The sequence below is a fragment of the Nelumbo lutea genome, chromosome 1, assembly GCF_056320005.1.
Source record: "Nelumbo lutea isolate HS-2025 chromosome 1, American lotus-T2T, whole genome shotgun sequence".
Taxonomy (NCBI): domain Eukaryota; kingdom Viridiplantae; phylum Streptophyta; class Magnoliopsida; order Proteales; family Nelumbonaceae; genus Nelumbo; species Nelumbo lutea.
In genome coordinates this window covers 151006364-151078152 of record NC_142684.1, presented here as the reverse complement: position 1 = coordinate 151078152, position 71789 = coordinate 151006364, and the positions used below count along the sequence as shown (strand labels likewise).

At 37.9% G+C, this 71789-nt stretch overlaps 4 protein-coding genes across 6 annotated transcripts; 2 read left to right on the top strand and 2 right to left on the bottom strand.

Annotated features, from left to right (window-relative positions):
• The first annotated feature begins 497 nt into the window (after positions 1 to 497).
• LOC148878371 (EH domain-containing protein 1-like) lies at positions 498 to 10464 on the top strand. 2 transcript variants are annotated; one of them, XM_088953669.1, is made up of 17 exons: positions 500 to 812; positions 910 to 989; positions 1726 to 1794; positions 1871 to 1928; positions 2232 to 2287; positions 2378 to 2417; positions 2506 to 2567; positions 3401 to 3505; positions 3898 to 4011; positions 4174 to 4276; positions 4405 to 4454; positions 6835 to 6963; positions 7050 to 7301; positions 7384 to 7463; positions 8397 to 8523; positions 9619 to 9762; positions 9898 to 10464. In XM_088953669.1, the coding sequence occupies exons 1-17, from the start codon at positions 728 to 730 to the stop codon at positions 10081 to 10083; spliced, it is 1740 nt and encodes a 579-aa protein (XP_088809795.1). In that variant the 5' UTR covers positions 500 to 727; the 3' UTR covers positions 10084 to 10464. The 2 variants fall into 2 exon arrangements, with proteins under 2 accessions (XP_088809803.1, XP_088809795.1); XM_088953677.1 differs by lacking the exon at positions 3401 to 3505 and having other exon boundaries at positions 498 to 812.
• A 15211-nt stretch (positions 10465 to 25675) lies between these two features.
• On the top strand, positions 25676 to 29968 carry IBR1 (indole-3-butyric acid response 1). Of its 2 annotated transcripts, XM_088953650.1 has the most exons (6): positions 25676 to 26762; positions 26925 to 27041; positions 28395 to 28529; positions 28934 to 29059; positions 29183 to 29284; positions 29663 to 29968. In XM_088953650.1, exons 1-6 carry the CDS (start codon positions 26631 to 26633, stop codon positions 29810 to 29812), a joined length of 762 nt encoding a protein of 253 aa, XP_088809776.1. In that variant the 5' UTR covers positions 25676 to 26630; the 3' UTR covers positions 29813 to 29968. The 2 variants fall into 2 exon arrangements, with proteins under 2 accessions (XP_088809776.1, XP_088809781.1); XM_088953655.1 differs by lacking the exon at positions 29183 to 29284 and having other exon boundaries at positions 26480 to 26762.
• A 4811-nt stretch (positions 29969 to 34779) lies between these two features.
• On the bottom strand, positions 34780 to 38126 carry LOC148878369 (uncharacterized). The gene is made up of 4 exons (XM_088965047.1): positions 37556 to 38126; positions 36076 to 36525; positions 35622 to 35937; positions 34780 to 35151 (listed from the first exon to the last, which is right to left on the bottom strand). Exons 1-4 carry the CDS (start codon positions 37976 to 37978, stop codon positions 35015 to 35017), a joined length of 1326 nt encoding a protein of 441 aa, XP_088821173.1. The 5' UTR covers positions 37979 to 38126; the 3' UTR covers positions 34780 to 35014.
• A 7292-nt stretch (positions 38127 to 45418) lies between these two features.
• LOC148878368 (protein disulfide isomerase-like 2-3) lies at positions 45419 to 71475 on the bottom strand. The gene is made up of 9 exons (XM_088953640.1): positions 70986 to 71475; positions 70020 to 70178; positions 57961 to 58074; positions 55055 to 55212; positions 47962 to 48061; positions 46525 to 46701; positions 46292 to 46437; positions 45945 to 46091; positions 45419 to 45856 (listed from the first exon to the last, which is right to left on the bottom strand). The coding sequence occupies exons 1-9, from the start codon at positions 71112 to 71114 to the stop codon at positions 45682 to 45684; spliced, it is 1305 nt and encodes a 434-aa protein (XP_088809766.1). The 5' UTR covers positions 71115 to 71475; the 3' UTR covers positions 45419 to 45681.
• Positions 71476 to 71789: the final 314 nt, after the last annotated feature.

Here is a 71789-nt window from a genome sequence, read left to right as displayed (position 1 = left end):
CTACTAATTAAAATTTCATCAACAGTTGACAAAAAAGAAAAAAAAAGTGCGAAAGCAGAATGTAACCGTTTTTCGCAAAAATAGAACACCACGCTTTCAATCAAGGGCAAATCAAAAGGAAATGATCCCATCATGCTATCTTGTACACACCACCTTTATAGTACATATTCCTGTTGGATCTGTAACCGTCTATCTATTCCTCTCAGACAACAAATCTCCACTGGAAACTCTGTAGAGCTGCGACCTAATCGTTTTCAAGTTCAAACCATTTATCCTTACAATATCTAAAGCATCAGACGGCTGTCGATGATTCACTCCGTACTTCTGGTGAGTATGTTGTGCAACTTATAATTTATTCAACGTGGGGATAAGGGTAACTCAGTAATTTATGTGGACTGTGGGAGTCATCTCAGGTCTCTCAACCAGAAGAAAAAAAAAAAAAAAAAAAAAAAAAATATATATATATATATATATATATATATATACTCCGTTCAAATGCGAGAAAACTGTTAGAAAACCTGATTTCGTTTCTCTAGAGTCTAGAGAGAGAATTTGAATTTAATCGGAAAGATCTGAAAAATAAAATACCAAAGACTCTCTAGTCTCTCTCCTCTAGTCCTCTTCCCTCGCTGGCTCGCTCTCACTAAAAAATAGGATAATATAGAATACCAAAGAAAAAAAAGGAAAACCGTCGAAATTTCAAATCTGACAAAAACCGCTTAGGTTGATGGAGATTGTTACAGGTCCGATCGGTCCGTGTTCAAAGGAGCATCAAAAGACCTACCAGGAGTGGTTTAACTACGCCGACTCAGGCTTGTCCTACACTCCTTCCTTGTTTTTCTTTGGCTTCCATGGAACAAACTCGTCTCTGTGTATTTACCAAATTCGTCTATTGTTTGTACTCTTCAGATGGCGATGGCCGCATTACGGGAAACGATGCAACCAAGTTCTTCGCCATGTCCAATTTATCTCGACCAGAACTCAAGCAGGTTTCTTCACTTTTAACTTTTCCCTTTCTTCCTTTTTTTACTTACTTGGGGGTTTTCTTCGCATTCATCGTATGGCGGTTCATTTTTGTCATATGTATCCTCTCTTTGTTCTGTGAATTCGACACTTAAATATCTCTGTACTGTGATTCCATGGTTCCACGGAGTGGTAGTTTACATGATCGCCGATTTTCTGGTTTTTATTGAATTGATCAATCAGTAGCGACTTGAGTAAATCCTAAATAAGAAATCACTGCATTAATGCAGGAATTGTATCCACAGTTCAATAACATTATTATATTAACTCTGTTTTCTGCAGCTTTCGTCAATTATTTTATGTATTTATGAATGGATTACACGGGCATTTGAGCTGCGGATTTGATGACCTCTATGTCATCTGAATCCATTTTCTCCTCCTATACGAATGGGAGACTATGTGGCAAGATGGTCTTTTTTTCTTCTCCTTTTCTTGAAACGATAATTTCTTAGACAATCAGGGTTCAGGTTTCTAGTCTACGCCTTATCTCTTCTCGTCTGATGTATCAATATACTAATTCTTTTTGGTTTGTGTAATATTGCTAAATTTCGTTTGCATGCATTATGGGATCTGGGTGACTAGCATATTGGTAGTTGGTTGCTGGCTAATTCAATGACAAGTCTAGGGTGTCATTTCTATTGTGTTAGCCGTTTTCCATTTATAACTAGTTCGTATTAAGTTGACAACCTTTTGGTTTTAAAGGTGTGGGCCATTGCGGATTCCAAACGACAGGGATTTCTTGGGTTCACAGAATTCATTGCTGCAATGCAGGTTATACTTCAATATCTTCTTCTATCTTGTTAATTTGATAAGAAGTTGGTTTTCACTGACCTTTCGTGATCAACAGCTAGTTGCTCTGGCACAAGCGGGACATGAAATAACACCGGACCTTCTTAGCAGTGGAAGTAAGCATGGAACTACATTTTTAGCTTTCCTACTTCTGTCATATGGGGTCGGCTACATGAATCCTGTTTCACCATTCTGTTCTGTTCAGTGCCATATCATTGTTAAATTATGAGCACTTAAATTAGCAACTAGTATAAGGATATGATTAATTATTGATTTGCATGTCTATCTAATTTTTTTACTCATATTTAGCCATCCTATCCAGTTATTTGACTAGCCGACCTCATATAGTTGGGATAAGACATGGATGATAATGATCCAGTTATTTGACTCTGATTTTATGCATACTTCTTCCATTGTAGTTAATTCGGAGAATTTAAATCCTCCTGTAATGGAAGGTTTGGATGTTTTAATAGCTGTAAGTATTTCATTTGTTTTGTTTTTTTGTTAGTATGGCAATCTAAGTGTTGCTTGAGTCTTCTCACTTTTTTGTTTACTGGCTTCTCAGAAAAGAAAGCGCTCACCCCAAAAACCTGAGCTTGATAATGGTAAAAAACTTTTATCTCTTATATTAACACCTACTTGTTTCATTGGTTCCTTTAAAAATTCCTAACTGTTATCAATGGTTCTATGCAGTAATTGTCCAGCCCCAATCATCACCATCAGCTCATTGGTTTTCTTCAAAATCTTCAAAGAAGGTGACAGCTTCATTATTATGTCTTTCTTTCGGCATGGCTAGGAATTGTTCTCTCTGTTAGTATATGGGTTTCAATATATCCAAGACTTTGATATTTTTCCCTTTCTGTCATTAGCTTTCTTCTAAGTACAGTTTCTTCCACTTATATCTGTGTGTGTGTGTGTGTGTTCTGTTGTAGATTCCTTAGTAGAATTCTCTATTTGACAATTGACAATAGTCTCACTTTGTTTTTCCTGCCTGGCCTTCTTACATTGTATTTGCCAATGAGTTCTACTCATATAATCAGTTTTCCACATATGTTCTTGATTTGTTTTGTCCCATCAGAAACAAGGAGCTATTGTACCTGCAGTAAAATTTTAGGATTTTTCTTAAATGATGCTTGCTTCAAGCCATTATTGCTTGCATTGAAAACCTAAAAAAATGATTATCTGTAAACAAAAATGGTCAATACAGATACGTAGTTGAAGTATGGTCATGCATGAGATAATTTGGTGGTTCTATTTTTATGTTTATTCTCAACCACTTCATGACTAATGAGGCTTGTCATATCTTTCTTCCTTATTCTGAAAACTTCTGGAATCACAGTAAAAACAGGCCTGGGCAGTAGGCTTGTCATATATTTCAGGCCTGGACCAGCCTCATATTTCAGGGCTTGCACCTATGATGCCAAGAAGATACACTAGGACATAATCACCTCTTAATTTGTGCATTTGTATCAAACATTTCAGTGCTTGCACCTATGCATGAGATAATTTGATGGTTCTATTTTTATGTTTATTCTCAACCAGATAATGGCTAATGGCACTTGCCATATTTTTCTTCCTTATTCTGAAGACTTATGGAGTCACAGTAAAAACAGGTCTGGGCAGTACGCTTGTCGTATATTTCAGGCCCGGGCTAGGCTCATATTTCAGGGTTTGCACCTATAATGCCAAGAAGGTACACTAGGGCATAATCACCTCTTAATTTGTGCATTTGTGTCAAACATTTTTTTTGCACAGTCTATCTAAGTTGGGAATTTGACTGGATAATGGTTAATTGACCTTATCCATTTCCATGCAAACTTTTTTCTTTATTTTCCTGTCAGTTATATGTTCAGTGGCAATAGGTTATTGATATTCTTATGCATTGGTGGTTTATTTTTATTTTTCTAATTGAAGTCCTTAGGAATTTTCTTGCATTCCCTTTCTATTTATGTTTTATGATGATGAGTCATTTTCCTTTCTATTCATAATTTCATATCTTGTAGTTTGATTGTTTTAGTTAGAGATATCCATGTCTAGAGTTTGTAGTTGGATCTTTATTTACTTCTTGTTTCCTTGCATGTCTAGATACCTTTAAGCTCAGTTACCTCAATAATTGATGGCTTGAAGAAACTATACATTGAAAAGCTAAAGCCTTTGGAGGTCACATATCGCTTTAATGATTTTGTATCTCCCTTACTGGTGAGTGGACTCTGTATGTGGTTTTTTTATTACTTTATTCTTGAAACACATCCAAATTTGGCTCCTTCCGATCTTCTGCTCTGAATATCATGAATTTCTGTTGAGAACGGTTAGATTTTGGATCACCTATATCATTGTGATTTTGATCTGTTCAACTTGCAGATAAGTAGTGATTTTGATGCAAGACCTATGGTGATGCTTTTGGGTCAGTATTCTACTGGAAAAACAACATTCATAAAACATTTGCTCAGAAGCAGTTATCCAGGTAATTCAAAACCATTTTCTTTATATATTAGCTTATTTTTTCCTTGCTTGATTCTTTCATTTTCTATTGCATGCAATTGGATAAACAGATCATGCAATCTTCCTCATGGTTTCCTGCATCTTTTCCAGGTGCTCACATTGGACCAGAGCCCACAACTGACAGATTTGTTGTTGTTATGGTATCTCAATCCTGTTTCTTTGTTATGAACCTTCTCAGTTTAAATGAATAAGCTCTCGATATCCATTGTTTGTGATCATTTGCTTAAGCTTTCTATTGATGTCTGTTGTTCGTTTCCATTCTTTGTAATAAAAATTTTGATGATTTTCTTTTGAAATTTATCCGGATTTTTTTTTTGTTTCTATATACCATTTGAAGAAAAAATTATGATTTTTTACTTGAAGACATTACAGGTAAATTCTACCAGGTTGTTTAAGATAATGAACAAAAACTTATGCATAATTATAAGAAGTAAATCATCAACCCCTTTGTAACCTCGTTGATGACTAATGTGTGTGTCTACAAGAGGTCAAAGGTTCAAGAGTTGGTGGGAGAGGGAAAGTAAGAAAGAAATAAATTTTTATCTTCCCAGAATAACTTGCACAAAAATGAGTTACTATGTAGCAATAAGCTTGCTGAGAATAGAGAGGAACAATGCAAAGAACAAAAGTGAAATATTTAACTTCATCATCTACCTTATCTCATGTAATCGTGTTGGCACTATAAAACTTGTTCTCACTTTGCACTCTTGTTTTTTTTTTTTTTTTTTTTTCTATCATGTGAAAGATTCCATAAATAGACAAAGTCATTCTACATTTTATCTCTGATATTGGTTAATTGGTTGTTTTTGTATGTTAGGACCAACCTCCCTGCATGTGGGTACTTGATTATTTTTCTCTGAAGGGTCACATATATATTAATTATTAAATGGTTCTTCAAAAAGGAAGAAAAATTCTTCAAATTGTAGATCTCGGGTTTTTGTTGAGTTTTTCTTTCACTGTTATTTTACTTGCTAGCTGAATAGGGATTTTTTATGGCAATTGTAGGTCTGTATCACCATTTCCCTGATTTGGTTAGATGGTTAAACATCCCTTGTTACAAAAAAGAAACTTGTTTTCATTTTTGAAAAAATAATAAATATAAAGATTTGGATTATTTTCCAATCTATTTTGGACACTTGTATGTTCTATTTGATTTGCACATGAATATTGCTTGTTTTAAACTTAGTTGTCAGTTCATGAAAAATTAATAAATATTAGGAATTCATTTGTTTTCTAGTCTATTGTGGAAATTGTAATAATTTATGGAGAGAGAGAGAGAGAGAGAGAGAAAAGATGCTACTGGCTGCCTCCAGTCTTCTATTTATATTAACTTAATAAAGGAATAGAAATTACAAGTATACCCCTGGCGGCACACCCTAGAACCAAAAATAATAAGAAAAAGACAAGTAACTAACTGACAGTATCCTAAGAAGTCAGCCTACTAACAGTAGCTATAAAGTAACAATTAAATAAGCCTTACAACAGAAATGTGTAGTTTTTAATTAACAAAGACAAATTATTCTCAAATTTTTAATACATGGTGCACACATTTTTTCTATAAATGGTAATTTGTATTGTTAATAGAGAATTAGAGGGTGAAATTCCCTCAAGCTAGAAACATGTACATGGGGACAAAATGGATATCATTCATGACCAAGGAAACTCATAAAAAACCCCTCTTCTTGTGGCAAAAGAAAAGTAAACAATAGTCTGCTGCATATTACAATTCTCCAGCTTGATACCATCAAATTCCTTGAGATGCCCACCCATTCAACAATAGTTCTTTTGACTTTCCCAATAACAGCCCCATTTGTGGTGTGTTTTCCATAAAAAATTCTTCTATTTTGTTGTGTCCTTATTGGCTAACAAATTGCAAAGGACAGCAGGTTCCATAGAATTCTTCGTTGCTTGCTGAAACCATTTAAAGGCCAACAAGAATGCAAGCAAAGGAAATTTTGGGCATAACCTGTTGCTGTCTGAATAGCTAAAGAAAGTATGTTCAAACGCCGTGAATTTAGTATGTGTTTGGTATAGCTTCCGTTTATTCACTAAACGTTTGTACCTGATTTGTTTGCAAAACTGAGAAAAGCAATAATGAAACCGTTTATTGACAATTAGGTGCCACTAGGCCCCACATCATCGAAACAGTGAATAAACGCCTACCTGTTGGGGGAAGCGCTAAAATAAAGCTTCCCCCAACGGTATGCACGAACATAAATCAAGGCCAGCTTTTGCAAGTCTCTGTGTGCACGGATCAGCGTGATGGGTGTAATGCTGAAATGGCGCCTATGTGGCAGCATTTATTGAAAAACGCTCACGGTTCCAAACACTGCCTAAAACAACAGACATTCCATTAAGTACTTGGTGCTCATACATTCTAATCTTTGGTTTTCCCTAATTTTCAAATGTATTCTTAATTTCTTATTTCCAGCGTTGCTGATGTCCCAAAATTATCTCTTAGGCATTTTGGACAAATTGTTCATAAGTTATTTTCTAACTTATTGGAATTTTATTATACAGTCGGGGCCTGATGAAAGGAGTATTCCAGGGAACACTATTGCTGTTCAGGCAGATATGCCATTTAGTGGTTTGACGAGTTTTGGAACTGCATTCTTATCAAAATTTCAGTGTTCCCAGATGCCACATCCAGTGAGTTGTCATTGTAGACTTGTCATAATGCACTTTTGGTTTATTCTTGTATTATTGTAACTTGACTATTCTTTATGAATGCAAAGCTTCTAGAGCATATAACGTTTGTGGACACACCTGGAGTTTTATCTGGAGAAAAGCAAAGAACACAGCGGAGCTATGATTTTACAGGTGTCACCTCATGGTTTGCAGCAAAATGTGACCTCATTCTTCTTCTGTTTGATCCTCACAAGCTTGACATAAGTGATGAATTCAAGCGTGTAATTGGATCCTTGCGTGGTCACGATGACAAAATACGTGTGGTTCTTAACAAGGCTGACCAAGTTGATACACAACAAGTGAGAAAAGTTGGCAGTTTTATTTGTTATCTGTGCAATTGGTCTTCACATTTTTAACATGCTTATTGGTGGTCCATTGTAGTTGATGAGAGTTTATGGGGCACTGATGTGGTCACTTGGAAAAGTTCTAAATACTCCTGAGGTTATGCGTGTTTATATTGGGTATGGTCTCTATCTTTCATGCTGTTAATTTGCTACAAACTAATGGAGTTGTTTTGTACATGGTATGTTTAGTTTTCATGTTATTATTATTTTTTAAAACAAGTAAAGGAGCAGAACTTGTTCACTAACTGATAATTTGGTTCTAGAACTGTAAATATAGGTAGTCTCTTTTAAAAAATACTCTTGTTTTTGAAAACTAAGCATGGTCTATCTTGTCTCACAAGTTGCTGATATGTCATCAATAATGGTACAAAACTGGGGAGTTGCCAAATGCTACCTTGTTTCTACAAGTGTCTTTCTTTTAAGATGATAATCTTTCTCTGGAAAGATGTTTGGGCCCTTGTTTTCTCTTTAAGGCAATAGTGTTTTTCTTCATTTCATTTCCTCTCTCTCTCTCTCTCTCTCACCCCCTCACTTTTTCTATTTTCAGATTCCCCAAGGGCCTTGTTGCGTGCCATTTTTCTTATTAGGATATGGTGGCCTTATGTCCATTCCTAATTCCAAGCTTGTTCACTAACAGGATAAAGGCATAATACATTTATAGAACTAGGAATTTGTTACCATTTAGAAATTTTGTGTTCTTTAAGAAATATGGATGTAATTTAGTTTTTGCATGAGCTGAAATGCATGTAAAATTTGGGAGGAATCTGCATAGACTTGATCTGATGCATGTCTGTACTCTGGATTTTATGCAAATCTAGTTTCTACAAGTCAATCATTTGCCCGTGGTAGATAATGCCAGAGTTCTTAATCAGACGTAAATATGTTTGGTTGGTTTCAAATGCTAGGCTATGATTTGCTTATTCTAAACCCACTTCAATTTGGTTGTGATATTGGAATTTATGATTTGTTCAAATATTGTGCATTTTGGTTCACCAAAACCTGAATTCTATCGATTTCATTATAGTTAATATGTTTCCTGATTTTTGACAGTTCATTCAATGACAAACCAGTGAATGAAGCAGCTGTTGGTCCAATTGGAAAGGAGCTTTTTGAGAAAGAACAAGATGATCTTCTTTCTGATTTGAAAGATATTCCAAAGAAGGCTTGTGATCGCAGAGTATATTCATTACTCTTTTGCTTTTCTGTCATAGTTTCATTTTCACAATGGAAGGCTGTGTTTGGCTTTGTGGAAAATAAGACCTTTTCTCCTTTTTCAGGTAAAAAGGGAGAAAAGTCCAAATGATGCCATTTGTTGAAGTAAAGCTATTATCCAGATGGGTCAGTAAAAGCTGTTTTGACTGGGAAAATTAAAAGGAGATCTCAACTCCTTTTTCTTGCCCCATCAAAGCTTCTTTTGAAACTTTAATGAAATTAAAAGTTTGAAACTTTAATGAAATTCAAAATTTTGTCACATATCTGGGTATATGGTATTGGCTCTGCCCCGACACATGAAATATTAAGTTTTTTGAAATTTTAATATTTTGAGGGGGTAGGCCTTGCATGAAAAAAAACCAAAAAAAATAAAAATGGAGTGCATTATCCAAGTTCAAAATAGGGGTGATCATGGGCTGGGCCAGGCCTGATTCTGGGCCTTTGTCTTTTATGTATAAAATACTATATATACACAATATTTTATACTATATATATTAATATATAATATGCTTGCAGAATTTATTTTATATAAATATGAATTTCAAGTGTCAAAATATAATATTTATATATAAAATATACAATATAGCATAAAACAACAAATGGACATATGTACAAATTATGTATAAAATACATATATTTAGATATATGCAGGCCTGGGCCCGGGCCTGGCTGGAAATGATCACCCCTAGTTCAAACCCCTTAGACAACAAATTCAAACTTTTCATGGTCAACAACAAAGATGACAAGTTGTTTTTTACCTTTTTCTGAACCGGTTTTCCCTCTTGGTCAACAGGTTGACCTGTGATGTTAAAAAATTTCAAAAAAATAAAACAATACAAAACCAATCAGCTCATAACCCGTATTAAGAACCAGGTCACCTGTCCAACCAGCAGGACACTTGTTTTCCATCTGAGCCTACCTTATCCATAAGATGCAAAATCTCCTCATCCATATGGAGATAAACCATGATAAGCTATGCCAAACACAGCCTCAACTTATTATCTGTTTTTCTCTTGGTACTTCCCATTTATTGTGTGGTTAAAGAATGTCATTCTCACAGATAAATGAATTTGTAAAACGTGCGAGAGCTGCAAAGATTCATGCCTATGTAATAAGCCATCTTAAGAAGGAGATGCCTGCAATGATGGGAAAAGCTAAGGCTCAACAGAGACTTATTGATAACCTAGAAGACGAATTTGCAAAGGTCTTTCTCTCTCTCTGATATACATTCACACATAAGCATATACATATGCTTGCATTCTTGTTGCAATTGTGCTTGATGTATTTAATGCTTATTGCAATTGAATTGTCATTCATTTCTACCCTCTTGTTGAAACAGGTCCAAAGGGAGTTCCATCTCCCAGCTGGCGATTTCCCAAATGTTGATCACTTCAGAGAGATCTTGAGTGGTTATAGCATTGATAAGTTCGAGAGGTTGAAACCTAAAATGATACAAGCCGTCGATGATATGCTAGGTTATGATATCCCAGAACTCCTCAAGAACTTCAGAAACCCCTATGACTGAGAACTTATTGGTTAAAATGAGGCAACTGGTAACGTCATAAATGAGGGGAGGGGGAGCATGCTGTTGGGTCATGTCCAGATGAAATGTCCCATTTTTCTTGTTGTCTGTTTGTTCTATTAGTATTTTGAGACATTTCCATACATAAACGTCACTATATGCACTCTGGCAAGCTCAAGGATCTCTACCTCGAGGCTTGAGGACACCCAACCTTTCTGTGAATGGCTCCGCCTCTCGGGAGTGGCAGTTAAAATACTGTAATTACTCTTAAATTTATTGATTCTCCAATAATGTAAGTTGGAAAAATCAGTAAGTAATTACTCGTAAATTTTGTATTTGCAGGAAGGATTCAAATATCTAGATCTATCAGAGATGGTTTTGATATCTGTATTTTATCTGTTTATTGCATGGGCGCAAGGGAATGATATTACCATTTCTCTTCTGGTGTTTCTAAATGAGTGACCATACGACATATCAAAAGTTCTGGATTTTATCTTTGTAAAATCTGGATCTAAGGTGGGTACAACCAGTGATCAAACTATTGGTATCCGATATCATATGGGATAAATCAGATATGGATATGTTTTGGAAACACATCGATACCAACCAAGGTATAATATTTAAGACTTGCAAGAAAAAATTGCAATGAATAAAAATTGTTTGGTGACATGCAATTAGCCAAAAGTAGTGTATTCTCTTGAAAATTGGAGGAACATCTTAGCGTTGTTAATCTAAGGTCATCGGTTCTAACTAAGCAAGTAAAAAGGTCAACGGTCCTGATTTCTCAAACGAAGTTTGGTTATGCTCTCATTTTCCATGGCCTTAGCGTTTAAGCCTCATTTGGCGTTTCCAGAAGTTTTGCATTTGGAAATGAGTTGGGTGACTTGACTCTTCTTTTTCAGTATGTTTCTTTGCAATCTACGAGATCAGAACTTAGAGTCACAGCATGTCCTGGGGAACATTTCCTTATTTGTGTTTATTCATGGGGAGATATTTTCAATACACGGTGGGATGTGGTTGTGAGGTCAGTGTAAAACACGTTCTGTGAGAGCAAATTCGAATTCCGCTCCATTTGATTTGTGGGATGGAAAGAGAATATATTGATTGTTTTGCAATATTTCTCCCTTTTCATGTTTGGCTTATGGGATATCATGAAAAAAGGTGGAATTATATATTGTAATTCTTTGGATGGGGAGTCACACCATTTTGGTGGAAAACAAGTGGAAATGTAGAGAGAGATTTAACTAAAAAACACCTTTCTTGTAGCATTTCTAAGAGTTAATAATACTAGACCTATGACTCATAAATAAATTATTAATTATTAAAATAATTTAATTAAAACAATTAACAAGCAACTTAAAATAAATAATTAATGAAAATATTAATCAATAAAAATTTAATAATTAATCATTTTCAGAATAAATATTATAATTATTAATTAAATAATAAGTATTAGCAACATAAAATATTAATAATACAATATAAACTAATAAAACTAAAATACTATTTAATGTTAATAAATAATTAAGCAATTCATATCAAATTAATAATTAACAACAAAATACTAAATCATACAAATATTATTAATTTAATAAGGATTAACAGTAAAATATTTAATAACTAATTAATTTAATAATTAATTAATTAATAATTTAATTAAAAGAAATAATTTATCAACGAAAAGTAATTTAATAATTTATGAATAATTAACATAAAATATTAAAATTATTAATTAAGTCATGGGTATTAATAATTATAATTTTAATAATAATTTATAAAAACTTATAAAAGGTAAAACATTAATTAATTAACTAATTGTGGAGTTTAAACAATTAATATCTAATTAATAATAAAATACTAAAAAGTAAAAAAGTATTATTAACTAATTAAAAATTAACAAAAATAGTTATCTGTTAATTTACCAAGTAATTAATGAATAAATAAGGATTTTATTATTAATGTAATTAATGATTCAATAAAAATAATTAAATAATTAATAATAAAATAATAAAACATTTATTAATTAATTCATATTAAATATGAGTGAAATAAAATAAAAAAATTTAATTATTAATTCTTAAATAATAATTAATTACATAATTTTCATTATTCATTAATTAAATAAATATAAATTATTTGATTAAAATATTAATAACTAATAATAGTAAAATATAAAATAATAAAAATATGAATGAATTAATTAATAATAGTTACTGGGGTTGATTTTCCTACTATTTTCCCTTTTGCAATCAAACAATGGGATATTAAAAATTTCCACCCATTTTCCCTTTTCAATCCCACCAAAATCTTCCCACAAACCAAACATAACATTAAATAATTTAAATAGGAAAATCTATGATGCTGGAAAGACAAGATACCTAAAAGGTTTTGACCAATCACAACCTCATGAGTTTTGGTGAAAATCCACTCATTGGTTATTGATTGTGAGTTTTTTCATAGTAGCATTGTCCTTTTGGCATCATAGTCGAACCCATTTAAATAATTGAGTTAGGTGTAGTCCTACTGAGAAATAAATCAACACTCATGCTTATATAGGCAAGATGGTTTGTATTTCTTTAATAGATAAAATAACACTACACTAAAAAGAAATTACAAACTGGAGGGTTGCCTCACCAAATACAAATCTCTATCAAAATACTTAGCTTTTTATGATAGGGTGTTAGCAGCCATATTATAATTCCTTGGAATATATGTATACACAATTGAGCTTAAGTCATTTGGGCACCAAAGGAATGAAAATTGAGGGAGTCCACAACATTCTTGGCATTAGAAAGAAAAATCTTCCCAATTGCTCTTAATTCAGCCACCACTGGATCCTTCAATGCATGGTTTTTAAAACCAAATCGGTGACCAAATCGGTCAGGGGTCCGGTTACTGGTTTGGACGGTCTGACCATTAGACCCGAACGATCAACCCATTCTAACAAAAAAAAATTAAAAAAAAATTGAAAAGCGGTCAAAACCATTCAAACGATTAACTGACCGATTCAGCGGTCTACTGACCAAAATCAACGGTTTTAAAGAAAAAAACAACTTTGGGGAAAAATAAAACCGGTTCCCGGTTTTTCCGGTCTGACTGTCCAGTCCAATTTTGAAAACCATGCTTCAATGTGCTTTCTATACCACCTACAGCCATAATAAAATTCTTGTTGCAATAAAAAAATACGAAGTTCGTAACTAATCCTACCCGAGTTAGCAACACCCCCATCACATTGAATATGAATACTTTCACTCAAACCTCCTAATTTATCTTCCAACGAACTAAAAGTTGTAGCATAATCATAATTTATACCATTTAACCCGGTGCCCCTTAATCCAAAAATTTTGTTAACTGAATTCAAAATCCAATCGATTGATTTATTAGTATTATTAAATATACAATCATTACAAGTTTTTCCACCATTCCAAAACTTCATCAAAGGCTCCCCAAGAGACCAAAGAATTAACAAGCTCCAATATAAAGTCTACTAAAGAGGAATACTGAGAAATGACTATTAAATTCCAAGAACTACCAAAGAGAACAGTCCTAATAAAAGGACAATGACAAAACAAATGTAATACCAATCTTACAAAAAGGACAAATATCATGCATCCACATTGATACATAATTGAATCAAATCCATTTTAGCAAAAATAAACTTCCTAATGACTTGCCACATGAACAATTTGAACTTAGGAGGAATTTAAAATGAATCTATCCAACTGAGTATTCACCATCTTCCACTAAAATACAAAGTAGCATTTGCCTAAGTCCTTTTTTATTAGTTGGATCTATTGACGAGGGTGGATTTGTCCCTCCAATGACATCGTGACATATGCCATATTGGAACAGTTGGATGATACATAAACACCACTTAAGCAATGACTTGGAGTCCCAGATCGTGGTTCCTTTTCGCCCCGACCTGTCGACCTGCCTTCACTGCCAATCTGGCGACATCGACCACACTCAGGTCAGCTAGAAGCACCTCGTCTAGGGCTGACCTGTAGCACCTCGTAACTGGCCAAAGTGACCTCGGTGCAAGTAGCGACCTCCTTCGAGGGCGTGCTTGCTTGACTGACGTCCAGGTGGCGATCTGCGAGATGTGCTCGCTGACAAATTCGGCATGCATACTCCGACACTCCCATGTTTCTTGGAAGTTGGCCCACGTACTGGATATTCCGGAGGATGGTCAATGTGTAGAGCGGTTACCTCTGAGGATCTCAGGCCGATTAGGCACGACCTCCCAAAAATCTCGGGTGCGGTGTGTAAGGCCTACACCAAACAATACCTATATAAGGGCAGTAATCCCATAACATTAGGTACGCATTAGGTACGCATTATTATTTGCTCACTATCTCTCTCTACACTCAAGCTTTTAACTTGCAACCAAGATAACACAGTACTAACTTAAGCATCGAAGTGACCTCACTGGGTTAGCCACCCTGGGTTCTCTGATTTGTTTTCTTGCAGCTCGAACCATCTCATATGCAACTAGCTTCTAGGTCATCTTCCAGCTCAGAGCTTCCAGATCACACACTATCAATTGACGCTGTCTGTGGGAAACGCTACAAAAAGCTAAGTTCTCACATTCTAAAATGCTAAGTCCTCATCTTCCAAAAAACTAAGAATCTCACCTGTTAAAAATTTAAGTTCTCACTCTCTAATTTCCATTTTTTATGAACTCAAAGGAATTTTTGACTAGCACCAACATCCAGAAAGAATATCAATTACTAGGGGGCAAGAACATTTGTGATGAACCTTAAGAACCCCCCCCCCCCCCCATAACAATCAGATGCAAGCATGGGAGAAGTTCGGTGCATTTGTGCCACCACAAAACAATTAGCAGCAGAATGACCTCAATAACCAATAGTCTGGCAACAAGCACCTCGGAGTAAGGCCACCCCTACAGGTCGAGCCATTCATGGTTCCCACAGGAGTTGATGGCTAATCAATTAAGCAACTCTGCCAATCTCATTTCAACCCAAACGAGCCTCATTAGCCTTCTTTGCGAGGTCTCCTCTACAGGTTGAATCCTTCGCGGCTCCCGCGGGAGTTAGCGGCATACAGAATGTGCGGACACCCTTGCTGGTCGAGCCTTTCAAGGCTTCCACGCGAGTTGGCAACCTACAACTAGTTGATCTACTCCCTTAGGTCGAGCTCCTTGTGGCTTCTCATAGAAGTTGACGATCAACATCTCCGAAGGCTGATGCAATGCAACTGCAGCATCGAGTTATCATTTGATGTCAAAAGTAATGACAAAACCTGCAAACAAAACAGAAATGAATAACCAGGCAGGGTGAGCCTCAGTGATCTGACCCGGACTACCTCCAGCCCGAACTGCGAAGCCTCAATACAGATCGAGCTTTTATGGCCCCCCCTGAGAGTTGGAAGCGAGCTGAAAGTGGAACCGCCCTCATAAGTTGAGCTCTTATGGTTCCCATGACAGTAGGCGACCCGCGGACAACAGAGCTGCCCCCTTAGGGTGAGCCTCCCATGACTCCAATAGAAGTAGACACCGGTTCCAAGAGCAGTACACCATGATCTTGCAAGTGCCTTCCCAAGGAAGCCAATCTCAAGTGACGATGTAGAAGTAGCCACATCTAAGGGTATAACAGAATGACCACCCACTTAAGCAAATTGGTTAGGCCGCGCGTTGGCTAAATAATGTTATGGAGAGTGGACTATGAGTCGCTCCTAGAAACTAAGGGCTATGGTGTCGAGCTGACAAAAGACCTCAGTACAATATAAGTCCTATTCGCCTCTTCGGCATGGGCAACTTAAGACCTAGTTACTTCGGCATAGGCAACTAAGAACCCATTAGCTTCGGCATAGGCAACTAAGAACCCATTCACTTTGGCATGGGCAAATAAGAAGTAGCTCGTGCGCAGGCAGGTCGAGCATATATCCTACAATGTTTGTTCACTTCGGCGTACATTGAGATCGGGTTATTCCTACTAGGGCCTAGCTCGTCAGCTTGGCACTTCGGGAGTAATCCACACTTAAAAATATCCACGTCAGCTCGGGCGTATACCCAATCGCCTCTTTGGCATGGGCAAAACAAAAAAAGTAGTTCACATTCACCCTCATCGATGTGCATACAGGTCAGGTATATACCCTACAGTGTTCGCGCCCCTCAGCTTACATTGATCTCGGATTATTCCTAATTATGCCTAGTCCACTAGTTTGGCACCTCGTGGTAATCTACAATTAGAAAACTTTTACGCAATGGAGTGGAGGACAAAATACAACACCTGTTCAGATACCAATTCAGCACCATGACAGGCGCTAACATGGTCGATCTCTTCACAGTTGACATCTACCTCGGTTTTAGGCTCTGCATCGAACTCGTTGCTTACTCTTTTGAGAACTAGCTCGAAGGACACTATGTCGAAGTCTACCTAGGTGGAGTGACCTGAAGTAGGGTGATTTGGCCCGACCTAGTAATAGGGGGACATGTGGGCACGACCTAACTGGTAGGACGACAACTCATCCCGACGTACCAAGTCTGCAATGGACCAAGCTTGAATAATCGAACCACCTCGGGGCAAGTCCACCTCGAAGCAAGTTCACTTCGGAATATGGTTGCATCAGGATCACCTTGGTTACAAGAGACATTGGCATTCATACCAGGTCAGATCCTGAGGGCACTAGCTCAGGTAATATTGAGCAACCTCTACACGATGATCCCGAAGATCTTGCCACCAGATTCCACGCTTTACGGGATCACACCTTGTAATAGCTGGCCTTATCAGTGTTATTACTTTCACAGGGACCACAATCATAGCATCAAGAATTGTAAAAACCTCCGCGGTGAGATCGAAGAACTCATCCATCGCGGATACATCAAAAATTTTGTATTAAAAGAAAATAAAAATCAAACAGATTGGCAAGGGAAGTAAGGGAGAGATGCACCCAAATCCAACAACAGGCAAAGCGAGCAGCCACAGAGGCAGCTGCCTGAAGAAAGGTTGGTTCGAGGAATAATTCATATGATCACCGACGGATCAATTATTGCGGGCTGCACATCAGCTATGGCGAAGACATCGACTCGTGAGTTAGAAAGAGAAGAGCAGAATCCTCTGAAGCGGCCAAGGTTAGAAGAGCCTTCTTCACTGAAGATGACGCGCGCGGGATTTATTACCCCCATAATGACGCGCTCGTCATAAAAACAAGAATCAACGACTTCAAAGTGAAACACGTCCTGGTCGATTCAGGAAGCTTGGCATACATACTGTTCAAGGATGCGTTCGACAAGCTGCAACTCTCAGAAAGTGAGATCAAGCCCACGAAAACTCCTCTGGTAGGCTTCAACGAAGAGGAAGTCAGGTCCCTGGGACGAGTTTCAGTACATGTAAAGGTTGGTACGTGGCCTAGCATTGCGAGGTTCGACCACACTTTTCTAGGGGTCGTGACTCCCTCCCCGTACAACGCCATTATAGGTCGGCCAATCACCCACGCTCTTCACGCAGTGGTGTCCACCTATTATTTGGCCATGAAGTTCCCTACGGACTTCGAAGTAGGGGTAGCGCGAGGTGACTAGCTAGAGTCTCACAAATGCTATGTCGCCGCCCTCAAAGGGAAAGCCAAGGTAGCAGATGACCTTGAGCTAGAGTGACCTACAGAGTACACCGAGGAGCGAGCTTCACCGATAGAAGAGACGGTCCTTATACCGATTTCAACAGAAGATCCAACCAGGACTCTCCAAACCAGCGCATCGATTGAGGAGACTTTGCGTTCTCAGTTGGTAAGTTTCTTACTTAAAACTTAAATGTGTTTGCATGGTCCACGACAGAGATGCCTGGCATAGATCCTAAATTAATAACTCACAAGTTGAACACTGATCCTGTAGTTAGGCCCGTTAGACAGAAGAAACGCAACCTAGCCCTGGAGCGTTTGAGAGTAGTCGACGAGGAAGTCGGGAAGCTTTTTGCAGCCAATTTCATCAAGGAGGTCCATTACCCAAGCTGGGTGGCTAACCCCGTTAGTTCTAGTAAAAAAGGCCAACGGTAAATGGTGCATGTGCGTCAACTATACCGACCTGAATCGAACTTGCTCGAAGGACTGCTTTCCACTTCCCAAGATCGACCATCTGGTGGACACGACCTCAGGGCACGAGTTGCTGAGCTTTCTGGGTGCATACTCAAGCTACAACCAGATAAAGATTGACCCTGTCGATGAAGAAAAAAAGGCCTTCGTAACCGAGTTAGGCTTGTACTGTTACAAGGTTATGCCCTTTGGACTGAAAAATGCTAGGGCAACATTCCAAAGACTTGTAAACCGACTCTTTGAGCCGCTAATCGGAGAAAAAAGTAGATTGCTATGTAGACGACATGGTCGTCAAGACTCAGTTTTCAAATAATTTAATAAAAGATTTGCATTGTGTTTTTGAAATTTTGCACAAATACAACATGAAGTTAAACCCTAATAAATGTGTCTTCGGTGTCACCTCGGGTAAATTCCTGGGTTACATCGTTAACCGATGTGGCATCGAAGCCAACCCCGACAAAATAAAAGACATCATAGATATGAAACCACCCTGTAAATTGAAGGAGGTTCAGAGGTTAAATGGTCGTATAGCCGCTTTGAACCGCTTCATGTCTAAATCGGCAGATCGCTGCCTTCCATTCTTCAAGGAAATTAAAAAGAGCAAGGACTTTGAATGGACCGAAGAGTGCCAACTCACTTTCGTCGAGCTCAAAAAGTATCTAACCAGTATCCCGGTTCTGACCCGACCCGAGGAGGGAGATATTTTGAAGCTGTACCTCTCCACAAGTGACGAGGTAGTCAGATCGGTACTGATAAAAGAAGTAGATCGGGTTCAACGATCCATCTACTATGTTAGTAAAGTTTTGCAGGATGTAGAAATAAGGTATCCAGAGATTGAAAAGCTGGCATACGCGCTAGTCACTGCAGCTTGGAAGCTTCGACCATACTTCCAAGCCCATATCGTCATCGTCCTCACCAATAGAACTCTGAGGCAAGTCTTGCTCAAGCCCGAGGTCTCCGATAGATTGATGAAGTGAGCCATTGAACTCAGCGAATACAACATCCAGTACGAGCCTCAAATAGCTATCAAGGCCCGAGCCTTAGTCGACTTTGTCGTGGAATGTACCTTCAGCACTACAATCCTTGAATCGATTGAGCCCGAGCATAGAGGGGAAGCTTCAACCAATGCGACAGCTCCCCCAGTCAGAGCAATGCCAACCTGGGATGAGGAGCCCTGGATCCTCCATGTGGACGGCTTGTCAAATTAGCAAGGTAGCGAAGCTGGTATCATTCTGTATGGGCCAAGAGGGGTGAAGTTGGAGTATGCACTTCGGTTTGAGTTCATCGTGTCCAATAACGAGGCGGAGTGCGAAGCATTGATAGCCAGACTTGCTCTAGAAAACAAAGTAAGAGCCAAGCACCTCGTTATCTGTAGTGACTCCTAGCTCGTGGTCAACTAGGTCACCGGTGAATGTGAAGCTCGCGAGCCAACTATGGTCGCCTACTTAGCCAAAGTCAGAGAGATCCGAGAACACCGAGGCCGATGCCTTGTCCCGGTTAGCCAGCACAAGTGACACCACCATGAGGACCATGTACATAGAGAACTTGCCTTGACCTAGCATTCTCGGGGGGGGGGGGGGTAGAAGAGGTCGCTTCTGTTGTACAACCAAAGCCGAGCTGGATCGATCCACTCATGAGCTACCTACTTCACAGGACCCTCCCTGCAGATTGCAATGCGGCTAGAAGGGTAGAGCGACAGGCAGTAAAGTATGTCATAATAGACAGACGGTTGTACCGAATTTCCTAAACGCTCCCCTACTTGCACTGCTTGTGATCTCAGAAGCCGAGCTTGTTCTCCGCGACACTCATGAAGGTCTGTGTGGCGAACACTTGGGAGGTAGAGCTCTTGCCCAGAAAGCACTACGACAGGGTTACTACTGGCCAACGATGAAGGCATATGCGCTTGAGCTCGTCAAAAGATGCGACACGTGTCAAAGGCACGCCAACGCCCACCACCAGCCCGCTACTGACCTGAAGTATCTCACTAACTCATGGCCCTTCGCGCAATGGGGAATCAACATCCTTAGACCTTTCCCTCCAGTGACAGGACAGAGGAGATTCTTAGTGGTATCAGTAGACTATTTCACAAAATGGGTAAAGACCAAACCTCTTGCGACGATCACAGCACGAAGCGTGCAAAACTTCTTTTGGAGGAGCAAAGTATGCCGCTTCAGTCTACCTCGAGTGCTTATCTCTGACAACGACAAGCAGTTCGAAGACATCAAGTTTCAGAACTGGTGCAACCAGATGAGGATACAACAGAATTTCACCTCGGTGGCACACCCTCAAGCAAATGGTCAAGTGGAAGTCACGAACAGGGCCATCCTCCATGGACTGAAAGCATGCTTAGCCCGAGCTAAAGGACTATGGGTAGACGAGCTACCCAGTGTACTATGGGCTTATCGAACCATTGTGAAGACCGCCACGGGAGAAACCCCCTTTAACCTCACCTACGACATGGAGGCAGTAATCCCAGCCGAGATCGAGGTGTCTACGCTACGCATGGAGGCATATGACGAAGAGACAAATGATGACGAGCTATGCACCAACCTCGACCTAGTAGAAGAGGTATGGGACCTTGCATACATCCGGACCACGGCCAACCAGTAGAGAGTGGCTCGGTACTATAACACCAGGGTCAAGAAGCGGAACTTCTGTGTTGGAGACATGGTTCTTCGCAAAGTCATGGTGCCTGAGCCCGGTGTTGGTAAGCTTAGACTGAATTGGGAAGGACCCTACTGAGTAAATCAGGTGCTTGGGGAAGGTATGTACGAGTTCGAAACTGTAGAAGGAAAACAGGTGCCTCGGGCGTGGAACGTCAGCAACCTAAGGCGATACTACCTGTGATCGTTTAACTGGAGAGCGGAATGTAAGTCATTCCCAGAAGTCCAAAGACTGAAAGTGTCGAGCTAATAAAAGACCTCGGCATCATATAAGCCCCAGTCGCCTCCTCAGCATGGGCAGGATCAAGAAGGGTGGACAATAAGTCGCTCCCAAAGCCTAAGGGCTGAAGTATTGAATTGACGGACTTGTCACCCTATAAGTCCCAGTCGCCTCTTCGGTATGGGAACCCAAAACCCAATCGCCTCTTCACCATAGGCATATAAGTCCTAGTTGCCTCTTCAGCATAGGCAAAGTACCTCTAGTGCCAAAGGCAAAAGACAGCTCGGGTATAAGCCCTACAATGTCTAGCCCACTTCGGCATATAACAATAGGTTGTGCCTATTAGGGACAACCGACATCTAAATGAGTAACCCGTGCACAGACAAGTCGGGTATATACCCTGAATGTCGCTCACCTCGGTGTACATTATGCGAAGTTACCCCTACTAGTAGTCTGGGTAGACAATTCGGGTTGATCTTCACTTAGAAAAATTTTATGTTTGGTTATCCTTACTTATTGTCCAGCTCGGTAGCTCAACAATTCGGGTACCCTATACATTCGATGCCTAGATCGGGAGTCACTCACACTTAGAATATTCTTACGCAAGGATTTGTCAAAAAGTTCATATTTCATTGATGAAAAGATTGAGTACAAAGATCTCATTATTGCCTGAGTTCAATAGCTTCGGGGTGTACATCCATAATTCAAAAAGAGGGAAAAAGAAGAAAGAGCCAGAATCACGCAGAAGGACTGCCAACCTTATCCGAGGGGTCCACCACTTCGATCTCATCATCGCTCTCCTCCTCTGATGAGTCAAGCTCCTCGTTTGCTGCCTTGGCCACTCCAGGGGCTAAGCCTAACATTGTGATGGCACCGAGGTCGAGATCGGGGAAATTTTGTCAGACCAGATACCTACACAACTTGAACCCGGAGCGGTAGGAGCTTGAGCCATATTCGACTTGGAGAGCACGAAACTCCAAGGACTCCTTGAAGCGCTCAACGGCATGGTTCCTTTCTTCTTCCCACGCCTCCTGGATGGCGGTCTCGAAGATCTGAGTTCGTTCCTGGTCCATTGCTTCAAGGTTTTTGACTTCTCGTTGAAGCCGTTCCTTCTCCTCGATCATTGTTGAGATCAGCTCCTTCTGTTTTGCGTTGTCCTCCGTTAGCGTGGAGAGCCATCCTTCCTGGTCTAGGATCAGCTGTTTCTAGCACTCGGTCCCCTTTTTAGCTTGAATTACCTCGCCCCAAGCTAGGTCCTGCTCGCGATGGAGCTTTCATACCACCATCTTGGCGTCCCGTGCCTTCTTTGAGTGGATCATGGACTGACAGACCAATGCATGAAGGGTAGAGCTGACCTATCAAAAGAAAATTGAGGTAAGTAAAAAAAAAAAAGAGTGAAGCCGAAGGCCGAATACTTACCACCATGCAGTGGCTGGAGGCTAGTCCCAAGAGCCGGTTCGAAGGCATGTCAAACCATCGCACAACCTCGCTTGGAAAGACGGCATCCCAGCTCTTGCGCACTGCAAGCATGTGGTTCGTGATGCTTTCTCCTTCGCTCGTGGGGGCGCTCTCTGGCTCGGCAACGAGCCCCTCCAAAGCTGATACATCCTCTGGTTCCTGAGGGCAATCTTCCTCCTCATGACCCTCCTCTGTCACCACCTCGGAGTGTGTAGCTCGGGTCTCCTTCCTGGGGGGCTCAGTGGTGATCAGCTCCACTGCCAGGACCTCGGTTGGTCTAGAGTTTGAAGGCCCGACTTCCCGGTGAGGCCTCTTCGCGACCTTCCGCTTCTTCCCCTTCTGGGAGCTCCTCAGGAGGCTCTCCGCATCGACCTCTAGCATTGTAACTGCAAAAAACAAACAGTTAGTCAAAAAAACTTAAAGGGTATTTTAAGCAAATATCCGAAAGGAAACCTATCGAGAGGGCTCAAACCAGGTCGCACTAGCGCGTCCTCGGCCAAGGAGTTTTTCATTTCAAGCCGGAGGTCCCTCCATGAGTTGATCACCGCCCTGTTCTCTCCGTCCAAGCTCACCCCGAGGTCCTGAGTAGCCACCCTCCAGTGGGTTGGGAAAGACCACCCTTTCGGGTTACGAGCGATGAAGTATAGCCTTTTCCAGGCCAAAACCTTGTTCGAACAACCGTGCAAGATTTTGAATCTGGGCCTGGGAGAGATATAGTAGCTCTTTCTGACGTTCCTGCGCAGACATGTCGAATTTCGCTTGATCGCACAAATCAAGCTGAAAACGTCCAGAGTTAGAGGTCGGTCGTAGGATGGAACAGAGAAATAGTGTCAATGATATTCCGAATAGAGTTTGGATGAAGCTGGTCAATGGTGATGTTGTAAAACTTAACTACTTCTATCAGGAAATGATGGAGTGGGAACCGCAGCCTTGTCGCGAGTTGCTCCTAAAAAATAGCGAGCTCATTGTGATCATGAGCCCAAGGGTACTGACCTAAGGGTATGCTAAAGACTAAGTTATCGGGGAGACGATAGCGGGGCACTAAGTACAACAGTCTGTTTGAAGACAATTTGGAAGTCCCAAAGTCATCGGGATACTGACCTCAAGAAGAAGTTGGGGCCCCCGATCTGGAGGATGGACCCTCTTCCTGAGTTTCGGTCTCCCCGAGCCGAGATGGCTCGACTTCAGGGTTAGAGGTTCCTTCTAAAGACTGGAGAGGGGAGGCACCCTGCTACGAGCTGACTTCCCCGACAGGAACAACATCGCCCTCCACCTTATTAACATTATCTACAAGCCTATCTACGCTAGAACTCGACATAATCGGAAAGCAGGAAAAAGCTAAGGAATGGGGACTTATCGAAGAGAAAGAACGAAGTGGAAAACATAAAGAAGACCGAGCTGGTAGACTTCGACGCGACCTCGGGAGAGCTCAATCACTGAATTTGTTGCAAGAACAATAAGTCACAGACCCCCCTATTTATAGCCTTTATGTCTGAGAACCAACGGTCGAGGTCGATGCAATCCAACAGCTCTTAGGAAAACCGGTTGCGCGATCTCCGAGGATAAAATCGGTTTAGCGCATTTTTTGACATTCGCAGAAATTATAAATCGCGTAACGTCTGAACGTAAACCAGATGCGACCTGAGTTTTCCTGGTTGAGCTGAGTGGCTGAACAAAGTCCGATCCACGATTCATCTGACTAGTTGCCCGGTCCTCGAACCAAATCCACTTGGCTCGTCATAAACTCCCCGTACCAGGTCAGGACCCCTGGCCCAAGGAGTGGGGGGCAGATGATGTAGGGTGATTTGGCCCGACCTAGTAATAGGGGGACACGTGGACATGACCTAATTGACAGGACGGCAGCTCATCCTGACGTACCAAGTCTGTGACGGATCGAGCTCGAATAATCAAACCACCTCGGGGCAAGTCCACCTCGAAGCAAGTTCACTTCGGAACACGGTTGCATCGGGATCACCTCGGTTACAAGACACTTCGGCATTCATACCAGGTTAGATCCTAAGGGCACTAGCTCGGGTAATATTGAGCAACCTCTACACGACGATCCAGAAGATCCCGCCACCAGATTCCACGATTTACGAGATCACACCTCGTAACAGCTAGCCTTATCTCCCTCGTCCAAATCGGGCGGAAGCGATAAGCCGTATCGGCGTTATCTCCTGCTAATACAGAAACGAGCCTCATCATAGCAATAATCCTGAAACCACTCTAAAAAATCCGCGAGGACTCCAATATATAAAGACCCCAACCCTTCAGGGGACAAGGATACACGTAATCTCTGCTTACTAGCTCTCTTGCTTTCTAAACTACCTTCAACTCCCAAATTACTGACTTAAGCATCGGAGTAACCTCTCCGAGTAAGCACCCTTGGGTTCTCTAATTATCTTTATGTAGATCAGCCAACTCCGTCATCTACTTACTACAAATGTAATGTCAGGTCTGGTACAAAGCATAGCATACATCAAGTTTCCTATTGCACTAGAATACTCAAGTTGTGCAATTGCTCTACCAATATTTTCTACTAGCTTTATACTAGAATCATATGGCGTGCTATATTCTTTAAACCCTAAATGCTTAAATTTCTCAAGTACTTTCTCAATATAATGTGGTTGGCTTAATGCATAGCCCCTACTATGCTTTTTAACTTTTATTCCCAAGATGGTATCTACTTCTCCTAAATCTTTCATCTTGAAGATAGATGATAAGTAGTTTTTAGTTTCATTTATGCCAACCATATTTGTATCCACAATAAACATATCATCAACATAAAAACATACAATTACTCCATAATTTTCAATGAATTTTGAGTAGATGCATCTATCAACATTATTATGCCAAACATATTCTTCTACTAGTTGAGCAACACTAGCAATAGCTTTCCCTGACTAAAATCACACTCCGCTCAACTTTGAACGACGAATATTGTCATTCCATCAACTCTCGATTGCAAGGCGATATGTATTCGACATTGGAATTAGCAGTTTGGAGAACAGTGAAGTCTCCTCTATTGCAATATCTAACATTGGGCAGAGCATAACTCAAGTAAATCCCGATCCAACTTGCAACCTTTTTTTTTTTGCTTCTTTTTCGCTTATCTTCTTTCGTTTCTTTACGTCTCTTTTGTCATTATCTTGCATTTCTCTGGTATGTGGGTTGTGAAGAAAAAAGACTAAGAAGGGTCAACTACATCATCTACATGATGACAAGTTCTAGATATTCTCCTCTACTTGGTTTTATTCATATCCTTCCCAAACCTCTGAACTTTCAATTTTAACATTCTCAGATGTATCACCAATCTCAGTCCGAATCTCCTATGCCAAGATAATACCATTGTTGTGAGTTTCTGTTCTCATCGAGAAGATGATGAGCTGTAGCTAAAGAGAGAAAAGAGAAAAATGGGAGGGAAGAGGGAGAGAGAGAACAACAAAGGGGACGAGAAAAGAGAGGACTCTCGAGGGAAGTGAGCTATGGTTGCCGCCATTGTATTTTCGTGTCAAGGTGGAAGGCGATTATCACCCTTTCATCGCAGTTCACATCTTCTCCTCACAAAGAACGTCCCACAGCACATTGCTGCCGTGTATTGGAAACATCTCCTAATAATAGTATTAGAATCAATATGTCATCATGGAGAGATGCTTTCCATAAAAGGCGGGATGTGTGTGGGACGTTGTAGGGCGGAGACGTGTCATTGAGTTAATAGGATCATAAGAAGGACAGCAGATCAGCAGCCCCCAACAGCGTCCAACAGCACATCCCCGCCGTGTATTAGGAGCATCTCCCGGACGTTGTGGGGGGCTGATTTGGTAATTCACACTAGTAGTTAATCCACTTTCATTTGCTGAAGTAGATCCGGCTCCCTGATACCTGACATACAATTGTCAATTAGTCCAGTGTCCTCTTTGATGACCATCTGATTGGAATAAGTGGTGGGACCTGTCCAATCAGAAGGACAGGTCATACCTGATTGAGGTTGGTATCCACCATCCGTAGCGCTATATTGCAGAAGACTTCGATCCGTGCAAGCCTCATTGTCTTAATCTGTAACAGGGTGACCAAATTATTATTAACCCTTGTATTCTCCCAGAGTTCAGAGTTCTCTTTGATAGTCTGATCTGATACCAATAACGAGCACTTAAAAAGAAAATATGGAGAAGATAGGGAGGCGATTCCAAGGGAAGGTAGCCATCGTCACTGCGTCCACACAGGGGATCGGTTTCAGCATCGCCGAGAGACTTGGCTTGGAAGGTGCTTCTGTTGTCATTTCTTCTCGCAAGCAGGTTCGTGGTTTATTATTATTATTATTATTGGTTTGATCTTTTTTGTTCAGATAAATTTTTGAGTTCAATTGCGTTTATCCAAAAAGTAGAAATTTCCCCCATTTTCCTGCTATCCGGATAAATCAAGGGTGAATTCATTTAGGCTTGGTTGGGTTTGTGCAGAACAACGTAGATAAGGCAGTTGAAAAGCTTAGAGCTCGAGGAATCGATGTATTAGGGGTTGTTTGCCATGTTTCGAATGCCCAGCACAGGAAGAACCTCATAGAGAAGATTGTTCAGGTAATAGAAGTCATTAATACATTTCTTTTTATCTTTTTTTTCTCTGTTCTAGTATTTAGGATTTAATTTTGGGAATAAAACGGTTCGTGCTCTGATTTTCTTCTTTCATTTCAAGATGAACTTACCTTATGGGGTGAAGCAAAGGCTTCCTTCTTTTTTTTTTTTTTAGTTCGACTCTTTTTTCCTTCTTTTACTCGGAAAATGTATCTTGTAGCGAGTAGTAAAGTTATGATATTTTAGGATTCAAACATGCCTTCTACATCTTATTTTGTCATTATTTGTTTTCTTTGAGCTAAGCTCAGTAATTACAAAATGATATCCAAACCCCTTACTCTTGTTAAAATTTCGTCCCTTTTTTTTGGATTGGTAAGATCACATGATTACGGTTGTAGGCTTTGTAGCAGCTCGCCCACTTTGACTCCTACTTCTGTAGCTTCTGCTTTTGTTATTGTGCCCAGACCAATTTTAACAAGTAAAACTGTTGTTTTATCTCTGTCTACTGAATGAGGGAAAAAATTCTAGATTCTTATTATTAAAGTGAAAAATCTGAATTCAGTAGGTCTTGAATATTCCTGCCGGATTGATGGTTTCCTCGAATACAAATATATTCTTTTGAATATGGCCATGCATTTCATAACGATCCCAAAGGATTTCCTGGTGTTTCACACTTTCACTTAACTTAGAAAATGAACCTGAATAAAGGACAAAAGATTTCTGGGTGTTTCACTTAACTTAGAAAATGAACCTGAATAATTGAGAAATGCACGAGTGTTGCAAGATATGAAAAGAGATGACCAACCTTTGTTCTGAGAATCAGTATGTGTGTGTGTGTGTGTGTGAAAGGCATTGCTCAGGTTACTGATCTAGGCTTTATATTGATTCAAAGCACTCCTTGTCAAACGGCTTCTCTTCGCATTAATTAGCTTTTATTGTTTTGGCTTTTTTTTCCTTCCCCTTATGACTTTTGGGGAGAAAAGAATAGGCTTCCTAAGAGGTCCCCACTTAGAATATAAATATGAGTTCTCTACTAGATGACACAAAGTTGTGAATTGGAGCATCTGATTTAATGACAGGAGAATTAGATTTCATTTTTTGAGTTTTAGTTTATATCTTATAGATCATGAGTGGAGAAGCTAAGAGATGGCCTTCTTTCTTGCTGCTTCATTTATCCTTTTATGTGGCTATGGTAATTGGTTTGTAGGTTATGACTCCATGGTTGTGTCTATGAGTGCATGGACTCATGCATGTGCTGTGTAGACTAACTCATAATCTTGATGATAGTATTCTCTTTATCCATTATTGTTGGGATTTGGTTTTCTGCTTCATGACCACAGCTTGTTGACTTGGTTGCAGACATATGGGAAAATAGATGTATTTGTATCAAATGCTGCTGCCAATCCAGCTATAGATGCTATTTTGGAAACTAAAGAATCTGTCCTTGATAAGCTCTGGGAAATCAATGTCAAAGCTACCATACTTCTCCTAAAGGTGATTTTAAGGCTCCTATCAGGTTATAAGGATAATAGAAATGTGGAATGGCATAGCAGGAATATATTATACACGTGATACATAACCTGTGCCACTCATAGAGAGGCCATTATGTGAATGGTGATGTTGGCCCCGATTAAATTATCTAATGATTCAAGAACTACCATGATCAGATTATAATTATTCTATTAATTGCTTTTTTGAACATTAAGAAATAAATGGTTGGACAAACTTTTAGTAATATGGCTAGAATAATTTGATCCTATTGATTGTTTATGATGGTAAATCTTTTCGATAGGATGTCTTGAATGGTTTGGTCACATTGTAGCTTCAGGCAAGCTGTTACTTTGGTACCTCATTTGTTTTCTATGAAGAATTCAAGATTCACTCCAGTGCCATTACAGGATGTAGCACCACACCTGTCGAAGGGATCATCGGTTGTTTTGATTTCATCCATTGCAGGCTATCAACCACCGGCATCAATGGCCATGTATGGAGTGACAAAAACAGCTCTTCTTGGGTTAACCAAGGTAGCTAATTAATCAAATGTTCTCATTTAGTATCTGATTTTTACTTTCAGGATTAGAGAAATCTACTTTCTGTTTGCATAAAATGTTTAATGATATGCCAACAGAAATTTACTTGTCTCTTAGGCTCTTGCATCTGAGATGGCTCCAGATACCCGAGTCAACTGTATAGCTCCTGGTTTTGTACCTACCCACTTCGCTGATTTTCTCACAAGAGATGAAGATAGAGTAAGTGTATCTCTATCCTTCAATCGTGCCCATATTGTTTTACATAAAACATAATTTATGTACAAGTGTGGATCGCTGTTTTTCAAATATTTTTTTTATCAGCTCGCTGTTTTTCAAGAGTTCACATCTGCGCCCCACAAGGGGGCACCCCACTACGACCCACAGCACATCCCTCCCATGTATTGGGAACATCTCCTGATGATAGTACCAGAACTGATGATGTGCTGTGGGACGTTGTGGGGCACCCCCTTGTGGGGTGCAGACCTGAACTCGCTTTTTCAAAATTTTTCTCCTCGTTCTATGTTTCTCTACAGGAGGTTGAGTTCCCCAATTCCACATTATTCCCACATGTTAAACATGGTTTGCTTTTGGTTGCAGAGAAAGCATCTTGAGGAGAGGACCTTACTTGGTAGGCTTGGAACCACCGAAGACATGGCTGCAGCCACAGCCTTCTTGGCATCTGATGATGCGTCTTACATAACAGGAGAGACATTGATTGTAGCTGGAGGAATGCCATCAAGACTGTAGCATTTTCCGTTTAGTACCTTTCTTTCTATTGCTTCAGAATGTAATTCACTTTTGCTTGGATTCTGGTTAATGTGATGTTATCAATTTTATCTTCTTAATACTTGTTATACTAAACGAAGCTGAATAACCTAATAACCACTCGAGCAGTTTACTTGATGGATGTGTGTGTGTGTCTGCGTTTTGCATTTATTTATTTATTTATTTCAGTTTTTAACTCCAGCAAGCTCGTTTCAGTGAGTAACCAGTTTGTTTGTGTTTATTGAGGGGAAACCTTTTTCGACAATCAAATAATTTTATCATTTTCTGTACGATATCACCTTCAAAAAATTCTGTACAATACCATCCCTGTCTTTTGGACTGGATACAGTCTTCTAGTTGATTAACTAATGCAGTTAGACTGACTTTGTTAAAGTCTAATTTTCTTATTTTTAAGGGCAAATTTCTTAAATTATCTTATGGTTTAGTTAATTGATTAACTCTACCCTCATTATTTGCATATTATCTTAAAATACTCTTACTGGGGACGTTAAATATTAATGGAAAAAGCAAAATGTAAAATTTGTCTCCATTATTCTTCAAAATTTCAAAATAAAACTCAACGAAAATTTTTAAAAACCTTCTGCAGTTCTCAGTCATCTGCATTTGTCACATCTCGCTACTGCCACTACCATGATATCGCTACATCCATTGTCCACCAATGACAAACAAGTAATCTCATCTCCATCTCTTCTTCCACTCTCGTCTCTTGCATCCCATCTCCCAACTATATAATACCCATCCCTCATAATTCTTACTCTTCGTTCCTCACCTTGCTCCCCCTTTCTTCTTTGGGGATTTTACTGTTCAACCCACCCCCCGAATTCCTAGTTCCACCATACGGGTGGGGTAGGTGTCAAGTCAAAATTGATACTAATTCATGGGTGGATATGGGTGTTATAGGTGGAGCTATTTATAATTTTGAATTATTGTAGGTCTATAATTCAAATCAGAATTATGAGATAGAGTGCAGTCTAAAAAAATCCCTTCTTTCTTCTTCGTTTTTTCTAATGTGTTGCACGTTGCAATTAACCTGCAAAGCTCACACTCCCCATCTGAAACAAAATTCATTTCTCTATCTCCAAATCCCCCGAGCCACAAAAGTATTCAAGTTGAACAAATTATAGAAGTCCAAGCGAAGTTTAATATACATAAATTAGATAAGAAATCAAGAGGCAAAGTGAAATGCTTGAAACAGTAAAATACCTTCTCGGTTCCGTCTGCACAAGCGGCTTTAGCTCCAAGTCGACAGCCGATCAGGTCACCTAAAGCCTGTTCCGATGCTATATGAATTAATATTCTCACAGGTAAATCCAGTGCTATATGAATTAATATCCTCTCACGTGTATATGTTAGTATCCGGCCGGGCGGAGCCAGGAGCCATGCCCCCTTTATAGTTCAGAATATCTCCACCGTAATACAGCTTTTTATGTAAATTTTTTCCTCCCCACTCTCTACCTTCTTATGAATCCATCCATACTTCATTTAGGTTTTGTCCCCTTTATAAAAATTTCCTGACTCCGCCCTTGATCTGACTTTGTTAAATAATGGTTACTTGGTGCCACTTCAGGGATCAGAGTTGAGACGGTAGAGTTTTAGTAAAACGTGGTATCAGGCTTGTCCTCCCAGCTCGCAACGTGAAAACTACCGACAAAGCCGAGGCTTCGTATCTTGGCTGAGCTTTCCCAATACAAGATCATTGTCATGGCTTTCGATCCCAGCTCTCTCTCTCTTCCGTTCAAAGTTTTCATTTCCGAGTATGAGTCTCTCAATCTGCCTCTCAATCTCCTCATGTGAGATGCCTAAAATTTTCTAAAATAACGTCTCTTCTCTTTAATCTTGTTAATATTATTTTTCCCTTGTAAGTTGACAAGGTGCCGAGTTGAGATCTCCCTCAGTTGTCAAGGTGCTGAGTCGAGATCTCCCTCAATGACTAAGGTGCCAAGCCGAGGTCTCCTGTAATGGTTGAGGTGTCGTCTTGCACGAGCTCGATTCGAATTAGAGATTTGAGTTTGATCTCAGAAGTTAGAGCTCGACTCGACTCAAACTCAACTACCTTTGATTGCAGGTCCCCTAGCAGACAAGATGTCGAATTGAGGTCTTCCTTAGTTGGAGAGTGGAATTCTTGTAATTTATAAGGAGAGAGAGATGGAAGGAGAGAGAGAGAGAGATGGCATTCTTATAATTTGTAAGAAAAAGAGAGAGTTGGTAGGAGAGAGTAGCATTCTTGTAATTTGAAAGAAAAAAATCAAAAGAGAGAGAGAGAGAGAGGGTTGGTAGGAGAGGTGGCATTCTTGTAATTTCTATGAAAAAAGGCAAAAAATAGTGTTAGATTCCATTTCCCTCATCCTCAGGCCTTTTTACGTACACATTTCTTCGTCTCCTAGAGACTTATTAGAAGTTGTCCAAGAAGAAACTGGAAATAAAGAAAAAAAACCCAAACGCTTGTTTGTCCCTCAGTTCAGAAAGAAAAAGGCTGGTTCCCTTGTTTTTGGTTTGAAACTCTATAAGAGATTTCTCCGTGACAAAAAGGTATTCTAAAGATTTTTGAAAAATATATCAGTCAACTGGCTAAATCATAAGGGTTGTTTAAAAAAATTTGTCCTATTTTTTAAAGATATTTAGTGAAATTAGTAAAAACTGTTCAGAGATCAAATATGGTAGAGATAGTACTATTCTAGTAGACATCAACTTAACTACCTTATCAGATATCAAAGTGGGTAGGTCATCATGTCAAAATGGGTTTTCTGGTAATGATTTAAACGCAGTTTTTTTTTTCTTTTTTTTTTTTGTACTACAGTAATTAAGTATGTGCGTTGCACGTAAAAATTTTTTCTTCATATTAATTACTTAGATTTTAGATACATCATAGTTAATATATAAATTGAAAATTAACAAAAGTAACAATATAACTAAAACTAAACTTAAATGCTTGTTGTAAATGTGCACGTGCATTGCACATGGGAATTTTAAATTATAATGACACTTATTATTATTACTATTACTATTATTATTATTATTATTATTATTATTATTATTATTATTATTATTATTATTATTATTATTATTATTATTATTATTATTATTAACTTTTTGTATTCCATTTCTATCATAAATAAAAACAATTTATATTTTAACAATTATGTTTATTTAATATGATGAATATAGAACATTAGAAATGTTTCCAAATGTTTTCAACAAAATTCTACACTTTTTTATTTTTTATGCTCTATCATTTTTTAAATATTTATTATTCAATTATGACATCATGAGTTACTTTAAAAAGTTGGACCATTGACCATCCATTTAAATAAGAAAATAGCTTTGCTTTCTGATTAATTTAAGTAATATATATTTTCAAAAAAAAAAAGCAATATATTTCATCTAGATTATATAAATAATTTCTACTTATCGTACTTAATTTTTGTTTAACATAATTAATTATAATTTTTTATATATTCTTTTGATTACTTGTACTTTTTTATTTTTTTACAAAAGAAAAATAGTGTGATTTCTATGTTGACATTAAATTTTGTATTAAATCTCCATCATTGATAAAATTATTTCTTATGTATAATACTATTTTTTGTTCAATATAATGAATGTATAATATTAGATATGTACCCAATATTTATTTATTTTTATAAATATATAACATTAGATATGTGCCCAAATGTTTCTTTATATTTTTATTTTTGTGGTCTTACTTTTTACTTTTAAAAATGTTATTATTTGACCATATCATCATTTCATTTCTAGGTTGATTTTTAATTTCTATATATATATATATATTTTGCATTTTATCTATTTTTGCATTTTATTATTTAATTGTGAATTTGTGACAACATGGATTGTCCCATTTGACTGAAAATGATTTAATTTCTCACCACCACCTAGATGAAAACATTTTTTTCAAGATACATTTTAAAAGTATAATTTTTTGTGTTATTGAAATTATTAATTTATTATATATTGATTTAATTAATAGAGTTTAATGATGAGAAAAAACAAAAATGCCCTAAATATATGATTCAGTGAAGGTGAATGCAAGTTAATTCCTTAAATGTTAGATTTAACGAGAGGGAGTTGAATGCATTGAATATCTTAAAATTACCTATTTTCAAGTCATTTAATATCAATAACCAATTACCCTATTTGCCCTACTTTTTATAAAAAAAAATTAAATATGGAGGGGTAAATTTTTTCCTCAAAAAATTCCAGAAATATTATTGAGGCTATTCATACTTTTTAAAGTAGTATAGATTTATTAACTTGCATATATGTATGCTTTAATTGCCCTATCCTTTTCTAATAATTTTAATTCATAGTTCAGATAAACTATGTCTTCATGTATTTATTCCTTGATTTATGGCTATTTTAGCATTGAATTTAGTTTTATTGATATATTTTTGAGATTTTTTAAGTTATCTATGTCCATGCATTTTCAAATTGAAAGAGGGTGTTTTTAATGTGTGGTGTGATTGAGGAGAAGACATCAAGGCTCACTTCAAAATAACGATTTTGATGGAATCACACATATTATAGATATTGTGTTTTCAAGATAAATATTTTGGAACAAAATATTTTTTGCAAGTGCTCATATGCAAAAAAGAATTATCCAAAAATATTTTTAAATGTTAAAAAAATGAGGAAATTGCTAATTTAAAAGTGAAAACCAACAATTTTTTTTGTTCCAGAACTATAAACCATGCATCCAAAAAAACACAGAAACACTTGTTACCTGTCGTGTGTTGAATGTTGTAGAATCCACTGGAACACAAGATATGCATGACACCAAGCAAATCTTTCATCTTTCAGGCTTAAACCAGAACACATTGGTGTATCTTTCTTCTTACCTTCATTCTCACTTGATTGTTTTAGGTTGAAACATTCTTATTTGTCTTGCGTAGAAAAATCTTCAACCTTCCATGTTTCTGTTCAGGGTTGAGCCCATCTCTCTCTTATACAGATAAAATTTTCTCAAACAAAACTGTACCTTGTTTATGCTCACATTGACACAAGCAATGAAAAATGAAAAAAGAATAAATAAAAAGAAAAGAATAAAAATGTAAATGACAAAAAAAAAAAGAAAAAGAAAAATAATCATTGTTACGTCATTACATCTTAACATGTTTTTTTTTTTTTCTAAAAGAAAAATGAAATTAATTAAGAAATGCCAATAGTCTTGCCTAGTATCCAGAGCACGAGAGACATCTCGACCATAACAATTGTGTGCAGAAAAGTCCGATCCAGAAGGAACCCGTAAACCGTAATCCCCGCTCCGTTGTTCTCAAAATACGTAACTGCACCCATTTTTTTCTCAATATTAATTGATTAAACAATCAACAAATGACAGGTGTCTAACCAATGCATATATATGCAAACAAACAATAATTATCCACTTATATTAATTAATTTTATACTGTTATTATTATTATTATTATTATTATTATTTTTATTGTATTTTATTTTATGTTGTAATATTATTCTCGAGACCAAAGTTTTGGGTTTTTGGCTACTAGTAGTAGCACTGAACCCTACTCAAGATTAAAGTCTTCCCTCCGTCAGAGTTGTTTTTATTCACGTTTATGTTTCAACTTGGGTGGAGACGTGGAGTTGGCTTGAGCATTTGTTGAAATTTGAAGGGGCCCCGAAGCCCATGTTGTTCTGTAGAGATCCACATTCCACAAACTCAACTCGATAAAATTGGGTTGGGTTGAAGTTGAGGAGTGATGGTATTAGTCTTTTTTTTTTTTTTTTGTGCAAAACTCACCGAGAGCTTGTCTCTTTTGGAAGGAGATGGTGTGAGCATAAGCTGGAACTATGATATTGATGTTATCCAGATCATCATCGCCGTCATTATCCTCTTCTTCATCGTCCAGTTCATCATTACCGTCGGACGGGAATATCTTGCTGTATGTAGGGGTCTGAGACGTCGGTGTGTGGCTGTCGGTACCATCGAAGAAGTCGATTGTAGCGAATACGTGCCACAAGGCGGCAAGACACTTGATAGACTGTGCCTTATGCGTGATCTTGATGGCGCTGCGCAGGCATATGAAGAGCCCCGTCACCAGCGTGATGGAGCACATCTGCACACATACACATATACACAGCCCAGGTCTCTAACCAAATTAGTATTATATGGTTGGTCATGTCTCATCTACTCTTGTCGATCGATCAAAATAATACATAGGAACTGTGGCGAGATCAGAGAGATGTTGGCATACCGCGAGTTCTCCAGACTTGAGGATGGTGACATTGGCGTGGGCACGGGTGGTGACGAGGAGGCAAGCAAATAAACTCGCCGTGACGAGGGTGAGGGTGTAGATGATGAAGGCACGGAAGCGATGGCTTATGATGCGTAGGTGCCTCCTGATCCTGAGGTGCTCCTTCAACACCAAACCCACATTTGACTCTTTCTGGAACACCTGGGCGAAGTCTTGGATCCTCAGAATCTGGAGGTAGCAGATGAGGCGGAAGAGAACACAGACCAGGAAGAAGATGGAAGTCCGGTAGAGCCACGAGCACAGCTCAAGCGTGCATGCCAAGGTGTCGCTCACGTAAATGTTTATCAGGAATGGGATACCGGCCTTCCCGGAGCTGTACCACCATATCTTGTAGCTGCTTTCCGCCGCGAAGCTTGGTACCACGAACACGGCTAGCATCTTCAATGATTTCTGCGTTGCATATATATTTAATTTAATTTGCTTCTTTTTAGTTGCTGATGATACTAATATTTTTTTTCAAGAATAAATAAATTAAAGTTGACACTATAGTGATGACCCACTTCTCACTGATTGAACTGTTTTATGATTAAACAACAAAATGAAGACAGATCTTTTCCAGAGAAGATATATTTTGGAGACTTGTTAATTACTTTGTCTGCATTCGATCTTTGATCCTTTTCTTACAGGCGTAGAAGCTTAAAAGAGAAGTCTTTGTTTCACTTTTAATTGGGCAAATGAGATTGAAAGATCATGACAAAGAAGTAATTGTTGTTTTTTTGTTCTTGATCAAACTATAGATTATAAAACAAAAAAAAAAAAAAAGAAGAAAAAGAAGATTTCTCTTCCACAATTAATTCTGAAAAAGGAGGATTGCAGCATCATCATTTATATTACTTGTTTACGTTGAATTCTATTTTATACTTGAGCTCCAAATGTGTGGTTGAACGGGTCTGATGCAGATTGATTTTGTGGTTAATTCGTTGAGAAAATGGAGGATTTTGGCTGAAAATGTGATCTTTGAAGCAAAAACTGAGAAAATTTGCAGTTTTTATTAAACTGAATTTGCTCTTGGGCATGAGCCTTCTATTTGTTTCTGTAGCAGGGGTATGTTTCCTCTGTTCGTTTCTTTCTCTCTTGTTTTCAATTCATTTCTCTGAGTTTCAACATCCTTAGTACAGCATGAAATTAAGCAGGAAAGAGCCAGACACCCAATTATTTGAATCCAAAAACCCAGAAATTAAAAACGTGAACAAAAAATGGGGATTGTTTAAGCCAAAAATCCAATCTAGCTTAAAAATTAAAAAAGAAAAAGAAGAATTCTTTTATTTCTGGTAAGCAAGTTCCCCAATATTCAATGATAATATTTATCAAAATTTCATAAACTCAATTCGGAGATGTTGGGATGATAACTCAGCTAATTAAGACTCCGAATTGGCTGGAGACAAAATCACGAAGATGGAAAGAAGAGGAAGAAACATACATTGAGCTGCTGTATATAACCGTGTCGAACCTTCTCGCTCTCATCGCAAAGCTTATCGAGGAAGAGAAACCTGCGAAGACCGTACTTGCGAATAAAGGCAGAGAGACAGAGGAAGGAGACAGTGGCAACGGAAGATAGAGAGAGTTGAACAACCCCGTCGAAACGGCGCCGATGTTTGTGATCGCAACTCCGACAGGCGAGGAAGAAGTATGTGATAAGCGGTACGACGATGTTCATGAATAGGAAGAAAGTCCAAGAGAGAAAGGTGGTACAGGTATTAGACTGATCGACGCACATATATCTAAGCCACGATCTAAAGCTCTGCAGTTCATCTCTTGGGTTAGAAAAGCAACGCGTAAGGGACCTCGCTCTCGTTCTGGGAGTTCTGTTCAACAAAGCTTCTCTGTCGTCCCCCATTTTCATGGATTTCTATGTCTAGGCTACTGGATGTGGATCTATCTCTTTAACTTGCGTCCGTTGGCAACTCCTCCTCCCTCGAAAAGAGACCAAGTTTAAGAGAAGAAGTGAAATTTTCTTTTTTAATTTCTTAATGAACAGAATAATAAAATGCAGAGGGAGTCACTGGTCAGGGAGGGAGAGAACCAAAAATAGGTGTGTGGGAGGGGGGAGGGTCGGAGGCGGAGGCGGAGCGAGCCCCAAGGTAAGGATCGGCCTATACTACTAATCTAGGCGGTTTTCGGGGAGTGATCCGGGTGAATCCAAATCCGAATTAAATGCTTATAGCATGCTTATCTGGATCTATTATATGTATATGTGGAATAAAAGGGTCAGAAAAGATGACCGTCCGATTCCGATGAATATGTTACACATAGCCATAGGTATAGCGAATCAAATTAGGACATAATGGCCATTTCCATACTCACTAGTGCACGTGAGGGTGGGGCTCGCATCTGTGAACCCATGGTGTCACGGGAAGCGTGGACCCTCCAGTTAGAGGTGTACACGTCGCCTTATTGGTTTTAACAACAAACTAGCAGGGTTTGGACATTAACATTCATTCGGCTGATTGAACTGGGGAGGGTGAATCGTGAATTCATGGGTTCAACCCCTCGCCGGTCGCCACCTCTACCCCCACTGTCTCTGATAGTGGCCGGTTCAACTAATCAAGTGAATGTTAACGGCAAAACCCCGTTAGTTTGTTGTTAATACCAATGAGGTGATGTGTACGCCTTTTTACTGGAGGGTCACGCTTTCCGTGAACTCATGGGTTCAGAGGATGCGAGCCCCCGTGGGGTAGGGGTGGCGAGTCTGGCGAGAATCAGGATTCAGTCAGAGCAAAGTTGGTTTGAACAGCCGGTTCGGACTCGGTGCGTTTAGACTCGAAGGGATTTTCTCTTCGAGTCCACTAAAATTTTGATACGTCTTTTGGTGTTAGACTGGTCGGTCACCGGTGAATGGCTGAAGTTTTACTGCAGGTTATGATTGATAAAAATATTTTTAAATAAAAATTGATAAATATAAAATTTGTATAAAGAAATTTAACTAAATATTGACAGAAAGTTCTAAACCCTCATGTTCTCATACTTAACCTTTATCACCCAACCATTAATAGGAAGACAAAACCTTTCTCACGGTTGTGGCTTTGGATTTGCAAGACACGAGACATCTTCTTCTTCCTCCATACTAAGCTTCTAAAAGCAAAACCAATAGTTCCAATTCTCTAAAAATATTTTTTCAAGAAAAATATATTCAAACAGTCATGCTGTCACGTTGATGATAAGCTCTAAAAAATTTCCATTTTCCAAGGATTCTTGGGTTTCAGATTTTAATACAAAAATGTGGTATTAGGAATTTTAAGACAGAAATCAGTGAATCCATTAAATTGGTCAATGTTGACAACTTGTCAAAATGAATTAGAGTTAGGATCTTCAGTCTTACAAAAGATTTTTGGACACAAATCAGCCTGTTCATTAGCTTTTTTATTCTCAGTTTCTGCCTCTGTATTTTGGGGTTTCATTCAACTTTGAATACTTTGATGTTTGAAACTTTATGTTAATACCATTGCTATCGTAACTAAAATCTACAGTGTCATTTTGTTGCAGTTTGAACACCATACATAAGGCTTGTTATTGTTACTGGGGAGAGGTTGTGAGTCACAATCTGCAAGTCTTTCTTACAAATTGCCGAATGTAGATTTTTTTTTATTTCTTTTCTCAATTTTTATTTAAACTTCAACCGGTTGTAACTGATGGTGAATTAAACATAAAATGATGTGTCAAAATTTTAATGGATTCGAAGATAAAATTCCTTCAGTCCAAACGCACTGATGATTCTTCTCTGCGTTCACCTGGGAGGGCGTGAGTCGTGACCGCATGGCTCAAAAATCAGCTACGCCGTTGGATTAAGCTGTGTTAAAACCATAAATCACGGCCCTCGATGTATCGCTGGCTTCACCCTGAATGAATTGGTTGAGTTGACGTAAGACGTAAGGTGGAGTCACAGAGCAATGCACTGCATCTGCATGAAAGGTTTGTGATTTGTTGATTTTAGCCCAGGGATTTCCACCGGCGTAGATCGTAGTGATTGAAATACTGTTAGTACGTATTGACAGCAACCCACATTTGCTACGCCCCTGCACCGAAACAAGTAAATCAAAACTTTTGATTTCTTGATGGGGCCACTGCAGTTGATGCAAGGCCATTCTGTTTATGATCTGCTCCTCACAAATAGGCGCGAGATACATTCACGGTAACATCTCCTGTGAATATTTACTAATAAATACGGGAGATGTTCCTAATAATATACGTGTGAGGCGCCAGTGAGGCGCAAGGTGTGAGAAGCAGATAGCCCTGTGATACGACAATTACTTCTTCTAATTCAATATGGGAGCCACTTTATATGCATCGACGGCCATGAACTTCATTTCACTTTTCACGGTTTTGGCGCCGCGCTAATATAAAAAATGTAGTTTGGGCTTGAAATTTAAAGTTGAAACACAATAATACATTCCAATTTTCCGTCAAAGTCGTCGGGTAGGGGTCTAACGTCTAAGCGAGTGAGTCAATTCCCGATTTATTCGGACTCGGTTTGAAGATCACTGAATCGAATTGAGTTGGATTCAACTTTCGTAATATCCGATTTGAGTAGTTCATAGGTTTAATCAAGCTACTAATAAAATATTAATTTCAATATATTTATATTTATAATATAAATGAATACTAATTTATTTATAATATAAATAAATTTAAAATCAAGTTTCATAATATATTTTTATTTTTAATATTTTTAATATTAATTTATTTATAATTTTTAATAACAATTTATTTATATTAACTTGAGCCGAGTCCTCAAGTAACTCATAAAATATCAACTCAAGTCGAGTTTCAAGCTCCAAGTTTTTTTGAATCGATTTGAGTAACTCGCAAATATCAACTTGAGTCGAATTTGAGTGTGAAACTAAAAACTCGATCGAGTTCAAAGTCAAGTTTCTAATATCAGCGTGTCAATTGAAACCACAATACTCCCGAGTTCAATAAAAATAATTCATTAATTGTTACATCTATACTTTGGGGCTAAGCCTGTTGTGTAGTCAACAAGACAATTAAAATAGGGAAAATAAGAAGACCAGAAGAGCAGTTAGTGAATACATTATGTATCGACATAAATAAAATATAGAAAATTTGGTTTATAATTTAAAATTAAGAATAAAAACATGGTAAAAGTTCTGTTAAATAATGGTTAAAGTTCGTTTAAATAAAAATTCGTGTGCGTTACTTTAAAGTCAAAATTTATATAGATGTATGTACAATATATCAAATATATTAATATAAAATATAAATAGGTTCTAAATTTTTTTAGAAATATATAATAAAAATCTTGCATTTTGACCCATATTAAAAATCTATGATGTGGAAAAAATATGGTATGGAAAGAGTTTTGACCAATTAAAATCCATCCATGAATTTTGATAAATTATAACTGATTCGCTACTACGTCTATTATTCCAGTTGATTGGTCAGATATTTTCCGGATATCATATCTTTTTCATATCATAGCCGAAATCCAAATTAGTTAGCGCCGCTACTATATGTATGATTAGTCCCATTTTTTATTGGGCCCAAGCATATTTTAAAGCTTGTGGGCTTGGCTGTAGGTTTTAGGCTAAATTAATAACAGGTATGAGGTATTAGGTAATGATTTATATTACTAATTTTTAATTTGTGTTTGATTTTTTTTTATTTAGTCTCAATTTGGAAGGAGTATGAATGCAAATATGTACAGTGCAAATACAAGCAAAATTGAACAAAATACAAGATTTTACACCCTACAAATATGTAGAGCGCAAAAAACCTTATATTTTGTTCTATTTTGTATGAATTTGCACTATGCATATTTGTATTTGTATTCCTTCCAAACAAGTCTTACGCTCAATTTGGAAGGAGTACAAATGCAAATGTGTAGAATGTAAAACCTTATATTTTGTATTATTTTATATGTATTTACATTTATATTCAGGCTCAATTTAAGGAGAACAAATACAAATATATATGATACAAATATTTGTACTCTATAAATTTATATTTGTACTCCTTCCAAACTGAGCTTTAACTGTATATTTACGTCTTGAACACCAATATTTTTTAAGGTATAAAATATGTGATTAGATATGATATGAATTAAAAGATAGAGCTAAGAGATTGCATAATATGTACAATAGGCTTCGGGTTGGGCCTGAATATTTTGTATTAATAGGTGCACAATACAAGCAGCTCTTACGGTCGCACCAACTAACTGCCAACCCTAAGCTTGAGGAGGTTTTAATTTCCAATTTTAAAAGGCGCTCCATATCTTCACTCTCTTCGACAGGACCAACACCTGATTGGGGACCCAAACTCTCTTCGATGTCAGCTATGAGCTTGTTAGATCTCTTTGTCCCACATTGGTAGTATGGGATGCTAATGTGAGATATCTCACATTGGTAGTATGGGATGTGTTGTGTGATATACATGTGCTTGGTTTCCATCCCTATAACAAATTAATAACTAGCTTTTAGGGGCAACTTCTCCTAAATCATATATCAAATGGTATCAAAACCTACACTATGCTTCCCAGTTGCAATCATATGACGCAGGTGGTGACATCAATATGGCAGTGTTTAGCCGGGGCTAGGTGGACTAATGTAAAGCCAACCTACATGGGTGCTAGACTGCGGTGCATGGTGGAATGTTACAATCCCTTTGTCCTACATTGATAGTATGGGATGCTAATGGGAGATATTCCACATGGGGTTTGAATGATACTCAAAATCTGAGCATCAAGAAGTTGGATGTGTTTGATCTGAGTATCAAGGTCATCCGAGTTTATTAGAGAACAGTAGTACATCTACATCATTCTTTTAATATGTACATCTACATCGTTCTTTTAATATATATATATATATATATATATATATATATATATATATATATATATATATATATATATATATATATATATATATTAAAACAAGGGAGTCTAGAAATTTTCTCATTTTTTTTAATTTTATTAATCCATGTCATTTTCAAAACTATCAATTAGAATCTCTTCTTTCCTCAAAAAAATCTTCCTAAAATCTCCCTCTCTCTCTCTCTCTCTCTCTCTCTCTCTCTCTCTCTCTCCCACACATTCCAATAACCTAAATAATCTAATATCCTAAAATTTTTCCTAAACAACCTCCCCCACTATCCCCAACTTTCTCCTAAGTTGTCTCTAATTTAGTAGAGAGTTTCTTTCCTAAATTATCTCTAATTCTTATTTATCTTCTCCCCCATTTTTATCTACACCATCTAAAGAAAGTTTGAATTATAAAATTTAAGAATTATTTAAATATTCTAACAAAATTATATAATAACTTTAAAATATTTATTAAAAGACACAAAATAATTATAATCAATTTAATAATGATCATATTATTAATAATTATATATTTTTACAAAAAAATTCACGAAATTATGTACAAACAATATAAATTATGATTTCTTGGATTATTCAATCTAAATGTTATTCAAATAATAAAAATATAACATTAAAAGTGAAATATTATTTAAATATTTTAATAACTAAATATCTTAAATAACAAAATATTAAAATTAATATTTTAAATAAATCAATAATATATTTTAAATAGTTACGAATAACTTTCAATTATAATAAATAGATTAAGATTTTAAATATTTAGTTAAATAACTAAATATTTTAAATAACAAAATATTTAACATAATTAGATTTTAAATAGTTAAAATAAGAAAATTATGTATTAATAGTACTATAATTTGATGGATTATTAAATTCAACAAGTAATTAATATTTTAAAATGTAAATAATGACATTATTTCAATTAATAAATAATATTGTAAATAACTAATTTCATTTATACTAATTGATAATTCTAGAAAATAACTTTCAAAAAATATTGTTTATTAATAAAAATTTTAAAAACTTAACCTTTATTTATTATATATTTATCTATACTAAAATTAATATTTATTGTATTTCAATAATTATTTATTGTTTTTTGTGATAAATATATTTTCACTAATTATGTATAAATCTATTTTTATTTTGTTATTTAATAGGAAATTTTCAATAATTATTAGAGTTTAAACTACTATTATTTAGATTTTTAAATTTAATTTATTATGTATTTTTGTTATAAATTTTTAATAATTATTGAAGATTAAACTATTGTTCACGGGTTGGTTTGGTTCAGTTGTAGGTTGTTTGGCCAACCAAATCGACCTGGTTAGGTTGGGGGACTAGTCACTCAGGTTAGATTGGTTTAAGTCAATTTTCGGTTTGGTCGATGGGTTCAAAAATTAAATTTAAAAATTAAGTTTAAATTGAAAAAAATTATAATGGAATTATTTAAAATTTAAATTTATGATATAAACCATTTTAGCCTAAAAAATCTTAGGATTTTTCGCTTTCCCATATTAAAAAATATTAATATATATATTTATGGTCAGGTCATTATTGAACCAAAGCTGACTGGAAATACTAAAAATCAGGTTGGTCATTTTCATTTGTTTGATTCGGAATGGCAACAGGGTGGGGCAGGGATGATGAACCTCTCCCCATCCACGTCTTCGTCCCATCCCCACTAATGGGGACAAAGTTATCTCCATCCACCAATGTTCAAAGTATTGACACGTATCGGCCTGTATCGACCCGTATTGGCCGATACGTGTCGTTCCAAGGCCCCTCTAATACACCCCTATAGTGGGTGTATTAAAGGTCTGACCAATTCAGGGGGTAGAGGAGACCTAAACCGTGAACCAGTTGCGGAAAAAAAAAAAACCAACCAAAATGTGTATTGATTCGCCCAATATGCCCTTACCGACATATCAGACGTATCAATATTTTGAACCTTGCCATCAACGTCTCCACGAGGATCCTCACTCTTCGTGATTATTTATAATGTCAACCATTATATTTTTGTTTTTTTATTTTATTTAAAAAATACAAATAAAATAATTAAAATTTACAATCCTATTAGAAAAGATTCAAAAATAGTCAACCATATTTTTAAAAATATTAACATATAGACGTATGCACGTATATATATATATGTGTGTGTGTGTGTGTATGTGTGTGTATACATATGTATTAACGAGGATCCCATGGGATAAGGATCAGGGTCCACATGGGGCAAGGAGTTCTCTCCCCTTCCCCACACCATCTCTGCCAACAGGGGTGAAAATTTCCCTATCTCCATCCCCATAAGAGGAAAATTATCCCCTTCTCTGCCCCATTTGGGGCAGATTCCCATGGGGATCGGAGAAATAGGAAAAATTTCCATCCCTAAGTTTGATAAACAATCCTATATAAAATTAATTATTATTATTTTTGTATTGTAAAAAAATATTAAAAGTAACATATAAAATACAGATGATTATTAATTATTGTATAAAACAATTGTATATTCTTACATATTTCTATTATTTAACTTAACAAATCCCGTGCATCGCACGGGTCCCTGCTAGTTATTATAGTGAAATGTTAATATAACCCCTCACAATCAATTCCTTGGACAACCAAGAGATCGATTCGATGCATTGCCCATTACTCCCGCTACTGTTGCTTCTTTTTTTTTTTTTTTTCCTATTCTTTTACATTCTCTACACAAGTTACAAATCGTTTTCTCTTGCGGAGACATCTCCCATGAGCTCCTCAAGTGAGAATTCATCCTCTTCCATGATTTCTCCATCTTTGCCATCCCAAGGCTCTGTCTTCACAACCACAGGGGCATTCTCAATAGGCAGATTTCCCTTCCCACCTAGCCCAGCTTCTCTGACAAATTCTCTGCAAATCAATTCCATTGTGTTACTTTTGTTCTTTCTTATCAACTTTTGACAACAAAAAGAAGGTAGAAAAAAAGAATGAAGCTTACATGATTTGCCCAAGCTCAAATGCACTCCGCAGTGGAACATAAGCTCGTTTCTTTACATTCAGTGCAACCAAAGCAGGATAACCATACCCACCAACACCAATTAGCTTTTCAAGATCTAGTTGCTTACCTGCAGCTGCCCAAACATAGCTGCAACAGACATCCAATGCCAATTCTGTAATTAGACCAGGTTGGGACCTACTAGGATATTAGTATTTAATGATTTTCAGGGTAGTTTGGAGATGATATGTACTTGATGTAGTCCTGACGAAAGCATGTATTGGACGCTGAATCTCATAATATTGTATTAGGCTCTAAATAACCCCATCAACAAGATCCTGAATACTTGCCTGTATGGGCTTCTTTTGAACTTCTCTGCAACGGATAGCAAGAGCTCAAGGTACTTATTCCTTCCCTCTGCCTTAGAATCCAAAATGTCGGGGAGGAAAGCAACAAAGCAGATGGAAGATGAACTACACTTTTCTTCCATTACATCCTACATATCAATAGTACAATGAATTTTATACCTAAGTGGGTAAGTCTTACACTAAATAAACTTCTGAGAGTGAAGAAAAATGCTTACTGGACCAGTGAGCTCAGTCACTTCAGGGGGCACCGCATTTGTTTCCAGCTGCTCCAGTGCGAATGATTCAATGGATGAAGCAAATCTTGCACCTTCATATTTGGTTGGGCTGTCCTTTTCAGCACCAAATACCAGGATGGTGGGGAATCCTTCCACTTTGAACCTACTCATCAGAAACTGATGAACTCACTCAATTAGAAATTACCCTGCTCAACAAATCTGCAAACTCAAGCAGATGCAATGTAGAAAAAAGAAACTGATACTTCATATCTCTTCCTACTTATTGGTTGACACCCATACAGCTTGATATTGTAAAACATCAAGCAGCATATTTTCAGAAATCAGTAAGTCCACATTTTTATGTGTAGTAATCAGCACTGCAAGGTCCGAGCGACAGTACGTAAGATCTAGGGTTATGATGGGAAAATGGTGGCTCTCTTCACAAATTTCCTGGTGCAAATAAAACCCAAATTTGCATGAGATACATGCTATCAATGAGAAAGCTATTTACAAATTCATAACATATTTGTACCACTCAGCTTAGTATACTGCTCCATTATATGAATGGGAAAGTAACTAAAATCAAGGGGCTAGGATAACTAGAGAAACAAGATATAGTTATGTTGTTCCACAGACCAAAACCAAGTTTTCTGTCCAATAGGTGGTTGGACATGCAAACTGGATTGAACAAGGCCAAAATATGAGAAATTTAAATTACCATTTATCTGTAAGAGGGTTTTTTTAACTTGACTCCATATCAGAAGTAAAACAAGAACTCTAATCTCATTAATCATGTAAGCAAGCCTCAAAAGACCTCTCAAAATTCTTGCCCCATGTGATAGAATTGGCAGAATCTCCTGTTCAATGAGGAGCAAGGAAAGCCTCCAAGTGATAGCGAAGACTAAGGAACACCAGCTCCATCAGTCCATCTTAATTGAATCAATCTCCCCAATAGGATGTTTTGGGCTGTTCTGTAATTGCTCCATGATTTGGGGTTTATAGGGTATTTGGGAGTAGAGATTCTTTAGCTCCTTTCCTTGTAATTCTGGTTTTACAAACTATTAATAAAATCCACTGTTATCGATTAAAAAAAAATCTCCCCAATAGGATCTGTATGAACCCAAATAATGTTGACTAATTGTTGAGGAATTTTAATTGCCCAAGGAGCTTTCAATCTCAAGAAAGCATCCTCCATGGAAGAAGCATCATAGGTCATAATGATTGGAGAATCAAAGACTACAGAGGAGAGAAAGCTCAGAAAATCATTGATCCAAAATTTTTGAAGAGCTGCAAATTTAGGAGGGAGCAATCCACTTTTGAGCTCTAAAATGAATGCTACAGAACATAAAAAATACTCAAATACTAATTGCTAGCAATTGAAAGAAAACGTTGCAGGAAAAATGTAAAGCCTGAGCATATATTTAAATTTGTTATTACCTTTTCTGCATCACAATCGACATGGCCCAGTTTCACTTTCCCCTTCAAGTTGTTTGCGGCTTTCTTCCACTCAGGTGCCAGCTTTTTACAGTGTCCACACCTGGAGAAAAAAGAAAAGTAAAACTGCATTTCAGTTAAAAACTAACAAAAATAAAAGGAAGACAGGCGTTAAGAATTTAAAAGCCTATGAATGATGTAGCATTGGAAGGCTATGTGAGCTGTACCCTAAACTTTCCAAAGTGCCAAAATATTACAATGAAGAAATGTTTTGAACTCATTAATGGAAGGGTTATTTGGTATCCAAACTTTAGAAGACAATTATAAGATAGAGTGAATAGGTGCATTTCTCTGTTCAACAGGATTGAAGAGGAGAAAGCGTTTCGTGATGTTTCAGATGCTAAATGGTGGAAGGAATGCATAAACAGATGTTTCATGGTAATATCTTATTACAATTCTATGTAATCAGGTGGAGCATTCTGATTTAAAAGGTCTTCGGGGCATCCTAATTCCTCCTAGAGTGTAGGCTTTTGCATGGCAGATAGCTCCAGATAGCATCTTCATAATGAATCGCCAAAAAAAAAGAAAGATGTTTTCATTTGACTGGTTTATGTTAAATATGCTACACCAATGAAAAAGATGTTAGATATCTATTTATCTCGTGAAAAATGATCAAGTATTTGGTGGGGCTGATTCTTTTCTTTATTTAGAAGACAAGAATGGTAGCCACAACATTCACATGATAAAATCTTTATAGCCTACTCTTCATGGTCATGGATGTCCATTGCAAAAGGCTAGGTGACCCTAAATAGCTGAGACCAACATTGGGTAATATCCTTTTGATGGCCTTAGACTACTTCTCATGGAAGTGGAAAACAAAGATCTTTTGATGCTGTATTCCTTTGGATGTGTGCTGGGGGTATTTGGAAAGAAAGAATCAGAAAAAATCCTTAATGGGAAGCAGAAAGTTGAGAAAGATTGTCCTGACATGGGCAATATGATATTGGATTTTCTCAGCCCTGGTTTTTGGTCTACCTTGGGCTTGGGGGTTGAATGATGTAATACAAGAGTCTGATATGTATTTTTCATTTGCTTTTTCCTTTTGATTTACTAGTGCTGACCCGTGCAATGCACGGGATGCTGTATTTCTACTTTTTTATATGTAGAATAGTAGAAAAAAAATATCTTTTCCTTTTTAGATATTGACCTTCAAACTTTCCTTTTTATATAGCTTATATATTATGATAAGCACATAAACCATCAGTTGGTGGCTCAGTTGATACCTTAGGGGTTGGGGCAATGGGCTACCTTCCATTGTGTAGCCCTATAAAGCCAAAAAAATGTGTTTAGCATGAGATTAATAACCAAGTTAAAAAAACAATTTCAAAATTGAACTGATTAAGATAACCAAAAACTCGCATTAAGTTCTTTTTTACTACATTTTATTATTGAAAAAATGTACATTAAATTAAATTAATAAAAACAAAGGGAAAAACATGAACCCAAGGAAAGGAGCAATGGTTTGTTTAAATTGGTTCACCCCATGTATTGGTGGGCAATTTTGGGTTTTTAGACATTAATTTAGGTTCAAGCTAAGGTTCATTGGGTTGACCCTTAACCTAACCCAGCCTATCTAATTTACACCCTACTTTATTAGGGAGAGACAAAAGGGATTAAGAGATTAATAAGAGAAAATAAGGATTTAATGGGGAAGGGAGATGTTACAAATATTGACTATTAAGGGGGGGGGGGGAGAGAGATTTATTAGAGAGTAAATATTGATTTTATGAGAGATGATAAAGACCATGAGGTTTTTAATGATTTAATATAAAAATAAATATGCACATGTGTGAGAAAGGAGAGGAGGAGGTATGTGTGAACTTTGTGGTGAGAGGACCCTCACCTCCCCTCTTTCCTCTCTCTATTATACATATAGATGCTATTATCTTGGGTCTTACATCACCTCTATTTATGATGTATGCTCCTATCATTTTAGTGAAATTTAACTTGAATAAAAGAACCAGAAAAGAATGTGTTTTCTGATGTAATTTAGAGAGAAGAAGAAGAGAAGTCAACCACTCAAAGAGAAGAAGAGAGAAGAGAGAAGAGAAGAAAAAAGAGAAAGGGTGCGGTTAGATCTTTCTGGCCGCCCCACTAAATCTTATTTATATTCATGACTTTACAAGAAGTAGAATTACTCTAATACCCCTACTTAAAACAAAAGAAAATAAATATGGCCCAACCGGCCCAACTACCATAACTGTAACATAAAGAAATAAACAGTAAAATAAAGTGTGGGGTTGGGACCACATACACTAATACTTCATCAACTATCTCTACACTCCCCCTAAAGTTGGGAGTAGATATTTGTCATTTCCAACATGCGTAAATCTGTCTCCAGCTGGATTTTTGTGACTACTTTAGTACAGAGATCAGCTAGCTGCATGTTTGAGGCAATATAGGGAAGACACTTCTTGAGATGCAACTCACTCTCGGATAAAATGTTTGTCCACCTCGATAAGTTTAGTCCTGTCATGCTGTATTGGATTGTGGGCAATGTTAATTGCAGCTTGATTATCACAATACAACATTAGAGGTTTCTCATAGTCAACCCTCAGCTCATAAAGTAAAGATCTCAGCCATAACACTTCTGCAACACCATTAGCCATGGACCTGTATTCAGCTTTGGCACTGGAGCGAGCAGCAACATCTTGTTTATTGCTTTTCCAGGAAACAAGGTTTCCCCCTACAAATGCACAATACCCAGAGGCAAATCTTCTGTCATCAATACATCCAGCCCAATCAGCATTTGTATATACTTCTATCTTCATGTGACCACTATTCCTGAAGAGTATGCCTCTCCCTAGGCATCTCTTCAAGTAAGCAAGTATCCTTTCCACCGCAAGAAGGTGAGTGGTCTTAGGAAAATGCATGTATTGACTAACAACAATGATAGCATATGAAATATTTGGTCGTGTTAGGCAAAGATAAAGAAGTTTCCCAACCAACCTTTGATATATAGCCATGTCCTCAACAAGTTCTCCACTTTCTACACTTATTTTATGGTTCAATTCAATGGGTGTGTTGGCAGGCTTCACTCTTAACTTTTTAGTTTCTTCCAATAAGTCAAGAATATACTTTCTTTGAGAGATAAAAATGTCATGCTTAGATTGAGCTACCTCAATTCCCAGGAAATAATGTAATTCCCCCAAGCTCTTCACTTCAAATTCCTTGTGAAAATGCTGCTTAAGACAGTCAATGTCAATAATATCACTTCCCCTCACCACAATGTCATCCACATAAACAACAAGTAAGGTCAAGGAGGAGTCTGTCTTCTTAAGGAAGAGAGTGTGATCTGATTGAGCCTGCATGTAACCAAACCTTTCCAAAGCCAATCTAAACCTATCAAACTAAGTTCTTGGAGATTGATTCAACCCATATAAAGCCTTCTTCAACCAGCAAACTTTCTTTCCTACTTCTGTTTTGTTAAATCCAGGGGGTAACTCCATGTACACCTCCTCTTGCAAATCTCCATTGAGAAATGCATTCTTGACATCCATACGAAATAGTGGTCATGAGAAATTTGTAGCAATAGATAATAGGACTCTGATAGTGTTCATCTTGGCAACTAGTGCAAAGGTTTCTATATAGTCTATGCCATAAGTTTGTGTGAATCCCTTTGCAACCAATCTGGCCTTATATTTCTCTACAGAATCGTCAGCATTATATTTCACTGTAAACACCCATCTGCACCCAACAGGTTTCTTCCTCTCAGGCTGGTCAATTAGTTCCCACGTATTGTTCTTAACAAGAGCATCCATCTCTACTTTCATCTCTTCCTTCCAATCAGGTATCAATAGAGCTTCTTGCACTGTTCTGGGTATAGGAATAGCAGCAATAGATGCCAGGAAAGATCTATAGGATTCTAAGAGACAATCATAAGAAAGAAACTGCGAGATACAAGGAGTAGTGGATGAAGTACAATGACGCTTCCTTTTATGAATTGCAATTAGGAGATTAAGGTCATCTAAAAGAGAAGGCTGAGGCTCAACAGTGTTAGGCAAAGTATCTGCAACAATGGGTGTAGTGCCTGGATCTGAAGTTGTAGAAGGTGTTGGGATCGGCTTGGACTACTAAGGACGGGAATGAACCTGCCTCCACTATTGTCTATGGTACACTCTCAACTCCTTGCACTTCTGACAGCCCTCTTCACGGCACTCCCCCTCAGTGACTGGAATAGTTAATGGAACTTCTGGGGCTGAAATCCCTTCCTCACTACTCTCCCCTTGAGGAGAAGCCTTATGATAGTAGGGCATATCCTCAAAAAAGGTGACATCTATGGACACAAAATGTCTCCCCGAAACAGGCTCATAACAGCAATACCCCTTTTGATTTTGTGCGTACCCAAGGAAGATACATTTAACAGCTTTGGGATCAAATTTGAAGCAATGAGGTCCAAGGATTTGAACAAAACAAGTACACCCAAAAGTTTTAAGGGGAATAGTGAACAAGTCCTTGTCTAGATACAAAAGATTGAATGGTATTTTCATGTCTAGAACCCATGAATGAATTATGTTAATAAGGTAAACAACTATACAGATTGCATCCCCCCAGAAGTGTATGGGAACATTAAAGTTGAACATGATGCTTCTGGCTACCTCCAAGATATGTCTATTTTTTTCTCTCAGCAACCCCATTTTGCTGAGGTGTACAAGGACAAGTGCTCTGATGAATGACTCCATGATCTAGGAGATATGATGCCAAGGGTTTTGCAAAGTACTCCTTAGCATTATCGAATCTGAGAGTTTTGGTCCTAATTTCAAATTGGGTCAGTACCATCTGATTAAAAGCCTAGGTCAAAGAGGGGACCTCATCTCGAGAGTGCATAAAGTAAACCCATGAGAAACGGGTATAATCATCAACAAATAACAAGTATCTGTACCCCCCATAGTAGGAATATGATATGGTCCCCAAACATCTGTATGCATAATTTCAAAAGGAAGATTGCTTCTTTTATTGCTCAAAGAATAAGTTGATCTACAATGTTTTGCAAGTTCATTGCTTTCACACCTCAAACTAGACACTTGGACTAACTCAAACAAATTTGGAAACTGACTCTTCAAAGATCCAAAAGACAAATGACCTAATCAGTTATGCTAAAGAATAATCTGACTCGAAGATTGAGAAACAAATAATCTCCTAACTTCACTCTCCTTCCCATGTGGATGCTCAAGAAGGTAAACTCCATTCGTCTCACGATCAGGGGAAAAAGGTCACTGAACAATTTTGATTCTTAGTAATACTACTAACTAAAAGCAAGTTAACACTAAGCTTAGGAACATGCAAAACTGAGGACAGGGAGATAGCATCAAACAGTATGTTATAGCTCTTGTACTTGAGTGAGAAAAGGTTGAAGTGAGAGTAGAAGATGTAGTAGCTGAAGGCTGAGATGATGACCCAGAAATACCAACTTCATTCTCTAATTGTGTCAAAGCAGCCTGGACAGCAGCTAAGGCATCTAAGGACGTGGTCCTTGTGCTGGAAGTGGATGCATTGTCTGTAATAACTGTCACATTAGCACTTCCCTTCTTGTTTTTGAGTCACACTGGCATCAAGTGGGGATGCAACTTCCAACAAGTGTCCCTAGTATGTTTTGACTTCTTACAATGATCACAAAAAATGTCTCTTTTATTTTCCTTCTTCATTTCCCTTTCCTTCTCCCCTCCAAACTTAGATTTTGTTGCTGCTAAGGCCGATTCTATAGGCTGAAATGGTAACATAACCTTTCTCCTACTCTCTTCACTGTGAACCAATGAGTAGGCTTGAGATAATGTCACACTCTCCCTAGTAAGAAGTTGTTGTCTTACAATGTCAAAATCCGAGTTCAGACCAGCTAAGAACTCAAACACTCTATTTGTTTCAATTGACTTTCTATACGTTGCTGCATCCCTCTGACTTTCCCACTCAATAGTTTCAAAGTGATCAATTTCATGCCATAGGGATTTTAGAGTAGCAAAGTACACTGAGACTGGCTTCTCCCCTTGCTTGAGATTATTCACTTCACACTTCAGTTCATAAGCTCTAGCAACATTAAGAGGTTGGGAGTATATCTCCTTCATGTTGTCCCAAATCTCTTTGGCTGTTTTTGCCCATAAGTAGTTTCAGCTGATGTGAGGCTGCATAGAGTTGCATAGCCAAGTCATCACCAAATAGTTCTCTTGAACCCATTTGGGATGTGATATGTCATCCTTGGCTGGCTTCTTTGTGTCTCGAATCACATAACCTAATTTACCTCTAAAGGGTGCGGTTAGATCCTTCTAACCACCCCACTAAATCTTATTATACTCATGACTTTACAAGAAGTAGAATTACTCTAATGCCCCAACTTAAAACAAAAGAAAATAAATATGGCCGAACTGGCCCAACTACCATAACTGTAACACAAAGAAATAAACAGTAAAATAAAGTGTGGGGCTAGGACTACACACACTAATATTAACTATCTATACAATTTATCATTTACCATAAAAAAATTAAACTCTTGAGAGTAGAAATTAAGTTTATTTTAGTTCCAATTAATGGACTCTAATTTGGTGATATTCCATAATCTATATCTTCATACAAGTAAGCATTAGATTTTACTCGGTTTTTTCTTTTCTTTTTTTTTTTTTGACCTAGGTGCTCAGTTTCTAGTTTAACATAGAACAATTATAGAATTTTCCATATTCAATCATTTATTATATCAGCAAGCAAACAATTGATAGAATGAGTAGGTAATGCCTCATCTTTTGAAATATTAAAAAATTGAATTACTCATTTGGCAATCATGAATGGATGAAAATACTAAGCATGCAAGTTCTTTTTTTCTTGTATGCTTTGCAAATCCATCTTACATCATACATCTGGAATACTGCAATGGAACCCACCTGTAATGACAGTTAGGGGACCCACTTGGAATGACAATGCATTTGTAAGGCATGCAAGAAATGAATCAAAGGGATTAGCAATACTCTATTTATGAACGGACCACAAAAAATAATCGAAGCCATGACTAGCAAAAGACACATCGCACGTTTGTTATCTGAGGAACACTTACCAGGGTAAAAAGAACTCCACCATCCAAAGATCTTTACTTTTAAGTACCATATGGTCAAAATTTTTAGAATTCAGTTCTATTGATGCACTTGATTTAGATGTCTCACTTGAGCCTCCTGATGCCTTTCCATGAACACGTTCTTTCAAAAGAGCCTTAATCTATACAAGACTAAAGGGTGTTAGCCATCCCACCATTTCATGGATAATGCTCCAGATTAACAGAAAACTAAGAGAAAATCTCAAATACTGAACAGGTAAAACCTTAAGAAAGGCAAGATAGAAAGACTTCAGACACCACCTCAACCCATTTTCCCATACATTTGAAAGGGGTTGGGTTCAGACATAGCCACACTTAGACCCCACCCCACTATATACATCAGATTTGGGTCCTGTTGAGATGGGGTTCATCCAACCTGCTGATGTGGCATCAAGATGGTCCTAGAATAGGGGTGATCCTTTATAGTCCAGCCTAGAAATTTCTAGGCTTGGGCCTGGGTTTTGTATCCACAAACACACACATACATACATATACCCGTACATGACTTATTTTATATTATATATTGTATATACTTAATACAATGTATTGCAACCCAAAGGCCCAGAACCTGGCCCATGATCACCCCTATCCTAGAATCACCCTAGTAGTATTCTAGATTTATTTTCCTTTTTCTAATATTCTATGTCTGCAGAAAATTTCATGCAAAAATTCCATTCCTAGGACCTAGACCTACTTCTGTTGTTCTTGCAAATTTTGTTGGTTGAGGGAGAAGCTGACAAGTTGTTCAATCAGACATAAAACATTTACAAGTCAAATTGATATTCTTAGATAGCTCCAATAAACTCTACTAAAGCAACAATTCATCTTATTCAGTTATTCCTTTAAATTTTCAGCCCACCTAGCCCCCATACAACTACCTCTTCTACATCATCTGTTAGTTAAATATGCTATCTAGTACATTTTTAACAAAGATGAACTGGATCCAGTTAACTACTGGTTCAAATGCATTACTCAAATTGTCCAAGATGTTGGATCTGATTCCTGCTAAATGGGGTTGGCTAAGCATAAGCAATGAAAATCTCCCTTAAGACCATGGGTCTAGTTTCCATTAATCTCATCAACTATTTACTGCAATACTTCATTAGGCATTAATTACAAAGTTTGTTTTGTGTATACGTATAAAATACAAAATTCTCTTCATTTTAGGATTTTTATCAACAGTTGAACCTAAATAGAATTTTTTTCAAGGGGCTTTATCCCTTTGGTTTTGAACCTGAAAATTGCATGCATTTTTTAGCCTCATTAAAATCATCTCTATGGTTTTGAATATCCAGATTTCAGACAACTAGCCACAGAAATAGAAAGATTGACCGGGAAGAGGGAGAGGTGCTTGATTGAATGGGCCAAGACCCTGGATTCCTGGAAATGGCATGTATCAGCAGCAGTTTATTAATCAGTGGAAAGGAATTCTTTTTGTGGGCTGTAAATGAATGGTCAACATTTGCATTGTTTTTTTTGTATTCTCAACCCTTTGTACACCTTGGTGTGTAGGGGTTTTGATGTAATCTTTTGATACATTTTCAGTTAATATAAATCATACTTTATCTTTCAAAAGAAATCTCTATTTCTATTACAAAAGTGGTCAAGATTGATGATGTTGATGGTACAATTAAGAAGTGGATGCCCTAGTAGAAAGTTGGGCAACTAAAAGAAGAAAAAAGTGATTTTAAGAATCGAAGTGTATCCAAGATAATGATGTTAAGATAGGTGGAAAGATTAAGGACAAAAAATTAGCATTCATTGAATTTAAGGATAGCGCAAATAGGTTACATGATGGGGGAATGCTGACCAAAGTGATCTTGTCACCTAAATACAATGCATATATGACTACTTTTTAAGAAAAAAAATACAATATGAACAATTACACGAGAAAAAAAAATGATTTGGTGCAACTCGATGGCTCTAAAAGTGAAAAAGCCATTACCCAATGTTGGTCCCAGATATCTAGAGTCATGTGGGGGGAGGGAGTAGACTGGATATGGACTTAAACTTCAACATTTTGGCTCAAATTGGCGGGTCTCAAACTTTAATCCACATTCTCACAGATGCCAGCCCAAGTTTTTACCATTACACCAAGCAATGGCACCTTGAAGGTTCCAAAAAGTATTACAAGAAACATTACCCATTGTTGGTCCTAGCTACTGGGGTCATGGAGGGGGTGGAGTGGATACAAACTTCAGAATTACACCAGCCACCGGGCAATGATCCCTAAAAATAAAAGAGAAGGGAAAAGGTTAAAAGGACAAGGATTGAAATAACTAGAAAAGAAATATAGGATAGGACTACCAAAAAGGGCATGGGTTGAACTGTTGAAGTAATGAGAAACGATTTAAGGGCTCATAACTTAACAATGGATATTAGCACTGAATAGAGTGGAATGGAAAAAAAGGATTTACGTAGTTGAATAGGTGGGACAAGGCTTTAGTTGAGTTGAGTAAATAAAAATAAATAAAGTCCTTGATAAAGTGAAGTGGCAGGATAGGATTTACGTTGCTAGCCTCATTTAATAGGGAAAGGGCTTTGTTGAGTTGATCTGATTTATTAATTACTGCAAATACGAATGCATTTTTGGCCATCACTATATGTCCTATTACAGAGATTATTCAGTACACAGTGTAGATAGCCCATGAAAAAACTTATGTTTTCCCTTGTTCTTTTCACTCTTTTACACGTAGTATTTAAGTGCAAATAAATTTACTGCTTTCTTGTTTTGATACTTGGGAATTTCACAGATTCACTACAAGAAGAGAAATGATGCCAGAGGTTGCAGCAGAAGAATCAAAGTCATAAGTCAAAAGAGAAAAACAGGCAACCTACAGAAAGAGAACTTCATAATTTCTTAAGCAAACCTGTTGGAGTGCAAATTCTGCAATGCCTTTGGCATCTCTTGCTCCTCGGTAATCTATTGGAGGCTTGCCAGGTGCAAACACCTTTATTGTTGGAAACCCTTGAATCTTGTACTCCTGTATAAAACACAAGGTGCAACATTAACACATTAGAAACAATAGAGAGAAAAAGAATAGAGCAAGATGTGCTTACTGGTGTCAACTAACATAAAACAGAATAACGAATCAAGAAGAAAATAAGAAGATGAAATAGGGAAAACACCAAGATTTAATGTGGTTCGGCTCGGTAACCTACATCCACAGGAAAAGAGGGAAAAATATCCACTATGAGAACAAGAGATACATGGCTTACCTCTCTACAGATTCACAACAAAATATCCACTCTCATTCAACCCTAATCCCACACAACCAATGGCTTAAATAAGCAAAAGGCCAAATTATACCAGAATTTCACATAGGCCCCTCTTCCTCCCATAAATATGTACAAGTCCCAAAATTTATCAGCATTACAAATATACACTTGTAACCTCCAAAAACCCAAATACAATCGAATACATCTCTCGACACCCTCCCTCAAACCACCTTGAGTTTGCAAGAAGGATGTCAAAGCAACCTCCATGAAAATAGGTGTACTGTTGAAGCAGTAACCATGAAATTTGAGATGTTGAAGGGGCCTCTTAGAAACCAAAGTTAGATGTTAGAAAGCTGAATGAACTCATGTCGGAAAGCCAAAGTAGAGCCAAGTCATGATTTAGTAATCACCAAACTGAAGTTGGCCAAGGGAAAGCCAACACATATCATGCCAAAGAATCAAATTTAGCAATCAAAAGGCCAATCACAATCTCTGAACTGAAGAACCAACCATGCCAAACAACTAGATCATAAAAAATACCAACAGAATTACCAAAACAGAGTTGGCTAGGGGAAAGACAACTATACTGAACCCCATAAGCCAAAGCAAAGATTCAGAGTTCATTAGTGGAAAGCCAACTATGAACTCCATAAACCAAACTGAGGAATGGGAGTTGGCCAATCGAAAAGCCAACTAAATAAAGTGAATCAAAATCCCATGTCACCGAAGGAGATCAAAACTCCAAGGATTTCTTCAACAATAACTTAAAAATTATGAGCATAATAAAAGATCATTGCTGAAACATTTCGTCAAACATCTTCCATGCAAAACATGTATGAGGCAAACAAACTAGATATTGATCGATGATAATAGATCCATCATTCACCAAAATAGTCTAAATACCAAACCAAGACAAACAAGATCAGACCAAAACTGATCATAACAATGGAGAACCATTATAGAAATTTGCACCATTGAGACATTTTCTTGAACACCAAATAGTCACCTTGAGCTCCAGTATCACATGTTGATATTGATGATCATAAATTGACCAGAGAAGTTGCAGAGTTTCTATAATACTTCTTTGGAAAATTAGAGCTCCCAAACAAAACACCAAACTTGGCTAAATGACCAAAAACCATGAACCAACCTTTTAGACAATAAATCAAATAATTGGTATGCAACATAGAAATCAGAATTTGCTTGAAGATATGAACTAGTTCAGATAATAGGGAACATAACCCACAAGATGAGGAGGGAAAACATAGATCCTTTCATAGAGGGAATCCTTCCAGAGAGCCAACAAAAGAGAAAAATCCAAATAAAGCTTTAATAGCTTTAAAAATAAGCACTGGAAGATGCCCTAATATACCAACCAGATCAGATTTCCTTGCCCAAATGACCCTTTGATCTTCTTTCTCATATAAAAACGACTTGAACTCTAAAAGCTCAAGTCTAGATTCCACCAAGTATGAGAAAACCAAAAGAAAATCCAAATTTTCCTGGTTTCTAAAAGAAGCAACAAGAAACAATATCACCCCTTTCAGAGTCTAGTAAAATTCTAGAAAAAGGATGAAAAATGCTCACAAATATTCTTCATTGAACGGTAAAAGTCCCTAACTGATTGCTTCATGTTGTAAGGCTTAATTGTTAATTTATAGCTGCTGTTAGTAGGTCGGTCAGTTACTTGTTTTTTCTTTTTCTTTTTCTTATTATTTTGATTCTAGGATGTGCTGCCAAGGGCATACTTGTAATTTCTGATTCTTTTATGAAATTAATATAAATAGAAAACTGGCGGCAGCCAGAAGGTGACTTTTTCCTCTCAACTGTACCTCTCTCTTCCTTTTCTCTCTCTCTCTCTCTCCACGAATCATCACATGGTATCAGAGCAGTTTTTTCTGGGTTGAGAAAGGCCTACAATCTCTCCTGCCCACTCTTTTAAAGTTTTTGGACGTGGCAGTTCTGTGGAAACCCTAGCAGGTTTCTGGCGGCTATTTCTGCAGAAACCCTAGCAGTTTTCTGGCGGCAGTTTTTTGTGGAAACCCTAGCAGTTTTCCGGTGGCAGTTTTTGGGGAAACCCTAGCAGTTTTTTTTTCTGGCGGCAGCTTCTATGATTTCTTTTTCTTGGTCGTAATACCAAGAAAACCCTAGTCGGAGAAGGGCGATGCTGGTGCAGACTCCTCTGTTCGATGCTGTGAAGTCAAGTTCAGATTAGCACCTTCGTACAAGTGTTGAACAGGTTGTGTTGACTGAACCCTTTGTTCTCAGCAGTATTTTTTGTTCTCTTGCTCACATTCTAGGAGTAAACTCCCTGAGGATTGGTATTCTGATTGTGGCTGTTGTGTTGTTGGGTGGTGTTTGGATTGTTTTTCAGTAGTATTTGTTAGAATACTCGAATCAGGGGTATTTTGGTCATTTTGGTTTATCTGGTTGAGAGTAAAAGGTCTATTTTATCTAAGTTTAAGTTATGTGTCCCATCTCTTATGAGGGACAATATGGTGTTTCTTGTAACTCTATTATTTGGAATAAATACAAGTGGGTCGGCTAGGGAGAGATGATTTTTCCTCTCTTCTAGTTTGGCCGAACTCTTCTTCTTCTTCTTTCTCTTTCCTTTCTTCTTCTTTACTTCAACCTAGAATCGAATAGGGTTTATTTACATGGTATCAGAGCAGAAAATTCTTGTTCTCCTCTTTTTTTCTCTCATTCTTTCTCGCTGCTGTCTTTTTTCTGGGTTCGCCGCCAACTATTACAGCCATCTTCATTCTTTCAGCTGACCTGAGTGGAATTTCAACAAGGGGCTGAAAAGGAGCTGTCGTTTTGTGGTCCTAGAGGTGAGAATGCCTCCGGTCGTTGTGGTGGTGGTCGTTGAAGTGGTGTACTAAACACCCTCTATTCAGTGTACGAAGAGGGCTGTATGTGGACAGGTATGAACACTGCTGTCTTTTTCCCAAGTAAGAGACTGTGAATGCTGTGTTTTGCTTCAAAATTTGTTTGTTGTGGAGGTTTGGAGTACTGATATGCATATCAGTCGTGTTCTTCTTCGTTTTACCTCATATGTGTGCTGAAAGAAGAGTTGTCGACTGCTGAAGTTCACGACAGCAGTGGTGTGGTGGTGATTGTGTCGTGTCAATTGGTGTATCTATGATTCTGAATATTTAAAAGTGAACTCTTAGACCTTGTGTGTAAACAGTTCTGCAGTGTGTAGAACAAGTGTTTGATGTAATGACTGAGTGTCGACCCTTGTATTTTGGTGGGTGAATGATTCTGCGGTGTGCAGTACAGGTGTTTGATGTGATGACTGAGTGATTTCAGTCTTAGTATTTGATGTGCAATGTGCATTTGAAGAAGTTGGAGTTGGTGGTGTTGTAAGTAAGATAAGTTGTGAAAGTGTGTGAGGTTGTGTTGCATATTTGAAGGTGAAATAATTAAGATGGCTTCGATTGGAGATGGGAATGACAATAAAACAGGTTGAAGAAATTCTTACAGGACCACTTCAATACGAAAGATTTGGGTAAGCTGAAGTATTTCCTGTGAATAGAAGTTGCAAGGTCAAAACATGGAATTAACTTATGTCAGAGAAAATATGTTCTTAACCTACTTGAAGAAACAGGGCTGTTAGGTGCTAAACCAACAGAGACTCCTATGGAACTCAATGCCAAGTTGAGTGTTGATGCAGGTGAAGAGTTTGATGATCCTAGAAGATACCGGAGGTTGGTGGGAAAGTTGAACTACCTAACCATTACTCGACCAGATATATCATTTGTTGTGAGTATGGTGAGTCAGTTTATGCAACATCCTCGGGTTCCTCATTGGGAAGCTGTTCTGAGGATTGTTAGGTGCCTGAAGGGTACTCCAGGTCGCGGTTTGCTATACCGAAGTGGAGGGACCCTTGAGATAGTAGGGTACACAGATGTTGATTGGGCTGGTTCTATATCAGACAAGAGATCAACTACAGGGTATTGTACCTTCCTTGGTGGCAATCTTGTAACTTGGAAGAGCAAGAAACAAACAATGGTGGCAAGGAGTAGTGCAGAAGCTGAATACAGGGCTATGGCTCATACCACATGTGAACTAGTATGGTTGAAGAACTTGCTACAAGAGATGGGATTCTCGGTTGATAAGCCCATGAAACTATTCTATGATAACCAAGTTGTTGTTCACATCTCTTCCAACCCAGTCTTCCATGAGAGAACTAAGCATATTGAGGTTGATTGTCACTTCGTAAGAGAGAAAGTGATAAGTGGAGTGATAACCACATCTCATGTGAGCTCAGGAAATCAGTGGGCAGATCACTTTACAAAGGGATTGTCTCGGGGCAGAGTAGATTATATTTGTAACAAGCTGGGACTACATGATATATACTCTCCAGCTTGAGGGGGAGTGTTAGAATACTCGAATCAGGGGTATTTTGGTCATTTTGGTTTATCTGGTTGAGAGTGAAAGGTTTATTTTATCTAAGTTTAAGTTATGTGTCCCATCTCTTATGAGGTACAATATGGCCTTTCTTGTAACTCTATTATTTGGAATAAGTACAAGTGGGTCGGCTAGGGAGAGGTGATTTTTCCTCTCTTCTAGCCTGGCCGAACTCTTCTTCTTCTTCTTCTTCTTTCTCTTTCCTTTCTTCTTCTCTACTTCAACCTAGAATCGAATAGGGTTTATTTACAGTATTCGATGGCAAGTCATGAATTAACTTCATCGGGGGCTACACCAACCCACAGCACAGCGGGTATAAGAGGTGAAAACATGGATTTTCCCATGCCAATTACCCCTTTAAACGGTCTGAACTACCTGGAGTGGGCTAAGAGTGTAAAACTCTATGTAATGGCAAGGGGTAAAGCTGGTTACATCAATGGAAGGGTGAAAGAACCCAAGGGTGAAACGGCTGAACATGATAGGTGGGACCAAGAAAACATAATGGTGATGTCTTGGCTCCTCGCGGCCATGGAACCTGATGTGAAAAAGAACTTTATGTGGGCAGACACCACTAGTGAGATCTGGGAACAGGCAGAACTACCTATTCTGAGCAAAGGCATTATGCCAAGGTTTACCAGTTACAAGCTGAATCCTCAACATGTAAACAAGGAAACCGTAGCTTGTCTTCATACTATTCAGCCCTTACCTCCATATGGAAGGAATTGGACCATTATCAGGCCATAGAGTGGAAGCACGATGATGATGCTAAGGCCTACAGGAAGCTGGTCTCTCAGCAACAGGTGTTTGCTTTCTTGTTGGGACTGAACCCTGCATATGAACTGTTGAGGGTGTAGATCCTAGGAAGCAAAGAGTTGCCTACGGTTCACGAGGTATACTCCCTTGTTCAATCTGAAGAAAGCAGGCGGAATGTGATGGTTACAGCTGAGGGAGAGCAACAAGTTGCTTTGGCTGCAATGAATAATAACTCCACAGGAAAGAAAAGTGACCCTAAGAAGGCGGATGATAAAGATAACTTGTTCTGTACCCACTGTCGACGTTCACGACATACACGTGACACTTGTTGGGACATCCACAAGAAACCCAAGTGGGCAGCAAAGAATCAAGAATAGGGTAAAGGTCAAGGTCAAGGTCAAGGTCATCTGAAGAAAATGAGCACAACACATGTGGCAACCCAAGAGACTCAAGTTGTCGGTAGTACTCGGGACCACCCTAATAAGTCTGACCCCAAGGAGGATATAATGAATTCCTTCAGAGAGCACCTGGAATCTTATGATAGGGCTTTGCGGCAAATGAACCGCTCAGTCACTGGTACTCCCTCTACTTCATTTGCATCTACTTCAGGTAATATGGCTTCTACATTCCATGTCACTCCTATAGATTCCCCTTGGATCATTGACTCAAGGGCCTCCAACCACATGACACTTGCAGATGGTTCTTTTTCTTTCATTGCAGGCCAAGGATCAATATCCCTTCCCCATGGCCTTAACCTGAATTGTGTATTGCATGTCCCTCAACTTCCTATAAATTTGCTTTCAATTAGTAGCATTACAAGCTCCTTGAACTGTAGTGTGGCATTTTTTGCTAACTCATGTGTTTTTCAGGATCTAACTTCTAGGAGGACAATTGGTAGAGGAAGCCTAGTGGATGGTCTCTACATTCTCGACAACAAAGCTGGTCTCTCAGCAACAGCCTAGAGTCAATTTTTTTTGTGGCATAGTCGTTTAGGTCATGCTTCTTTCGAAATAATAAAATCCTTCTTTCCAGTTTTATTTAAGTCATGTTCAGTGTCAGAGTTCATGTGTCAAACGTGTCAGTTGAGCAAACAATGTAGAACAACTTTTCACTCAAGTAATAAAAGATCAAATGTTCATTTTCATGTTGTGTATTCTGATGAATGTAGAGACAAAGTTCCAAAGATAGCGAAAGATTTCCAGATGATGGTGTTTACGCAGTTTCATGTTGAAATACAGATCTTCCAATCTGATAATGCAAAGGAATACTTCCATGGGGAGCTCAATGAGTTCTTTGCCTCCCACGGATCTATTCATAGGAGCTCATGCACCAGAACACAACAACAAATGGTGTTGCAGAAAGGAAAAACAGACACCTTCTTGAGGTAGCCCGCGGGATGATGTTACACATGAATGTCCCAAAAAGGTTTTGGGTGGATGCTATACTTGCAGCTGCATATGTCATCAACCGCATGCCCTCCAGAGTACTGAACTACATGGCCCCCCATCAGTTATTGTACCCTCAGTCTCCTTTATTTTCTATCCCCATGAGAGTCTTTGGTTGTCGGGCCTTTGTCCATGATTTGTCTCCATCCCGAAGTAAGTTAGACCCTCGGTCCATTCCTTGTGTCTTTCTGGGGTACCCCTCCTCTCAAAAAGGGTATCGGTGCTTTGATCCAGTTAGTCATAAATTTTTTGTGTCTATGGATGTGTCCTTCTTTGAGTCCGAGCCATTCTTCCCTCCTCCTCAGGAGGAGAGTCGTAGTGTGGAAGAGGAGAAGTAGGTTCAGGTATCTCTTCCTTTTATTCCGGACCTTACTCCCTTCCGTGTCTTCCAGCGTACATGTCGGAGAGATCAGCGGTGTGATAGAGATATGGAGCAGTCAAACACTGAGCAACTGACATCATCAGACTCCCAGGAGGTAAGTCCACCCCCTAACCCTACTCCTACTGTGGATGACCTTGACATTCCTATTGCCCAACGAAAGGGAGTCAGGTCTTGCACTACCAAACACCCCATTACCCATTTTGTATCCTATGACCACATTTCCCCCTCGTACCGAGCCTTCCTATCGGTAGTTGATTGCATCCCTATTCCCAAGAATGCTGCAGAAGCCTTAAAATGCCCTAAATGGGTAGATGCCATGAAGGAGGAGATTAATTCCCTCCACAAAAATCAAACATGGGAATTGGTGGATCTTCCAAAGGGGAAAGACCTCGTAGGGTGCAAATGGGTTTTCACGGTTAAGCACAAGGCAAATGGAACAGTTGAAAGGTACAAAGCAAGATTAGTAGCCAAAGGGTACACACAAGTATACGAGGTTGACTATGATGAGACTTTTGCCCCAATGGCTAAGATGAACTCAATTAGGGTTCTCCTGTCCTTAGTTGCTAATCTTAACTAAGAATTGCATCAACTGGACATAAAGAATGCTTTCCTGAATGGTGACTTAGAAGAAGAAGTATACACGGTTCAACCCCCTGGATTCTATGCCAAGGGGAATGAAAATAAGGTGTGCAAGCTGCGAAAGTCTCTCTCTGGCTCAAAATAGTCTCCCAGAGCTTGGTTCAGTAAGTTTCATACGGCAATTCAAGAGATGGGCTTCAAACAATGTCAGTCTGATCATACACTCTTTGTGAAGAGATGTCAAGAACAGGTTGTTGTATTGATAGTGTATGTAGACAATATCATCATTACAAGAAGTTGGAGCTCAGAGATACAGAACTTGAAGCAATTCCTTGCATCTAAATTTGAAGTGAAAGATCTAGGCCTCTTGAAGTATTTCCTTGGGATTGAAGTTGCCCGCTCAGAAAAGGGTATCTTTGTCTCTCAAAGGAAATACACCCTTGATCTATTACGGGATACAGGTAAATTAGGTGCAAGGCCGGCAGATACTCCTATGGATGCGAACCACAAGCTAGGTGACTGTGTTGGTGAACCTCTGAAATATGTGAAACAGTTCCAAAGGTTAGTGGGAAAGCTGATTTATCTGTCCATGACCCGTCCAGACATTGCCTATTCCGTTGGGGTCCTGAGCTAGTTTATGCACTCTCCTAAGAAACTACACATGGAGGCAGCAGAGAGAGTCCTTAGATACTTGAAGAAATATCCAGGAACAGGCCTACTATTCAGTAAACACAATCACTTAAAGGTGGAAGTCTTTACAGATGCTGGTTGGGCAGGAGTTGTGGATGATAGAAAGTCCACTAATGGGTATTGTACATTTGTGGGAGGAAATCTGGTGACCTGGAAAAGCAAGAAGCAAAGTGTGGTAGCAAGGTCAAGTGCTGAAGTTGAATATAGAGCTATGGCACATGGGGTGGCTGAAGTCCTTTGGCTAAAGAATCTTTTAGGGGAGTTTGGAGTTGTTGTTCATAGTCCAATGTCCCTTTACTGTGACAACAAGGCTGCAATAAACATCGCCAGCAACCTAGTCCTACATGAGAGAACCAAGCACATTGAGGTGGATAAACACTTCATAAGGGAAAAACTGGAAAAAATGGAAATTTGCATTCCTTATGTCAACTCCAAGGAACATCTTGCTGATGTCCTTACAAAGGGGCTTCCATGCTCGCGACACAATGAGCTATGTGACAAGCTGGGCATGATAGACATATTCAGCCCAACTTGAGGGGGAGTGTTGTAAGGCTTACTTAATTGTTAATTTATAGTTGTTGTTAGTAGGTCAGTCAATTATTTGTTTTTTCTTTTTCTTATTATTTTGATTCTAGGATGTGCCACCAGGGGCATACTTGTAATTTATGATTCTTTTATGAAATTAATATAAATAGAAAACTAGCGGCAGCCAGAAGGTGACTTTTCCCTCTCAATCGTACCTCTCTCTCTCTCTCTCTCTCTCAATCTCTACGAATCATCACACTTCATAGATTCAAGCACCATAGACCTCACGTCTCGAATAGTAATTCGATTGCTAGCCTTCCTTAGTTCACCGAACTAATTCCCACACTAAACTTGCTCCAATGCCATGTCAAGTAACATAAAACAGAATAACAAATCACGAAGTAAATTAGAAGAGGAAATAAAGAAAACACCAAGATTTAATATGGTTCGGCTCAGTAGCCTACATCCACGGGAAGAGAGGGAAAAATATCCACTATGAGAACAAAAGATCCATGGCCGACCTTTCTACAGACTCACAACAAAATATCCACTCTCAGTCAACCCTGACCCCACACAACCAATGGCTTAAATAAGCAAAAGGTTAAATTATACAAAATTTTCACACAGGCCCCTCTTCCTCCCATAAATACATACAAGTCTCAAAAACGTTATCAGCATTACAAATATACACCTGTAACCTCCAAAAACCCAAATACAATATATCTCTCGACAATTGGCTCATTAAGGAAAAAATAAAAATAAAAAAAAGAAAAAGAAAAACTCCATATCAAGTAAAGCATAAAACTCTAGTCATCAACACAATGATTATGGCAAGCAGGGGCGGAGTCAAGGGGTGGTGGAGGGGAGACATGCCCCCTGCCTTAAAAATCCCCACACTCCCCCCCCCCCCATTTATATCTACCTTATATTTTGCTCCCCCACTTATGTTTATTAACACTTTTGCCCTCCCCAATCCATATTTATTAGCTTTTGGCCCCCTAACAAAAAATCCTAGCTCCACTCCTGATGGCAAGGGTGATCAGCCCATGAACTCTACCTTCCAAAATTCTTTTTCACTGGTCACTTTTTCCCTCCCCAATCCATATTTACTTCAAAATATCTCTTTCCCTGACTTAACAAAAAAAAGACCTCTTTCCTTGCTTGAGATCCCTTGCATCTCCACAACTCCACCACAATCAAAGCAACCACTATCGCATAGACATCACCAAAGTGCTAAAAGCATTAGGCAATAGAAAAGTTCATCTTGTCCCATCAAATAATATTTTTCCATAAAAATGATCTTGTAACAGTTGTAAAAATTGAAGTGAAGATTTTCTACTGACTTGTCATTTTATTTATTTATTTCTTCTGTCTGATAGCATTTGAACTACGAACAAGGCAACTAGGTAGTTTTTTTTTTCTCTTTCTAACCAGTTTGTTTGAAGCAGTCAGCTAGATCAGGCCGTGGAAATAGAAATAGATTCTACATGTTATAACCATAGTTTTTAAGGCGCCAAGGCGAGGCTAGGCGAAGGGGGGTGCCTTGTCGTCTATGGATTTTTTATGTTAAAAATATAGATCCTAGGGTAGTTCCCTAGGTACCATAACCATATTTCCTTTATAATTATTCATGATTTTCAAAAGAAAAGTATAAAGTTCATATTAAAGTATAGAAAATCAACATATTATGAAAAGAGAAAGAAGAAAAATAAAACTCAAAAAATATAGGGGCTGAACCCTTATTTTTGTTATAGGAAAAGAAGAAAAGAAAAAGTATTGGTAACTGTAGTAGTAGTAGTAGTAGTAGTAGTAGTGTTAGAAGAAGAAGAAGAAAAAGAAGAAGAGGAAGAGGAAAAAGTAGAAGAAGAATATATGGAAGAAGTAAATGTGCTGATTTTATTTTTGAAAAAGGTAAGATAAATTTATTAGATCAAACTCATAAAAGTACAAAACAGAACCTGCCAACAACCAGGCAGGCCTGAGGGACCCCCATTACAAGCACCAAATTGATTGATTTCTCAGTAAATGAGAAAATGTGCTGATTAAATAAAATTTTAAGTTATTCCTTACTTATTGGTTCAGGTTTTGAAGTCTTTGAGGGTTCAATACAGCATTTAGCAATGTTTGTGTTAATTAAACCCTAATAAATAAGAAAATAATAAAAAGAAATTAGAATATAAACTCACAAAATGATTATTTTAGTTTAATAATGTCTATTTTATAATTATGATCTCAAAATAGAATGAAGAAAAAAGTATTTTATAGTAGAGAGTAAAAAAGTACTTGGCAATTAGGCGAGGCGAACCTCAGAGGGCGCCTTGTCGCCTAGGCGCCTGCCTAGGCATCACCTTGACAACTATGGTTATAACCAAGAAAAGGGTTTCAAAATGATTACCTACCCTAAATATTCCAAACACCCAAGAGAGGGATTTCAAAATGACTACCCAGAGAACGGATTAAAATCCACTCAGATAAATAAAAGTTGCCAAGTTGTCCCTTAAGCACCCATCCATTTCTAATTCACAACCTGTAATCGACCCAAACAGCTGCAATTTAGAGGGCCCAATTCCATTTTTAACCTCCAAATTTCATAAATTCAAGGTCAACCTTGGTTTCTCCTTCAAAATACCTTAATTAACTGTTCATTTCTTCTCTCTTACAACTTACAACTCTTTTCTTTTTCTTATCATCTAGAAACACCACTTGCTGAAAGAATTGCACCTGAATTTGCATTAGAAGAACAAATCCAGAAAAGTTAAACACATTGCCATTTTTCTCTATCGTCATCATCATCATAAACAACCAATCCACAATCTCCAATCTCTTGATAAAAGAGTATGACAAAATCCCTAGACTATGGCACTTTAAAACAAAATCTTGTTTTTGGCTGAAATCAATATACAGAAAGTTTTGTATACCAAACCTGAGCAAGTGATTTGTGTGCATCAGCATCAAGAGCTGCTACAGTGGCTACACCTTTCAATACAGTTGCTGCCTTCTCCCATGTGGGCGTCAGAGCTTGACAGTGGCCACACCATGGTGCGAAGAACTCAACCAGAACGACTCCATTTGAATTCAAAACCTGTCACCATTCTGGGTTTCAATTACAAAGCATCATAGCATTGAAGGCTAGATGATTTTCCTATCATCATTCAGTTTAGATGCCTTAACCAAAGAACAATTTACAGAACAAAGTCAAGCGTGTAATACAGACTGCAGAGAGTATACCAGTATGGTACTTTCTATGTTTTCTTTACAACTACCTCTTGCAGATTTTTCCAACTCAGATGAATTGGATATAATCATCACTTTATTTTTTATAAAGTCAGTGCCAAAAACTACAAGCAGTAGGAGCCTGATCAGCCCGACCACCACTGGTAACTCGAGATATGTTTTTGAATAATTAATAGTGGTGTCGGTGCCACAGTAGGAGTTATGTGCTATGTTATAATTGGGCAACATTTTTCCTTGTTTATAAATACAAAAAAGAACGACGATGCATCATTGAATATAGGAAAATAACTACCAGTCCACCACTTCTAAATTCACGGCATCGCTAAAGTCTAAATAGAAATGGTCAGACACACAAATAGCAATTTACAATAAAAAAAAAGAACGAAAATCCATAATCCAAAATCAGAAATGTCACAGAAAATCCAGATCTAAACATTACAAAAAAAAAAAAAAGCTAACCATTATATGGAAAATGGATGAACTACTATTTCATCGAATGAGGTAGTGATAAGTTTGACGTAAAATTAAGTCACTTTTTTCCTCCAATGGGTGCCTAAATTTCTTTTTCTTTTTTGTTCTGAATTATTATGCAACATAAGTGTTGATATATGGTATGAAAATGCAACGAAATAATGATAAAGTGTCGATCAATTACCTTGTTCTTGAAGTTGGAAGGATTTAACTGAACAACAGGAGATGAGGGTCCATAGAGAGCATCCACGCGAGCTCCGAGCTGGACGAAGAACAAGAAGAGAACGATCAATGGTGGTAATGGCGGAGACATCCTCTCTGTGACTCTGTCTCTCTTTTCTTCACTCAAATACACTTCCTTTCGCGGCCAAAATTCAGAATCAAAAAGCAAAACCTCTGGAGATCCCTTAGTTCTTGTTCTAAAAGACTATGTTCGTGACTGCTGGACACGTGCATTAACCAATGAAGATCATCCAGGTGTCAGGTAAAATTTACGGAAATTATCGGTAACTACCATCAGCCACGTTATGATTTCTTCTAGTGGGATCTATTATGTATAAGATTATGTTGATAGAGGAATTGCGTTGGAATTGCGTTTTGATTGATCAAAGAGCTCTTGCACTTGCCACAACCCACTTTAAATTTTAGAAACAGAAATTGTTGCATTGGAAAAGGAATTTAAAAATAGTAAAAATTTCACTTTAATACGAACTTTAGAGGTAGAGTCAAGTTAGTAACTAAAGTATCAGTTCTTTATTAAAAATGTGAAAATTATCCTTCAAACATTATTAATTTTCTTTTATCTTGAGACCGACTTATTTTCAAAGAAAAAGAGAGAAAAAACATGAAATATGACAAAGGGAAATAATTAGACAATAATGTGTTTTAAATCTAAATATAGAATACAATGACTTCATTAGTCTAGAATCTCAAAACCTCAATTGGTTCAGCCTCAAGGTAGAAGACACTGAACAATGTCTTCTTTGAA

Excerpts from the sequence above, each read along its gene's own strand:
- LOC148878371 (XM_088953669.1), top strand. The coding sequence starts at position 728 with ATGGAGATTGTTACAGGTCCGATCGGTCCGTGTTCAAAGGAGCATCAA. Across the intron at positions 3,506-3,897 it reads GCACCTATAATGCCAAGAAG|ATACCTTTAAGCTCAGTTAC; the intron begins GTACACTAGGGC and ends TTGCATGTCTAG. Across the intron at positions 6,964-7,049 it reads GTTCCCAGATGCCACATCCA|CTTCTAGAGCATATAACGTT; the intron begins GTGAGTTGTCAT and ends ATGAATGCAAAG.
- IBR1 (XM_088953650.1), top strand. The coding sequence starts at position 26,631 with ATGGAGAAGATAGGGAGGCGATTCCAAGGGAAGGTAGCCATCGTCACT. Across the intron at positions 27,042-28,394 it reads TCATAGAGAAGATTGTTCAG|ACATATGGGAAAATAGATGT; the intron begins GTAATAGAAGTC and ends ACTTGGTTGCAG. Across the intron at positions 28,530-28,933 it reads CTACCATACTTCTCCTAAAG|GATGTAGCACCACACCTGTC; the intron begins GTGATTTTAAGG and ends GTGCCATTACAG.
- LOC148878369 (XM_088965047.1), bottom strand. The coding sequence starts at position 37,978 with ATGAAAATGGGGGACGACAGAGAAGCTTTGTTGAACAGAACTCCCAGA. Across the intron at positions 36,526-37,555 it reads GTTATATACAGCAGCTCAAT|AAATCATTGAAGATGCTAGC; the intron begins GTATGTTTCTTC and ends TATGCAACGCAG. Across the intron at positions 35,152-35,621 it reads CCAAAAGAGACAAGCTCTCG|TTACGTATTTTGAGAACAAC; the intron begins GTGAGTTTTGCA and ends AAATGGGTGCAG.
- LOC148878368 (XM_088953640.1), bottom strand. The coding sequence starts at position 71,114 with ATGTCTCCGCCATTACCACCATTGATCGTTCTCTTCTTGTTCTTCGTC. Across the intron at positions 58,075-70,019 it reads CACACAAATCACTTGCTCAG|GAGTACAAGATTCAAGGGTT; the intron begins GTTTGGTATACA and ends TGTTTTATACAG. Across the intron at positions 46,438-46,524 it reads TGACTGAGCTCACTGGTCCA|GATGTAATGGAAGAAAAGTG; the intron begins GTAAGCATTTTT and ends ATTGATATGTAG.